A 66,165-nucleotide genomic window follows, 5' to 3' on the forward strand; every position below is an offset into this window, starting at 1 on the left:
TACATGCTTTCCTCTCCATCTGGAAAGATAACTACTCACCATCTATTCCCTCCTCCACACACACACGTGCACAAAGCCAATATATGTCTTTTCCAAGAATTACTTCAAATTTCAAAACCTAAGTCTTCTAGGTAGAATAAAGTCTCTTTTTTCTCTAATGCTGCTTGTTTTGATTATGTGTTGCTACTCAACAAGGCGCCCTGGCATTTGGTATCTGAAGAAGTTTACTGTTCCTCACAGTTCGGCAGGTTGACCGAGCAGGTCTGCATTTCCTGTTGCCTGGGGCTCTGGGGTGGCTGCATGTTCCAAAATGACTTCACTCACTTGACAAGTAGTTGATATTTGCTGCCAGCTTCTGTTTTGCTTTGTGTGGGTCTCTCCCTGTGGTGGCTTGAGCTTCCTCACAGCATGGTGGTTGGGCTTCAAGAAGGCATGTTCTGCATAATGAAAGTGGATGCTGCAGATCTCATGAGACCCAACCTCAGAAGTCACACAGTCACTCTGGCCAGATGCTGTTCAATACAGGTTAGGGCCAGCCTGGAACAGGGGAAGAGGAGGTAGGCTGTACATCTCAGTGGGAGGAATGACAAAGAACTTGCTGTCATCTTCAATCCTCCACGCTCCCACTGCTGTTACTCACCACTGTTATAGCTCTAATTACATTGCATTGTCAAGATCTGCTCTTGCAGCTGTCTCTGTGCCAGCCTCCATCTTAGGGCTTGAAACCTAGCAACCCACAAATATTTAATTGGTTCACAATGTGCTTTTATTATTCCTTTGAATTAATCACAAAAATGGAGAGATTTTACAGAAAAACAGGACTCATAGTTTCTGTTGAAAAAAAATTTTTTTAATGTGGCAGTGCTAACTCTGAATTCTGGCATGGCAACGCCAGACCAGGAGCTGCTGCCCCTCCAGATGGGGAAGGTGTCCTGTCTGTTGCCCTGTCCCCAGCCTGCCACTGCTACTTTGCACATTACCTTCCTGGCCCTTACAGGAACGTGAGTTTTTAACCCTTGATTCAACTCCTTGAAGGCAGTGTCTGGGTCTTCTCAGGTACTGGACACTTTCATTGCCAAATGAGGTTCTTAGGAGATTTTAAAAGTTGAGACTTAAAAAATAATTTATATGCAGCTGGAAGTGATACCTAGCAGCAATAACAATCTTCTAGAGTAACTGCTTTAAGTTAGGTAGTACTGCTCTAAGCACTTTGAGTTTTTTAACTCTCGCAGCAATGCTATGAAAGAAGGCACTTTTAATATATGCATTTTACAGATGAGGAAATTGAGGCATGTAGCAGTTAAGTAACTCACCTAAGATTAACAGGCATTAATAAGAGAGTGAAATTTCACAGATGGGCGATGATAGGCAGGGATCTCCAATCTCTCCACCCACAAAGCCACCGATACCACAGCCTTCCAAAGGGATTAACAAAGAGCCTCTCTGAGCACTTGTGCGTTTACTGGCTCTATCAGTCATCACAGCAATCCTATGGAGCAACTCCTCGCTTTTGCGTCAACTCTCTTTTTTTAAGATTTTATTTTTATTTATTTTTAGAGAGAGGGGAAGGGAGGGAGAAACAGAGGGTGAGAAACATCAATGTGCAAGAGAAACATAAACTGGGCTGTCTCTGACACGCCCCTAACCGGGAACCTGGCCTGAAACCCAGGCATGTGTCTTGACCGGGTATCCAACCTTTTGGTTTCCAGGAGGACGTGCAACCCACTGAGCCACACCAGTCAGGGCTGGATCACCTGTTTTCCTTTGTATCTTTAAAAAAATAAAAGAAAAGAAAGCATTACCCATATGGCAAAAGCCCATCCTTTCTGGGTGGTAACTGCCATTCTGAAGTTGTTGGAATTATTCCCACACATATTTTGTACTTTTAACAAACATTTGTGTTCCTAAACATTGTATCATTGTTCTGTGTATTTTAAAACTTACATAAATGATATCATAAAACATCCATTTTGCAATCTCTTTTACTCATTGTATTTTTAAAAATGATTTCACTTATTTATTTCAGAGAGGATAAGGGAGGAAGAGAGAGAGAGAGAGGGAGAGAAACATCAATGTGCAGTTGCTTCTCATGTGCTTCTTGTTGGGGACCTGGCCTACAACCCAAGCATGTGCCCTGACTGGGAATTGAACTGGCAACCCTTTGGATTGTGGGCCAGCACTCAATTCACTGAGCCACACCAGCCAGGGCTCGTTGTATGGATAAATATGGCTACAATTCATTTATTTTAACTGCTGTGTAGCAGTCCATTGTAAGAAGAAACCATACTTTATCCATTCCTTTACCTTAAGAACAGATTAGCTTTGTATCCATTTTTGTCTTGCTGATCAAATGATATTGCAATGCCCACTCATGCCCTTGCATCCTTGTGCATATGTGGAAATGTTCTTCTAAGGAACACATCTAATAACAAGGTTTCTGGGTATTAGAGTGTGTGCATTTTCATCATTAAGTATTACTAAACTCTCTAATTTGTTGTAGCCATTCGTACTTCAAGACAAATTGTACGAGTTCCTATTAGTGTTATCAGAGTGACTTTTGTTATGCTGACTCAGTTGTGTAAAGTGGTACCTCATGGTTTGGATTTGCGTTTCTATATCCCTGTAAAGTTGGGAATCCTTTCAATGCTTATTGGTAGTTTGGTGAGTAGAAACAGTAAAAACTCACATTCTTGTATTGACATTGGAAGCTATTTTCTATTCCTAGTCCTGTTTGTTGTCTTGGATGTCATAGCTTTTGCTCATTTTCTCCTACCTTGCCCTTTTCTTACTGATCTGTAGTCCTTTATAAATCTGGGGTACTAGTTCTTTGTTGGTCATGTAAGTTGTAAACATTTTCCAAGTCTGTGGCTTATCTTTTTATGTTGTTATGGTGTCTCTTTTCTTATAGATGCTTAAAAACTTAAAAAAATATAGTCATGCATCAATCTTTTATTGTTTGTGCTTTTTTTGTGTCTTAAGAAATCCTTCTGTATATGTTATGTCATCAATATATTTTCTTTGAATGGTTTTATGTTTTGTTTTTCACACATTTAAGCTACTTTTTTCCCATTTGGATAGCCAATAATCCAAGAAGTTGAACAAGTAGTCCATCTTTTCCCACAGATTTTTGTGACATACCAAGTTCTCATATCTTTAGGGGTCTGATTCCAAGAAGTTCTATTTACCAGTGGTCTGCTTATTGGCCCATGTGCTGACATTATGCGGTGTTAATCACTCTGCCTTACGGATAAACTTGTGACACATGCTAAGGCAAGCACTCTGGTACTCATTCTCCCACTTCAAGCTTATTTTATCTTTTCTTGGCCATTTACTTTTCCATAGGAATTTTAAGAACAGCTGGCCAAGTTCCATATAATATTTTGGGGTTTTGATTAGAATTGTACTGAATTTGTAGAGTTGAGAAAAATTACCAGCTTTACACCGAATTTTCCTTTTCATGAGCATGGCATACCTCTCCATTCTGTTGTGTCTTTTTTTTTTCAAAATGTTCTCCAATAAAGTTATAATTTTTCCCATAAATATCACATACACATTTTGTTTTATTTATTCCTAGGTATCTTGTAGTTTTTGTTGCTATTACAAATGGTATTTTCTGAAAACAAAATCTATGTGTTTATGTCTGCGTCATAGGCATATTGATGTTTGTATATTCCTCTTGCCTCCAGAAAGGGGCATATTAGTTCTGTTTGTAGGTTCTTGTGCATTTTCCTTGTAAGAAATCAATATCTATGTATAGTGAGGACTTTATTTCTTCTTCTTCTAAATGTGCCGGCTCAGACGCCCCTAATGGTGAATAGAAACAGTAGAACTAGTGTTCTTGTGTTGACATTAGAAATCATTTTGTATTCCTAGTTAGCCAGATTTTTAAAAAATCAACGATTTGTGGTATATTGAATACTTTATCCAGTGCATTCACTGTATTTACTGGGACAATGATATGTTCTTTTCCTTTTAAGATGTCAACGTCATAAATATCATTAGTGGACTTTTAAAGCAGACCATCCTTGCATTCCTGGAATTCCCTTTTGTCACACACACACACACACGTGCACACACACACGCACTAACTCCACTGGATCTGGTTTGCTAATGTTTTATTTAGGATTATTAGTCTTATAAGTGTGACTGGCCCTCTTTTTCCATTTTCTGGGACAGTTTGTATAAATAAACGAACAGTTCCTTTAAGAGTTGGCAGAATACATCTATAAAACTATGTAGGTACTGGATGTATGTGCATTTTTAGCTTTGAGTTCAATTTATTAGAATTTATAGATCTGTTCAGGGTCTATTTCTTCATCAGTTTTGACTGTCTTTCATCAAATTCCACCCCCCACCCCTTTTCAGGATCGAGACCTTCATCACCTGTCCCCAGGTGGCGAAAACTCAGGCCCTGAGTTAACAGAACCAATTACCACCCGTGTCCCCCTTCTCATAACTTTAGATCTGGTCGGCTCATCCTCTGGCTTTCAGTTTCCTCTTCTTACTTATTTTTTAGAGAGAGGGGAAGGGAAGGAGAAAGCGGGGGGAGAGAAACATCGATGTGTGAGAGATACATTGGTTGGTTGCCTCTCGCACGCCTCCAGCTGAGGACCTGGTCTGTAACCCAGGCATGTGCCCTGACCGGGAATTGAACCAGTGACATTTTCATTCATTGGCTGGCACTCAATGCACTGTGCCACACCAGCTAGGGCTCCACTTGGTTTCTAAGACACAGGGTTTTACTTCCCTTTTAAGAACTCAGTCATATGTTTAAAAAATTTTTTTCATATTTTATCCAGTATTTCTAGGTGATGGCGCTTTTGGATTTTCTAATTCTATCTAGTTTGATTCTGAAGTTGTTCCAATTTTATAGATAAGAAAGTTAGGATTCAGAGTTCTTTCACAGCCTGCTTAAGGTCACACCACTAATACTTTTAACCTAGTTAATGAATCCACATATTCTGGTTCTCAGTCCTGTGCTGTTGCCATGTTATTCCATGCTGCCTTCCAAAGTCTGAAATATCTAGCCCCATTCCCCAGGTCCCGGCACACATGCCTCCATTTGACCAATATTCCAGCTCACTACTTGTGTTCAGTTCTAGGTCCAGGGAATGGCAAGGGTGAGCACTGCGGCCATGGCCCCTGCCCTCAGCAGCTGACCTTCGTTGGGGAGACAGATATCGAATAATCACCAGCAAATGTGCACCCGCAACTGCACCTTGTGCACAGTAACTGCACTGAGCTGACTGGATATACCTAGGTGTGGGGGCTCAGAGAGGGTCAATTTGACCCTGAAATGAAGATTAGGGTACCTCCCCTGAGGGGGGCGTCAAGGAGGTGAGATCTGGAGAGAAATGGAAGAGCCTTTCAGGTGGAGGCTTGTGGTCACAAAGGCTCTCTGCGGTAGGAAGCACACGCTGACAGGAAGTGGAGCACTCAGGAGTGAGGGGAGAGGTGGTGGGAGATGGGGCTGGAGAGGCTGGCTGGGCCACACCTGTAGGGCCTTAGAGGACAGGTTAAAGACCCAGGTCTTTAACCTGAGATAGGTGGGAAACCGTTGAATGAGTTAAGTAGAGTGCCTGAAACAATCAGATTTGCATTTCGAAAAGGCCTCTCTTTCTCGGGAGCGCAGCACATATTAGAGAAGGCCATTCCCAGCCTCTCCAGCTATCCCAATGACTCGGGGAAAAGAACTTGCCAGGTGGGAGTTATTTTCTTGGTGGGTAGGTAGAGGATACTTACTTAGATCACTTCTGTTTATCTCCCCAAAGTGTCACCTAAATAAACAATCATGCCTGCAAAGTTCTCTGTTGTGGGGGCACAGGAGGGTGAGAGAGCACTATTACCAGAGAGGGGAACGAGGAGAAATGTGAGAGGTTTGGCGGTGAGGGCAGCTGGGGAGGGATAGGAGGGCTGTGTGAGAGGAAACACAAGTGCAAGGGGCTGCAGGCCACTCTGGAGTTGAGAGGAGGAGGAATAGGGACAGAAGAGGCTGTCGGATTGGTTGGGGCTGAGGAGAACCAGGAGTGTGAAGGGGTGATGCTCCTGGACGCCAAAGTAAAGCTCAGTGCATTCTTTACTCTTGGGCTTCCTCTCCCGGCTGTCTCTGCATGTTTCTCTTTGAAATTCCAGGAGCAACACCCACCTTCCTCCTGCCCCAACATCCCAGGGAGCTCAATACTCCCTGGATACTTGGGGGTGGGGAGGATGTGGGTCATTATTAGGGTTCCCCGGAGGCAGGTGTAAACTGGGGCTCCTAGGAGGGTAAGAGTGGGTGTTGTCTATTTCTGCAGGGCAAGAAGTCTGGGGGCGATCACGAGATCATCGGGTCTGCAGTACTCGCCCAGGCTGGAGGATTCCCGCTGCGTCCGGTGGTACTGAGGGTAACTAGGAACGAGGGGAACACACGAGAAAACCCAAGTGTAGAGTGGGGTGCCCTGGGGCTCACAGCGAGGCTGACTCCTTTACCAGCGGGGCAATGAACCAAGCAAGCCACAGGAATTTGGGGCAGATAAATGTGGGGGTGCAAAGGGCAACGCAAAAGGAAGTGAGGGACAGAAAGGCCGAAGCAAGGAGAGGGAGCATCAGTCCCTCCTGGGCAGACGGTTGATTCCTCTTTCTGACCCGCTTTGCGCAGCCCTGCCCACCAAAATCAGGGTGGGAGGAGCGACGGGTCCATAACGATAGCTCTACTCCCAGCGCTGTGCGAACAGGCACCAAAGGACAGCTGGGCGTGGGGTGGGGAAACTAGCTCCTTCCCCCGAAAACTACACACCCCGCCCACTCTGCTCCGCACGGGGCAGCGGGGCTTGTCTAGGAGGGAGGTCCTTGTCCCCCTCCCCACAGCCCTCCCTTTCTTCTTCCCAGCTGTAGAAATTAGCTTCTTGCAGTCAGACTTATTCCCCTTGCAAACATCACGGCCCTATTCCCTGCCTTACTCTCTCTTTTAACCACTTTCCTTCATCCTTTTTGGTATCTAAACTCTTGGTTTCAGCCCGGTCGACTGGACTCAGGAGTTAGCGGGCAGATTTGGACCCTGACTTCACACGCCCCCGGGCTGTCGGTCCTGTCTCTTCTAGCTTCCCCGGCAGTTTGTCCCTACCTTTGTACTTATTGGAGGTTCACAGATATGGCGATTACTCACTTTGAATAACCTTTGACATTTCCTCCCCATTCCCCAAACTGATTCTACATGGTTTCTAGATCCCCCACCCCGATCTTCCTCCCTCCCTTCTAGTACACCCCAGATAAAGAGACACACAAAACTGCAGGTTTCAAAGAGGAACAAAAGCAAATTTGTTGTTGGCAGAGGATGTGAAAGGAGGGTTAGTCAGCTTACCCAACGTCTCATGTAGATGGGAGGTTTGGGGCAATAGAAAAGGCAGTGGATGGGGTGTATGCCCCGCTCTGTACAATATAGAAGAATCTGATATACTTTGTAGAAAAGCCACATGTCCTCATTTGTGTCCTCTTGCTGGCTGGCCAGGCTGGGGGGCACTGGAGGACAAAAGCTGGGGTGGTGGACAGGACACAGGGATACCCCATGGTCCCCATCCTCCGACTGGCCCCTTGTGGGGTCACTTTGGATCCTTGGTGGGAGCATAGCAGAGTTCCAATGGCCGGGACACCTTCCAGAATTTCTCATTCACCAGCTCCAGGGTCAGAGAGCCATTTAGTGTCTACAGAGAGGGTGGGAGGAAGAAGTAGGTGAAGAGAAATAAAGTTGGAGAAGACAATAAAGGAAATGAATGAGAGGTGACCAAGGGAGGAGGCAAGAAAAGGGAATAAAAAGAGATGGGGCAAAGCAAGGGTGCATGGAGTGATGGAAGAGAAAGGACAGAGAGAAAGATGCAGAGGAAGAGAGTGGGTCAGAAGTCAGGGTCATGGCTGTGTGTGGCACCCTGCCCCCCGCTGCCCTCAAAGGCTCTCACCGTGAAAGCTCCACCCCCAGGGGCGATGTAGATGGTGTACTGCTTTTCACTGACACCCTCCAGACTGGGCAAGGCAGGCTCTTCCGGGCTGTCACCTCCTCCAGCACCCCCGCCCTCCCCACTACCCCCATCAGGTCCCCCAGCATCAGAGGCGCCCCCTCCAGGCCCTCCTGGCTCCCCAGCCTCTTGCTGCTGCCTCCGCTCCAAGGCTATGCGCAGGGCCAAGTACTTGGAGAGATGGTCCACTGTGGCATTCCCAGTTGTCTTCACATACCTGGGGTAGGAAAGGGCACATTTAGGGTACGGGAAGCTTCAAATGCAGAAGGGAAGTAAGGGACTTTCCAAAAGGGCTACCGGACTAGGGCTTCTTTCTTGGGTTAGGCAAAGCCAGCTCATGATGAAAGGCTATGTGATCTTTGATTTCTCAGTTGTCTGGGGAAAGACAGGGCTCTCACCTAGTCTGGCAGTATTCTCCCTTCTCCACGAGCAGTGGGTGGGGCCGGAACACGAGCTCAATTTCTCCACCTGGCTCCGGGGGACTAGGAGCCCCAGGAGGGCTTGGGGGGCCCAGGGTACCCCCTCCCAAGGTCCCTCCCCGGTCACCAGAGTCTTCAGAACCAGCACCCCCACCCACCCCACCAGTGCCTCCTCCCCCTGTCCCTACACTGCTCCCCCCTGCACCCCCTCCACGGGGTCGCTTGGGAGCAGGGCCCGGGGCAGAGTCAGGGGCAGAGTCTGAGCTCACATCCTCTCCATCCCCCTCCCCCTCCCCCGGTTCTCCTTCCCCTCCACTCATGGTGGTGGTCTGATCTGACCCAGGCATCGGCCGTCTCACACGCTGGGCCCTGTGGAAGCAAATGGTTGAGGTTAGAAAGCATCAAGGATAAGGGGTTTAGATTTTAAACTTAGGATTTAAAAGATCAGGGAAATTTTAAGAATGACACCTAATATTTATTAACTACTAACTACACACATGCCAAGCACAATGCTAAGTGTTTTCCATTAATCATCTCCTATAAGTCTTATGAGGCAGGTTATTATATCATCTCTATCTCATGGCTGAGGAAACTGAGGCTTAGAGAGGTTGAACAACTTGCTTGAGGCCACAGACCCTAGCCTTTCAAAGTGTGGTCTAAGAACAGCAGCCCAGTCTCATAGAATTTCAGGCCCAACTCCAAACCTGCAGAGTCAGAATTTCCATTTCTAAGAAGACACTCAGGATACACGTTAATGATAGCAGTGCTGGCCTAGGGGGTGATTAACTCCCAGCGGTGTGACTCTGGAGCTTATACTCCAAATCACTCTACTGTTCTAACTTAGAGAGTTCAAAGGTCAGATATTTTCTTCTTAAAATTAGTAGTGCCAGTTGCTAAGAAGGCACAATCTACATCCTTGACTTCCAGGTCTGACACTTAGTTCATAGTCAACTTTTAAGGTGCTAAGGCTTAGAAGATGGCAGGCAGCCAAACCAGTACCAGGGATGTGACCCATGGATCTGTCCCAACAGCCCTGCCACCGCTTCTCTGTTGGCCCCAAACCTGTGCATGGCCTGCATGCGCAGCCCCTCCTCGATGCTGGAGCTCAGTGCCTGCTGGTTGTGCAGGCGGCTGAGACGGATGAGCACACGGTCCTGGTGGGCCTCATATTCCTCCCGGCTGGGATAGATTTTAGAGATCAGGGCATCAAAGTTAGGGTCTGGGCGTAAAGACCGTTTGGATACCAGCTTCTTGCGACAGGTAGGGCACTCCTTGTTCCTGGGTGGGAGAGAGACGGCCCTGAGCAGTCAGTAGCCAAGCCATTTGAGGCCTCAACTCTGAACCTTTTACCTCATTTCAAATGTGTCCCTCCCATTACCCGCTCCGCAGGGCTGTGACAATGCAGTCAGAGCAGAATCGGTGGAGGCACTCCTTGGTGGTCATTGTATTCTTCAGCATGTCCAGGCAGATGGGACACATGAGTTCTGAGTGCAGTGACCGAGGGGAAACTGCAATCTCTGTGCCATCCATGATGGCTTCCTGGAAGCATTAGAGAGTGGAAAGGTGGGTGGGGGTGGGTTGGGGGGAAAGAGTTTTAGAAACAAGTGGTACACCCTGGCCAGGTAGCTAATAGCTAAGTTGGTTAGCGTGCTGTCCGGATGTGCCAAGGTTGCTGGTTAGATTCCTGGTCAGGGCACACACAAGAATCAACCAATTAATGCATAAATAAGTGGAACAATAAATGGGTATTTCTCTCTCTTTCCTCTCTCTCTAAAATCAGTACAGAAAAGGAGTTGTTTATGGAATATAAATTTTCAGAAATACATCGAGATGGAAGAATCTGGGTACCCCACGTTGGCCACTTGAGAAAGACGGGAACTCAGGGGTGAGGGAGCTACTGATATGGAGGGAACAGAAAAAAGAAAGAATTAATGTCCCTTAATCAAGAGCTGGAGCTTTCCCCAAAAGGACCTGAGGTTTAGAGAGACACGTGGGGTGGGGGTGGCACAAACTGGTGGTTTGGCAAAGACTTATTCAACACAATTTCTTAAAGTGTGGCCCTGGTACCACTGTACCTATATCAGATTATGGGACCCCATCCTATTACTGTATCAGACCCTTGAGAAGAGGGTGGTGGCAGGCTGGAAAACTCCATTTTCAATAAACTCCCAAGGTGAGTCTTACAGGCATTGATCTATAACACTGAACTGAAGAACAAGAGGTGATTTCTATCTTTTTACTACCTTTCAAAAGAAGGCAGTAATCTTTGCTTTACTTCGTTGGCTGTTCTGAGGGTTAAATTAATGTGAAAGTGGTTTGAAAAGGTTAAGGTGATTCAAAGGTAAGGTCAAAGGATTCTGTGAAATCGGGTAAGATCTGTAGAAAAGGGCAAAAAATGGAAAAGAGGCTGGAAAAGAGGCTGTGAGAAGAGGTGTGTGGATTGAGCGGCTTGTGGAGAGGGAGTAAGCTGTGAAGGGAGAATGCTGTCACCTGCGGGGTCCGGTGGAGCTCATACAGGCTCAGTTCCCACGTTTTGCTGGCATTCTGGGCATTCGCTGGCGTCGTCATGGTGAGCTAGCACCGACCCCCTCCGGGGCTCCTCCGCGGAGGAGAAGATGTGTGCTGGGAAGAGGGGGAAGGGGGAAAGGGGAAGGGAAGGGACAGGGTTAGGGGACGCCCCCTCCCGCAGACCCCGCCCCTCCGGAGCCTTCCCCTCTGCTCCCTAGCGCCAGCGAGGCCCCTCACCAGGCTCCCGCAGTCGCTCTGCTACCGCTTCCGCAGCGCCGCGCCCGGGGTACCGAGTCCCGGGCCGAGTTCACTCGGTCCACAGCCGCTGCTCAAACAGTAGCTCCTGCTGCCGCCGCCGCCGAGACCCGGGAGCTGGGGCCCTACGTCACTTCCGCCTCCCCCTCCACTCCACTCCCCCCACTGGCGGAGAGACGTCACCCGGCCACTCGAGGCGCGGGTGGGACGCGACGTGGACACCTGGGTTCCCCGGCCCGTGGGACGCACCCGCCCCCAGCCAGGAGCGGTGTCCGGGAGTCCCTCGCCACGTGGGGACCGCGGTCTCCGCCCCTGGCCCAGCAGTGTCACGCAGCCAACCTCTGCCTTCGGTCCCTTCCCTTGGCCCCCGCCCGGCGCCTCGGCTCTGGAGGGCGGGGCCTTGGTGGAATCGCCGGGATCTCGGGAGGGAATGGATGGGTGGCGTTGCAAAAAGGCCACCTCCCCCACTCCGTGTCCCCTAGCGTAGAGCCGCTAGGCTCTCTATCCCCACATACAACTTCTGCGTGATCTCAGCCCGAGATTCAGGGGGAAAAAGTTGCCGAGGATCCTCTGCCGCTTCTGTCCTCCAGTCCTGTGAATGCAACTAAGTCCCGAAGTGCCCGGGATTCCCCTACCACCCTGGGGGCTTGCTCTACCCTCCTCTCGGCCTCTAGACCCTCCGACCTGCTCTCCCCTCGAGGTTTGGGGGCGGCGGCTCGGGACGTCCAGACTCAACTCTCGGCCGGAGCCAGAGACTCGAGAATTGCGTTTGGACAATCAGGAGCCGCGGCCCGGGGCGGGGGAGGGAGGCGCACGGGAGAAGTGGGGTAACGGAGGCACCACGCGGAAGCACGAACACGCACACAAGATGGAGCCCCTGTCGGGAAGGGGGGTATGCGCGTGTGGGTGGGGGGCACAAGGGGCCGTATGTCTGCTGTGGGAACCGGGCAGGACTTCGAAGTCAAGGAAAGGGACGGGGAGGCCAGAGGAAGAGGAAGGGGCAGAGCAACCCCCATTGAGGGCAGGGAATGAGAGATTCATGGGAAAAGAGACCGTAATAGGCGTCCCTGTCTCCTCTTGCTTGAGCTGGGGATCCCGGACCTGGGCTGCAGCGGCTAGGGGGTGGTCTGTGTCTGGGACAAGGAAGCAGTGGGTCCCCTCGCCCCCTCCCCCAGTTCCCCCCTACTTCCCTGTCCTCTCTCCTTCAGTCCGTGGCCAGTCCTTATGTGGGCTCCAGAGTCGATTAGCCAGACCCCCTCCCCTTCCTCCTCCTCCTCCTCCCAGCCCCCTCCCTTCTACTCTCCAGCTCTTTTCATCGCTGGTCCATTCCCCTAATCCTGGCCCCCTCCTGTAATCCCCCCCATCGGACCCCAGGCCGGCTGCAGCTATTGTAAGGTGTAAAGGGGAGGGGGGACTCAGAGAAAGGAGAGGGGTGGGTGGGGGAGTGCCACCTGTTTCAAGACCCCCTCCTAAGGCCAGACTGGACACTGGGATGGGGCCATGAACAAACCACTCTTGGGGACCATAAGAACCCAGGGTACTGGGGGGGAAAAAACTCAGGCTGCAGGACTAGTGGTAGGGGGTGGGGCAAAGACCCCTCCCCGCAAAAAGACCCAGAGTGTCAGGAATACACAGTAACACACACTCCTCTCACACCCGGCGGCAGGGGTTGCCCTGGGAGACAAGGCAGTGAAAGGGAACAATCCTTGGGCAGAGGGAGAGGAGGGGGAGGGGGGAAGGGTCTGAGGGCTTGGACACAAGAACTGGAGGTGGCAGGGAAGAGGATTTGGAATTTATTAGGGTCACAAGCACCCCTGCCTCCCATATTCAGCATTCCTGAGCCATACACTGCCACCCTTTTTGTAGCCTGGGAACTCAGAGTTCTCATCAGCAGGAGGCCCGGCAGAGTGGTGGGGGAGTGAGCAGAGTCCAGGGTCCTTGAGGCAGTTACATGAAAAGACCTCCTGGGAGGGGCAGAAACATTTGGACAGATGCGTAGGTGGAGACAAATGGGCTGGGGAGCACCCACCCTCTTCTGTCCCTGGCCTTTGAGAACTTCTGCCCTTCTTCAGTGGCTCCACACTCCCCTCATACGTTTTCACATGTCATCTGGGTTCCACTTCTCTGCCCTCTCCCTGCCCAGGATGGCCTCATACCGGTGACTTCCACTGAGGCCCCGGTGATGTATCCACTGTCATCAGATGCCAAGAAGGCGACCACATCTGCCACATCTATGGGAATAATGAGGAGAGGGCAGAATCCTACTCACTCTCATAGACCCAAAGGAGCCCACCAATAACACCCCCACCTCCCAAAACACACACACCAACCATCCACCCCGGTGAGACCCTCTCAGATACCACAGACTTTGGCATCTGTTCATTCAGGGCCCCCTCCTCCTCAGTGCTCACCCTCAGGGTTTCCCAAATGTCCCATTGGGATCATTGCAGTCATCTGTAACAAAACACTCATATGTGGCTGAACGTTTCTTTTGCAGATTTTTTTTTACAGATTGAATCTGCTACCCTTTTCCCTTCTGTCTTCAATCTTCATGCACTTACTGATTACCTACTTCTTGCCAGGTACATGTCCAGCATTTACTTGCTCTTTCAAGCCCAGAGAAGCTTGGTTTCTGAACGATTCTGCTCTTTGCCTTCCACCCATGGCCTCCTACCTTGTCCAGCACCTTCTGTGGCACTTTCTGTGTCATGGGTGTTGTAATGAGCCCTGGAAGGACAGAGTTACAGCGGATCCCATATCTGTGGAAGGGAGAGTGGCTGCTGACTCCGGAGAAGACTAAACATTGACCCCTCCCTCAGAGCGCTGACGTGCCCTGTCCATCAGGTAGCTGACTAACCGTCCAAGCTCCCGAGCTACAGTCTGGGTCAGCCCAATCACTCCAGCCTTGGATGCAGAGTAGTTTGTCTGTCCTATGTTCCCTACCTACAGGTGAGTTAGAGATTTGGGATGAATCAGGAGTCCAAAGGAGAGGCCCTCCTCTCTACACCCTGACCTCATCCCAACTCAACCTGACCTTCCCTACGATGCTACTGATGTTGATGATGGAGCCATGACAACCACTGGACACCAGGGCTTGGGCTGCAGCCTGAGTGACTAGAAAGATGCCCTGGGGAGAGGGGGGAGAAGGGTAAGGAGGTAGAAAAGATCAGTTGCCGTGACAGTCATCCTCCAACTCCCTTCCCAGGCTAAAGATGCCAGAAGTCACAGATTCAGAGGTCGCCACCTTGAGGTTAACAGCTATGACTTTGTCCCAGTCATCCTCAGACATGTGAAGCAGAAACTCATCCCTGGTAATGCCCGCACAGGACACAACGATGGATGGCGGGCCACTAAAGCAGGCCTATGGAAGAGGGAGGTTACACACCAAAAACCCACAAACAGCCAGGGGCGGTGGAGGCAGTGGAGCACTTTAAAGGGAATGAGGTCGCTCGTGTTCACCTGCACTTGTTCCAGCAGGCGCCTAGCGGACCGGGCCTCAGACACGTCAGTCTGGAAGGCAGCATGGGCCCTCTTCTCACTCCCTGGCCCGCCCAGCAGCTGCACCGTCTCCCGTGCCGCTGCCCCGTCCAGGTCACAAGCGGCCACTGCAGCCCCCTCTTGGGCCAGGCGCACACAGACTGCTCGGCCGATGCCGCTACCCGCACCTGCATAGGAAAGAACACGAGGGAGTGGGGTATGGGGAGGAATGGGCAGGGGTCAGAGGTTAACAAGACGCAAAGTTAGTAAAACTTGGACCAGCAGCCAGAAGTCCCAGCGGCTGCACAGGCCGAGGGCGCGCCCCGGACAGCATTCCGGCACCCCACCCCGCCCTGAAAGAGCACCCCTTCAACCTGTGACCAGGGCTACCGCAGAGCGGAGCCGGAGCTGAGTCGCCATGGCCGGCTGTGGATGAACGGGCAATCCAGCACAGAGCCAATCCGGGCACAGTGGGGGCGTGGCAACAGCAAAGTCAGGCCAATTGTAGCCCCGTCACCTTAACACTACCCAAGGCCTCCAGCTCCAGCGGACCTCCCACCGCGGAGGCGTGGCTACACACTAACGCTTGGGGCCCCGAAGAGTGGAAAGATGAGGGGCCCTCATACCCCCCACAAAAAGACAAAGGCTGCATTTGGGGTGGAAGATTCGAGGACTTTATTTCCGGTCACCACCCCACTCCCTCGATTCAAACAGCAATATAAAAATTACAAACAAAATAAAAATCAGGCCATGAGATTAGTAACTTAAAGCCCCCTGCCTGCCCCCCCCCCCCGGAAGAATCACTTCCAAATCAGGACACACGATTGAATGATGTTTAATAGATGTTTATCCCAACACGCCCCCTCCCCTGGTTTAGGGCTCTGATGTTCCCTGAAGGAAGGGAGAATGAGGACCTTGGAGAGATCTGTGTGGCAGCTGAGAATAGGTGGGGTAGGAGACTTGGGGTAGGCTGCCATCATTGGTCTCTTCCAGCTTTCTACATGGCCCCATTTAGCCCCCCAAATCCAACAACACGGTCAGCATGTGCCCAATACAATGGTCCCTCTAGCCGCTCATTCTCATCCCTACAGGCCCCATAAAACTGCCAAACCTTGTTGCCCTCATGCCAAAATCAGCACTTCCCTAGGATACAACTTTCTTTGGCAGATGCTTCTGGCCAGGGCCCCCAACCTCCACAGACCCCTGACACTGACAGCTTAGAGTTCTGGGGCTGGGGTGGGGGCAGTTAATCCCACCTCTCACTCCAGGTGGGCAATCAGCACCATCATGACAACTCCCCCCAGCAGCCCCAGCACCTCCAGAAGTGACTGCAATGGTGATGCCTCCCTCAACAGCTCAGGCAACACAGACACCGTTGCTACGTAGATAAAGCCACCTGCAGTGAAAGGCAGAATCCAGCCAGGACCTGAACCACCTGCAGCTTCACTGCCTACTGCCCCTCCTTCAGTTAGAAGGGCACAGGCTGTGCCTGCCAGTGCACCTATTGATGTCAGTAGTTGTAGACGCATCGCCTGGTGGGTAGAAAAGAGAGGCACTCATCAATATCTAAAGTTTATCAGTGGCTTAGATGTGGCTGGTAGGATATGGGTATATATGGTGGGATGTGTGTTTTTGGAAGCAAAAAGAGTATGGCAAAAAAAAGACAGGGGTATAGAATAAACACTTTCTGAAAAATCTTAAATATCAAAAAGGTCCTTTTCAGCCCTAGCCAGATGGCTCAATTGATTGGAGCATTGTCCTATACATCAAAAGTCTGCAGGTTTGATCCCCAGTCAGGGCACATCCCAAGGTTGTGGGCTTGACCCCTGGTCAGAGCATGTACAGGAGGCAACCAATCGATACTTCTTTCTCACACCGATGTTTCTCTCACTCTCTCCCTTCCTCTCTCTCTAAATATCTTTGGCTGAGGGCTTAAAAAAAGAAAAAAGGTCTTTTCCACAGACCTGATTCAGTAATCCAGGATGGGGAATGTGGTATGAAAGACCACCATAAACCACTGAGATGGTCTATGGCCAACAGTTCAAAATATAACTACAGGAAAAGGAAAGAGAACTTTCCACTATTTCTTGGTTTATGGTCAATAACAGTATGATCTGTGTGGCGCTAAGGAGAAGCAATCTTTGGGGTCAGCAGAGGTTTGGGTTTGGGGTGAGCAGAGGGTAAAGTGTCTGAGGCAATCACCTTTAGTGCACATCATCACCAACCTGCTTTTTGCTGCAGCCAGATTGGACCAAGATGGCAAAGTCCCCGACTTCATGGGGCACTTCATGTAGTAGGACAGTCATTGTGGTCAGGATTCCCAATCCCAAACCCCCTCGAAATGAAGCACCAATGGCCAGACCATCTGTGAAGTTGTGTGTCAGGTCAGCAGCCAGATTCAGGTACCCTGATACACGCAGATCTTATACAGGAGAAAAGGAAGACAAAATGATTAGATGCTCCATCATCCCCATCCTGGCCCTGCTCAGCCATTATCACACTCCCCACATAGAAACCACATCACACCCAGCCCCTCAGTGTTTTCCAGACACCTGCCATTACCCATAGCACATATTTCATGTGATTCACGATGATGCCCCTTGCCCGAGCTTATTACCAACTCTGGACCTCACCTGAACCTGTTTTTTCCTCTTTAGAACTCTGTGGTCTCACTGGCCCATCCTTGGGTGCTGTGCTGCCTCCTCTCCGCTTCCTCAATCCCCCTACTTCCTTTTCTTCTTCCTCTGAGTTCTGTTTCTCCTTTGAAGAATACTCTGAGAGAAAGAAAGGGATGGTGAGGGTGGGGAACAGAGACTTCCTCGTATGTCCTCAGAAGAGAAGTCCCTTCCTAACTAAGAGACACAGGATGAAGGGATTCTGAGGGAAGCAAGGTGGCTTTCAGGAGAGATGTTCCTGGGCTTACCCTGTATTCCATGTCCATGACTTCCGTGCATGTGACCATGTCCATGACTGTGACTGTGTCCATGTTCTCCTTTTACATGTCTCACAAATTTCTCCACCACAAGAAAGGCGACAATTCCACTAAGGACCCATAGTCCCACGGACAGAATAGGGCCCTGGCCTGGGAATAGAGGCAATGAAACAATAAGGGAGATACGGATTCCAGACTCCTCCTCCTCAAGTGCAGGAGAAGAACTGGGAGGGATGGACCTTTCCGAGCACCCCAATCCCTATCTCCATCCACCCCTTACTCACCACTGTGCGAGTGTCCATGTCCCCGCTGCTCCTGAAGGTGGTGAGAATGAGGTTCTGGAAGAAGGGGAAGAAAAGGCAAGATGAGAAAATGAATACTTGACCCCAGGGTTGTGAATTTGCAGAAATATTGGAAGGTCAGAGATCACAAAGGGGAAAGAACCTCTTTGCCCAAAGAATATGTTAATGTTTGAGGTAGAGAGCTGAGATTCCTTACCCAAGGCATGAGGGATGAGGTGCAGGAAGGCATCTCCCAGGAGTCCGCCAGAAGCAAAACTGAGCAAGATCTGGAGCACAGAGCGGTGCCGTGGAGAGTTCGACTCCACCGGGATAAGGAAGAGGATGAAAAATGGAGCTGCGGAGATCAGCACTGTGGCGCCTAGTGCCTGGTGAGGGAAAGTCATGGGTCAGGTATGCTGGGTTTCCTAACAATCCAGAACCAGTCACTCTCTCCCCTATCTGCTCGGGACTCACATAGGCCCAGAGAGTGACAGTGTCCAGGTCCTGCTTGATGCCTAGAGCCTCCCCATAGCTTTCATGGCTGTGCTCATGGTCACGTCCATGTCCTTTGTGGTAGAGGCTCTCATGGGAGTGGCTATGGCCATGATCATGATGCAAATCCTCATGTGAATGTCCGTGGTGGTGGTGACCGTGGGTATGCCCATGCCAGATGCTCTCATGAGTGTGGCCATGGTCGTGGGCGTGGCTGTGTCCATGGTGGAAATCCTCATGTGAGTGGCTTTGGCCACGGAAGTCCTCGTGCAGGTCCTCGTGCAAGTCACCATGACCCCTGTGTCCGGCTACTAGCAGCCCCAAGGCCGCCCAGGTCAGCAGTCCCACGGTCACCCAGAGGGGGGCCCCCAGGCCTCTGGCCATCACGCTGTCAAGAAGGACAGAGACAGTGACTCCACGTTATCCTTAACTCTATCTATGCAGGGTCCGCTTTACTCCGCTCGCGCCCTCCATCCACTTCTATGGGCCACTTTCCCATTCCATTCTGCCCCCGCCCGCATTGTTCCCAGGATTCGTTCTTTTTATTCTGAACCTCCTTCCGATGTAGAGCCCCCGGGACACGACCCTAAGCTGTGAGTATCCACTTTGTGGACTCTCTGGGCCCTCGTCTGTATGAGAAGGTGGGCGAAAAAAACCTGGAAAGGACAGTAGGGGGAAGCGGGAAATCCTTACCGGCTCCAGGATCCTCTCCTTTCCCCTTTTCCTCAGACGTGGCAGTCCAGGCTCCCGCGAGAACAGAAAGTTCCGTTCTACCTCGGTCCCGATACCTTTACCAATGTGGCGGCACTCCTGTAGCGGCGAAGCCAACCTGCCCTGGCGCGCCTGCGTGAGAAGGTTATTTGAGGGGAGGGTGGGCGAGGCCTGCTAACACGCCGGAGGAGACCGCTTCCTCCTTTTCATCTCCACGAGGGGGCGGGAACTAGCTCGGAGACTTCCCGTCTATACCAAGATGGCTGCCACATGGGTGCTGTTGTTTTGGTGCAGAGCCGATCGAAGCGCCTAATTTGATCCGGTTCAGACCAGAGTCTTTTTCTTTGGGGTTTCTTCGTGCTCAGCCAGCCCCTCAGTCAACCCCTGGGAATTTCTGGTACCTCTTGATCTCTCTACACTCAGCCAGGAATCATGTCTTGGGCTACTCGCCCGCCCTTCCTCCCCCAGCGGCATGCCGCGGGGCAGTGTGGGCCGGTGGGGGTGCGAAAAGAAATGCATTGTGGGGTCGCGTCCCGGTGGCGGCGACGGCGGCCCTGGCTCGATCCCGCAGCGGCGGCGGCGGCAGCGGGAGAACAACAAACCCCGGAGCCGGAGTCGGAGCCGGAGCTGGGGGAGACTGGACGGGACGGGATGGGCGACTGCGGGCGGGGTGAGTGACCTAGCGAACGGACTTGCGAGCCAGTGACCGTGTTAGGTGCAATCTCTCCCCCCTCCCTTGGAGCTCTTCCCTTGGCGCTCCCGCCCCCTTGTTTGTAAACAGGCGTCCCCTGCCTCTGGAGGGCCTTAGGGCCCTGCCCCCGGGGCGGGGCGGGGTGGGGGTGGGTGGGAAGCTTCCGCGCTCCTTGCCCTGGCCGCTGAATGGCCTACACTCCGCTCCTCCCTGGCATGGTTCACAAATCCTCGAATTGGAGGGCTCCGGACGTTTGAATGCAGGGCCTCCGTCCTCGAAGGGGTGTCTTCCGCTTATCTCTATTTCTTGCACGCTGGGGCTGTAAGCTGGAAATGGAGGGTTTCCACGTGTTGCCCCACCCACGTGAGACTGGCTTGGGCATCTGGCTTGCGGTGACCAGATACATTGCTTGGAGTTTTTTCTTACCTGAGTTATCCTCCTTTCCTCTGTGAACCCTCCTCCTTGTCGCCACAATTAGGAGTTAAACTGTTGTGTGACAACAGGGTGTCTCTCGACTTGGGGATGGGGGTGAGTGCAGGGAATGGGGGTGAGTGTGGGGGGTAGGGGTGGATGTAGGGGATGGGGCAGGGAGTAGTGGAGGATGTGAAAAAGTCTTCAGGTGCATGATCGAAGACTCATTTTCATTTTTTTGTCTCTCCTGTCTGTGTGTCTTTGTGCCTCTGTGTACCCCTCCCTCAGACTCCCGAAGCCCAGACAGTTCCTCCCAAAATCCCCTTCCCCAAGGTGCCCCTCCCCATTCTCCTTCTGGGCCACCTCTACCATCTTCAGCGACCCAGTCCCTTGGAGGCTCTGGGGCTCCACCCCCAACCCCAATGCCACCACCCCCGCTGGGCTCCCCCTTCCCAGTCATCAGCTCTTCCATGGGGTCCCCTGGTCTGCCCCCTCCAGCTCCCCCAGGATTTTCCGGTCCTGTCAGCAGTCCTCAGGTGAGAGGTCGTGACCCACATTCTACCTTTCCACTTTCATTTCCTTGTTTTCCTTGTGACCCCAGATTCTTGTGTGAACTTCCCCATGATCCACTGACCTCCAATCCTCTAACTCTGGCAGGCTTGTGGTCCTTGTGAGACCCCGTGTCCTTGCCGAGGTGATCTTGCAATGCATGCTTCCTCCCCAACCCTACAGAGGAACCTTAATGTCCTGAATGTCCCTTTTATCTATCAGTGATTTTCTGCCCCTTTGGTCCCATCTGCCCTTCTGAGATACATGCCTTTCAGGGTCACTGTTTTGCATAGTTTCAGGGGACATTGTGGGTCTAATCTCGGGGTTGTGCTCTAGGGTTGGCCCTTTACATGGGTGCAGTGTAATAATGCCCTTTGGGATGTTCAATGCAGGGCCCTGCCTAGGTGTTAGGGCACGATTTCCATCAACTTTGAGAGATTCTCTTTCCCAGTGAGTCTCCCCATGACTTCCCTATTTCCCCTATCCCAGATTAACTCAACAGTGTCGCTCCCTGGGGGTGGGTCTGGCACCCCTGAAGATGTGAAGCCACCAGTCTTAGGGGTCCGGGGCCTGCACTGTCCACCTCCTCCAGGTGGCCCTGGAGCTGGCAAACGACTGTGTGCAATCTGTGGGGACCGAAGCTCAGGTATGGGGCTCAGAGGACCAACAGAGAGGAAGAAAGAAAGAGAGCCTGCCATTTATCATCCCCCATGGGAGTCCCAGGGCCTCATGGGGTGTCTTTGGAGCGAGTGAGCAGGGGGAGGTTCAACGAGAGCTAAAGAACCTGAAGCTGAGGTTGGGGATGGGGGTGGTCAGAGGGAAGAGTGGGACTGGATTGCCTCTCATGCCCTCATTCTCCAGCTCTGTATTTGGCAAATGCAGAGTAGACTTCTAAGTTTGTTGAAGGCAGGTTGGCAAAAGACTTAATGGTGAGGGATTTACCTGCAGCCTTGTTATTGCTGTTTCCCTCCACCTGTAGGCAAACACTATGGGGTTTACAGTTGCGAGGGTTGCAAAGGCTTCTTCAAGCGTACCATTCGTAAGGACCTGACCTACTCGTGCCGGGACAACAAGGACTGCACAGTGGACAAGCGCCAGCGGAACCGTTGTCAGTATTGCCGCTATCAGAAGTGCTTGGCCACTGGAATGAAGAGAGAAGGTAAGGTCCTGTCCTACCCAGGCTTCCCAGTCTACCCTATGGGAGGGGATCGGGGAGGAAGACAGCAGATTGCAAGAAACCTCTAACCAACCTCTCAGGAAGGCTGGACTGTTTTTTCTCTCCTCCAGAGGGCGTTATTTGATTTCTCTCCCCTCCTTATCAGCTCTTCTCCCTGATACCTTGATCTGGTCCCTTGAATTTCCTTCTTACTGTTTCTGCCTCTGGCCTGTACCTGTGACCCCTGCCTAGTGTGGTGTGAGGGTAGGATAACTTTCCTTACCCATGATGCGTTTCTCTGTGTCCCCTTTCCAACCCGTGTAGCTCTTCTCTTTGACACAGTGTTCCCTCTCTCATCTCTGTCTCCCTGTCACTGTGGTCTCTCCTCCAAACTCTGGCATTCTACTCTTAAGGTACAGACTTTACTGAAGACCTCAGGGCTGTCTTCCCTCTTCTTTACCTTATTTTCTTTAGTCTGATTCCAGAATTCTTAGATACTTGAGAGGATATCTTGATCAAATCCTTCATTTTAGACATGACCCTAAGGCCTGGTGTTCCAGGATCATGCAATAAAAAGTGGCAGAGCTGGGATCAGAACTTACATCTCTGAAGACTCAGGGCAGTGCTCCTTATACTGCCTCTCTGTTGAGTCAGAAGAGCACAAGATTTGCAGTCAGGCACGCTTAGATTCAGATATGTGACTTACCATGTATTGTGTGAACTTGGGCAAGCTATTTGCCTTCTCTAGGCCCAAAATTCTTCATCTTTTCAAAGGCCCTGGCTGGGTGGCTCAGTAGGTTGTCTCATACACCAGAAGGTTGGGGGTTTGATTCCTAGTCAGGGCATATACCTAAGTTGTAGGTTCAGTCCCTCGTTGGGGTGGGTATGGGAGGCAACCAGTTGATGTTTCTCTCTCACATTGATGTTTCTCTGTGTCTGACTCTCCAAAATCAATAGACATATTGAAAAAATAAAATGAAGACCAGGGACCACAGGGTGGTTATAATAGAGTGAATGTTAAAATGTGTTTGACACATTCTTTAGTGTGTAATAGGCTCTCATTTTAAATGTTACCTTTTTCTCTAATTCCTTTACACTCTCCTTTTTTTTTCTTGGCTTACGTGACCTTTTATGACATCTGCTTCTAGTCTGCCCCCCAGTCCATCGTAATTTGAAGTGACTGCCCCACTTCCTATAAGTATCTCCTAAGGGCCCTAAGACCCTGGTAAGGCCCTAAGGACATTTCAAAACCTCACCATGGCTGGCTGCTGACTTTCCACTTTTTCTTCCTCCCTCCCCCCACAGCGGTACAGGAGGAGCGTCAGCGGGGGAAGGACAAGGACGGGGATGGGGAGGGGGCTGGGGGAGCCCCTGAGGAGATGCCTGTGGACAGGATCCTGGAGGCAGAGCTTGCTGTGGAGCAGAAGAGTGACCAGGGCGTTGAGGGTCCTGGGGGAACTGGGGGTAGCAGCAGCAGCGTGAGTGATGGGGTCAATCCACTCTTCTTCGTGATGGGGGGTGGGAGCCTAGGTCTTTTCTGTCTCCCTCTCCCCGCCCCTCCCAACCCTCCTAACACTGTCTGGGACTGGAGGTGCTGCCAAACCAGGTCTCTTAAGTACCCGAGGTGGGTGCAATAGTATCCTCCGCCCCCGCCTCTAAAATAACCCAGTGGCTGGCAGAACCACAGGCAAGTCCCAAATAAATGTTTTCACGAATTCTAGAAGAAAAGTCTAATTTATAAGGATTGGTTTAGATGGGGTTTGAAGAAATACTATGTTGTAGACGGGGGTGTCAAAAGCCTCTTACAAGGGGGGGACTCCCAGTATACTTCCAAACGTCCCATAACTCTTGCCCCCCATCTCCTGCAGCCAAATGACCCTGTGACTAACATCTGTCAGGCAGCAGACAAACAGCTCTTTACCCTTGTTGAGTGGGCGAAGAGGATCCCACACTTTTCCTCCTTACCACTGGATGACCAGGTCATATTGCTACGGGCAGGTCAGTGACCTTATATCCCTTTGACCCGTCTTTGAAATGACCATCAGTGAACCCGGTGCACACTTAAATACTCAGGGAGTGAAGCTCACTGACTTCACCACCTCTTCTCTCTCCCTGGTGTGCTTTGAATCCTATGGCCTGATCTCTGGCTCCTGACCCTTGCTGCCCCCCAACCCAGGCTGGAACGAGCTCCTCATTGCCTCCTTCTCCCATCGATCCATCGATGTCCGAGATGGCATCCTCCTTGCCACAGGTCTTCACGTGCACCGCAACTCAGCCCATTCTGCAGGCGTGGGAGCCATCTTTGATCGGTCAGTGGCCATCCACTGGGCTGGCCTCTAAGTAGAGGGGGTGGGGCTATAGGCTGGTCCGTGTCCAAGGCTGGCTGAGCTGTGACCTTTGAGTGACCTGCAGGTCCCTCTCCAGGGTGCTGACAGAGCTAGTGTCCAAAATGCGTGACATGAGGATGGACAAGACAGAGCTTGGCTGCCTGAGGGCAATCATTCTGTTCAATCCAGGTAAGAGGATGTCATCCCATCTTTCAAGACCTTGGAGCCTTCTCTTCTTTGGAGACTCTTAAGTTAGCCAGCTATCCCCTCAGTAAGACCCTCAGCCTGGAAATCTCCCAGTTGACCATGAACAACCCACGTCCACTGCTGCATTCCCCTTCTGACCCCCTCCCATATCCCAGTGTGCCCTGCTTCCCTTGCCAGGCATCTGGAGAAGGGCAATTAGATGGAGCCTGAAAGGGATATCATGTGGGCCATGTCTCCCCATTTGTCTTGATTTGATTTTGCTACTTTCCTCCTCTGTCTTCCGTGCTGTTCCAGATGCCAAGGGCCTCTCCAACCCCAGTGAGGTGGAGGTCCTCCGGGAAAAAGTGTATGCATCCTTGGAGACCTACTGCAAACAGAAGTACCCTGAGCAGCAGGGACGGTGAGAAAGAGCTGTGGGGGTGAGAAATTGTGGGGACTGAGGCTCCCACAGGGGTGCAGGTTAGGGGGCTGCGAGAGTGCGTTCAGGGTCCATGTGATTCCAGTTCTCACTCTACTTCTTTCATCCTCACCTCAGGTTTGCCAAGCTGCTGCTACGTCTTCCTGCCCTCAGGTCCATTGGCCTTAAGTGTCTAGAGCATCTGTTTTTCTTCAAGCTCATTGGTGACACCCCCATTGACACCTTCCTCATGGAGATGCTTGAGGCGCCTCACCAGCTGGCCTGAGCCCAGACACAAATGCGGTGCTTCCCACACTTGAGGACGACACGTCCAAGACGGACTCCATGCCTTGGGGCAGGGTGGGGAGGGGCCATGTTTTTAGAGTCCTGGTGGGGTGAGGACTGTAGGGCAGAAAACTGAGACCTCCGAGGGTCCATCAGCACTCTAAGGGGGCCCCAGATCCTTATGAGGGCTGGACCTCTCCCTTCAGTGGCCTTGAGTCTCTGAATTTGTCTGGGTCTGCCATAATTTGGGGTGAATTCTCACCCCCTTCCTAGAATCATCTTCCCCCAGCACAAGCACTGGCCTTGCTCCCAGGACTTCCCGTCCTTCTCATCTTGCCTCACTTAGTTCCTCATCTGGATACACAGTGCCCCCAGAAGTGGATATTTGGGGGCAGGCTCCCCCAAACTGATGGACATGGGAGCAGGGCTCTGGCAGGCCTTCCTCTAACCAAGCCTGGCAGATGGGGGCTACTCTGGAAGAGCAAGGGGGCCCTGTCACTGTCTACTCTGGAGTCACCTCTTACACTTCATTTCCTTCTGAAGCCAGACTGAAAAACAAGGTGGTGGCGTGGTGGTTAAGGGGCCGGTGGAGATGCAGGAATCCGTTTGCTATTTTTAATTTCCTCTGAGGATAGAGACTTACAGTTAGACTCAAAGAAGTACTGTATTTTTCCCAGGTTGACTAAGAAATGCCAGTGGTGGAGGTGGTATTTGGGAAAGGCAGGGCCTCGGGATGGTATGTCCCTGGGGCTCTTGAAGCATTGGCCTTGTGGACCCCCTCCTCCCACCTCTTCCTGTCTAACTTGGGGAAGGGGCCTGGGCTTTTACGGAAGGGTGCTCCCCCAGCCCTGGGCACACACGATATAGGCTGGGGACACAGGACTCAGAATTTAGGGGAGATGGCTAGCCTACAGAGATGGGGTGCCGGGGCTGCATGACTTTTGCCCTGCAGTTTTTCTCTCTGGGTTTCTTTCACACATAAAATCGCTTTCAAATTGGAGTCAGTGTTTTCTGGACTGAGGTGACTGTTGGGGGTAGACAACTGGCTGGGTGTGTTTGGGGGTGGTATCCGGTTGGTCGGGACCTCTGGACTGCTCCCTTGATACCGGCACTGCGGCCGAGGTTCCCTGGGGCTGAGGGGCAGCTGCAGGGTGGGGGGACACAAGGCACGCTTTGTCGGGGAGAGGGACGTGGGGGTGCCAGGCTGGGGGTGGGGCGGCGGCGGATTCTCAAAGGCGCCTTGTTCGCTAGCGCCCTCCTAGCGACAGTGGGCTGCGGAGCCTTACGCGCCAGCATGTCCTCACTGGCCGCCGAGGGCTCCGGGCAGACCCGGCGCGGTGCCCATTCCTGGGGCTCACTTGGGGGCTGGACACTGCTGCATCCTTCTCAGCTGTTGCCCACCTGGAGGTGGCCTCTTGTCCTTGAGTGACCTCTTTTCCCACACTCTTCCAACTAGCGTAGACTGTTCCTTCATCTCTCCACTAGGTCCGTTTTCACCTGGGTTCCGGGACTTCTTTACCTCATCCCCCCATTTTCACCTCTTGGGACATGATTAACCTGTTTGTCCAGTCTCTGTCCCCTACACAGGTTCTCTCCACCTCTCCTTCCTCCCTGTCCTCCACCCCCTGTCCCCTGAAGACTTTGCTTTCCAGCCCCAGATCTCCAGCCACTATCTATAGCCCTGTCTATAAATACCCCTGCCTCGGCTGCTCTGTAATTATATGGGGCAGGGTGGGGGAAGTAATTGCGGAGACGTGTTGGGGGGGTTGGTAGCGACCCCCAGGCCCGCCTCTCCCCTCCCACTGTTTTAAGTCCCGCCCAGGACTCTGCTGAAAGGGGGCTGTGGGCCCCCAAGGGGGAGGGAACTGAGGGGAGGGGGCTGTGACTGGACGTCTGGGTCCTAGAAAAGGAAGGGGCTCGGGAAGAGATTGGGGTTCCTGAGAAAAGAATCTTATGGTGTAGGCCACTGAGTTCTTGCAAGGAGCAGAGCAGAACAGGCAGAGGACCAGCGAGGGAGCGTTCCTGTCCGCTTCCCCGCCCCAGGTGGAGACCGAGGTGGGGCCGGGGTTCTTCCTGGCGGTTGTGGGCGGGCGGCTGGAGTCGTGGGGCGGGGTGGGGGCTCTGGGCCACAGGGGTGGCCGAGGACACACAGGAGACAGGAGCTGCGGCCACTGAGGAGGGAGCAGTGCCGGGAGGCTGTCAGCACCTTGCTGCATGGAGCTGGGCTGCTGGGGGCAGTTGCCACCCAAGAGCCCCTGACCTCTCCCTGGGGCGCACGCATCCAAGGCTCAGTGGGATCGTTCTCTCCTGTCAGCCTGGGACGTTCATTGCCTCTGGCGCCCTTGGGTCCCTGGGACCGGTGTTCTGGTCATCAGCCATGCAGCGGTTCAGCTGCTGCCGTCGCCTCCTCCTGCTTATACCTCTGGTGCTGGCGCTAAGCTGGGCCCCAGCCTGGGCAGGTAAGAGGAGTCCCTGCGCCCGAGTCCTTGGAGTCAGTCTGGGGCTCTGAGTACCCTGGGCGGGGGGCAGCTAATGCCTGGGGCGGAGCTTCTGAGTCCAGCGAGGGGATCAGAGGTCCAGGGCAGAAGATAGGACACCTGGATCCCTTGGAGCTAGGGTAGGAATCTCTTTCCCTCCTTGAATTAGTTGGGGGAGGGCAGCTAAGGCTAAAGGGGAGTTTCACCTTAGAGAGCCATGAGTGGGGTGGGATGCTGGGGTTGTGGGGAGAGCGGAAGGTGGCCAGGGCTGGTGTGGTCCAGCCAGCAATGGGGTGAGGGGGTAGATGTCCATGCAGATGCGTGAGGGGTGCGTGTATGTCTTCCTGCTTTCTGTCTGTATCTTGGGGCCGAGGGGGAGCATCTGTGGATCAGAGCACAGCCTAGTAAATAGAGAAAGGAGGGATGCCTGAACTACTTCCATTGGCTTCCCAGACAGGAACCCCTTCCCCCTCCCTGTGCCCTCGGTGCTGCCACGCGGCTGGCTCTGGGGAATACCGGGGCTGGCTGCCAACAGGACGGCCGCTGGACAGGCCGGGATCAGGTGTCTGAGGTGGGAGCCAAGTCTTTGCATTCCGGCCCCACTCCGCCCCCTCTGGCCAATGGGGGCTCTCCTGGGATCCCGGTGTTCACAATTCCAATCTTTTCCTTCTTTTTCCCAGGGTCCAGAATTCCTGGCTGCCAGGAAAGGGGCTTTGATGTCAGAGGGGAGAGAGCTGAGAGCACCTGGGTCCTAGGCAGTCTAGAGCAAGCCCCCCCACTCCCGGCCCTGGAAACTGATTTGCATATAACTTGACTATTCTTTTCTTCTCTGCTTTGGAGAGAAAATGGTCAGAATAGCAACATAAAGGATTCAGATTAGATTACAGAAGGAAGAACTTCCAAGTTGTGAGCAGTGTGAGGCTCAGGGACAAGGGACAAGTGTGCAGTGTTTAGGAGTCTTCCCTAGGGGAAAAGGGACCCTGTAGCATGGAGGCAGGGAGATGGCGGAGGTGACTATCTTATTTTGGAACTGCGTTGTTAGAGGTGGGACTCTGTAGGGAAATGGGTTAATGCAGAATTCAAAAGAGTAATGGATGAGGCATTTTGAGGCCCAGTGGTGGAATGGTGGTGGTGATGGGATGATGAAGCTGCCAGCGGGGAGCCTGTGGGGCAGATTGAGGCCAGAGACGGTGGGACACACGTGTGGCCTGCGGTGGGAAGACAGGTGGGTAGCCTGTGGGTGGGTCATCTACAGGACGCAACTGCACTGTCCTGGGGATTGGTGGAGGGTGGGTGCCTCCGAGGTCTCCTTAGCCTGGGGTCTCTGTGAGTCCCTGTGTCTCTGTCTCACTCACCGTCTGTCTCTCAAAGCAGCCCTTGTGTGCTGTGTTTGCGGAGCTGCCACACTCGGAGGCCAGGCTAGGGCGGGGGTAGGATGGAGGGGGCAAGGCCGTGGTTTCCTGGCTCCTGGACTCAAAGGGCCTTTTCTCTGCCTGCCCCCCCCACCCCACCCACACCTCACCCACCCTCCCTAGCTCTGCTCTCCTGATAGCTCTGGCCCTTGCCCTGCCCCATGCTTCTATGAAAGTTTCGCAGGAACTTTCTTTGGAATTTTTCCAGTCTGGAGCTGATGGTGTGAGGAGTGTGTGTAGCAGGGAGCAAAAAATGGAGAGGTGACCTTTGTCTTGCTGGGAGTTTGAGCCCTAGGAAAACAAGTTCTAGGTGGATAGGACTGGTGGCCTGGGGTTTGAAACTGTGAATGCTGAATGGTAGCAGTGGTGGAGCAAGTTTCAGGCGTGGGGAACTTGCCCAGGTTTTGGGCAAGGATTCTGATGGGATCCACAGATGTGTGTCTTAGGGCCTTGGACTTGCTCTGGCTCCACGTGGCAGCTTCAGGCTCTCCCCCTACCCTGCCCCTCCACCCTTCTCCCAAGGTAGGGGCCCAGGCTCCTGGGTGGCTCTTTCTTGTATCTCCTTCCTCTTTATGATCGGAATTATCTCTACCTCTCCCGATTTGGGAACTGCAGCAGTTTGAAGTCCCCTCCCCGTAGAGGTGTCTCTCTGTGCCCCCTGGGCCCCCCTGTACCTCTGGTGCCCAGGATGATCGATTGCCCAGATGTTGTTTGTGCTGGAGACATGGGACAGATGCCAGAGACCCAGAAACCGAGAAAGACAGAAAGGGAGTTGGAAGGTGGGAGAAAGACGAGGAAAGAGAAAGGTGGGCAGAGCGTAAGGGGAATGGGAAGGGACAGGCAGGGAGAAAAAGACGAATGGATGCAGAGACAAAGACAGGAAGAAAGACAGTGAGAGAAAGAAGGGGAGATGGGTGGAGAGTGGAGAGAGATATTAGAAGAGAATAGAGAGCTCTGGCCAGCCCGTGTAGCTGGGTTGGCTGGGCGTCCTCCTGTGAACCAAGGGGTCCCTGGTTTGATTCCAGGTCAGGGCATGTGCCTGGATTGCTGGTTCCATCCCCAGGGTCACTAATGGAAGGTGGTAGCAGATATTTCTCTCTCATACTGATGTTTCTTGCCTTCTCTTTCTCCCTCCCTTCTCTCTCTAAAATAAGTCAATAAAACATTTTTTGAGAAGAATAAAGATAGAGTCACAGGCTGTAAGGCAGAGGTAGGGAGAGAGTAAGCAGGACAGGGTGCTGGCAGGGGGAGGGGCAAGAGTGAGCATGAACACCTGTGACTCTGGTTTCCCATTCATTCCAGCGCAGGGAAAGGAAAGGCACCCTTTGCCTTCCAGGGAGCATGAATCCCAGGAAGCTGAATTCTAGACTGCAAATGCCCCTCTCTAGGCCCTCCTGAGGGTGTGTCCCATCCCCTGACCCTCACGGACCCCCCCAGGTGCACCCCCTGTGGATGTGCTTCGGGCCCTGAGGTTCCCCTCCCTCCCTGATGGTGTCCGAAAGGCAAGAGGCGTCTGCCCAGCCGATGTGGCCTACCGAGTGTCCCGACCTGCTCAGCTGAGTGCACCCACTCGCCAGCTCTTCCCAGGTGGGTGATGTGGTGGAGTAGCTGGGCTAGGTCATGGGTGGGATTTTTGATCAGAAACCTGAAGGGAATGAGTTTATGGTTCTGTTTGCTTTTCATGCCACCTGTGTGTGTCTCTTTTGGGTCCCAGGAGGTTTTCCCAAAGATTTCTCTCTGTTGACTGTTGTCCGGACCCGCCCTGGCCTCCAGGCTCCCCTCCTGACCCTTTACAGTGCCCAGGGCATCCGACAGCTGGGCCTGGAGCTTGGCCGACATGTCCGCTTCCTGTATGAGGATCAGACTGGCCGACCTCGACATCCAGCTCAGCCAGTCTTCAGAGGCCTCAACCTAGCAGATGGCAAGTAAGTTAGCGTGCTCCTCCAGTCTGTCTGACCGGCAGTTTCAGGAGCTCCCTCTGGCTAACTGCCCCAGAACCCCCACTCCCTAAACTAGGAAACCCTGCCGACCATTTAGGCCATCCCTCACCTACCACTGCTCAAACTTCAGTTGCTTGTAGCTTAGAGTTTGGGCTTTGGAGTTTAAATCCTTGCATGTAGTACTAGCCTGTACTTTGGGCAAGTTACTTAGCTTGTTGAACTCCCATTTCTGTGTTTGTAAAGTAGAGTTAATAGAATCATCAGAGTCAAAAGAGAAACTTCCTACCTGGTGCTTGGTGCATTGTAAGCGCTCAGTAAATGATAGCTACTATGGTTACTACTGTTACTAGTATTGGCCTTAATCAGCTGCTCCCCAGCTCTGTCGACTTCCTTCCTTCAGTCAGTCACTTGAGCCTCTCACACCATGACCAGGTGGCACCGCGTGGGTGTGGCTGTAAAGGGCCAGTCTGTCACCCTCATTGTTGACTGTAAGAAGCGAGTCACCCGGCCCCTCCCCCGAAGTGCTCGTCCAGTGTTGGACACGCGTGGAGTGATCATCTTTGGTGCCCGTATCCTGGATGAAGAAGTCTTTGAGGTAACCAGAGCAATCAGGGAACAGTTATTTCTTACCCCCTATCTTGTATCTATCCCTTTTCTGGCCCTAACATGCCATCTTCCTATACCATAGCCCTCATTTTTCCTCTCATGCATGTATATTCCAATTGTCTCTCCCCAGGGCTAATTTTCTCTGAATGAGAACTAGGTGTCTACTTACATGGTGGCCACTTATATGGCAGGACTGTCCACAGCCACTTATTCTGTCATTCATTCTTCATGATTCTGCCCATTTATCCATCCATTCAACCAGTCTCTCTGTCTCCTCACTCTCCCACTCACCCCTCCATTTACCCACCCATCCAGTTACATACTCACCCACCACTCAAGCATTCAGGTTTGTATCTATCCATATGACCATTCTTCCCCTGCTCAGCCATTTCTTCCTTCAAACCACTTATCTATCAATCTGTCCTTCCACTCATCTATTCTCTTTAACCCATCTGTCCATTCATTCACTCATCCGCCTACCCACCCCATCTACCCACGCATATAAGGGTGCATACAACCATTCATCTACCACTCACACACCCATTTCCTCACCTGCCCACTCTCTATCCAACCATTCATTCATCCATCTATTCACTTCCACCCATCTACCTACCCACTACTATTTTCACCTGCTCTGTACCTCCCATTTATCTACCCACCCATTCATTCATTCATTCATTTCACTATTCATCACACTTCCCATTAAGTCATGCATTTGAACCCCCATTCACTCACTCATCCACCCACCCACCCAACCGGTTAACATTTTCTAAATATCTGCTTATTTAATGCCAAAGGGAAAACAGAATAATAATAATAAGGTTTCTGTCATTCCAAGGAGTTCCCCATTCTGTTCTGGAGATGAGGCAGTACCCCAAAATACAATACAAGGCAGGGTCTGCTAAGCATCATGTATGGGCACAAATAAAAGCCATTGGAATTCTGAAGTGGCTTTCCCTTCCCTCATTTCTAGAGGTCCTGGGAATTCTCATCATTACTACCAGTGGGAGGTCAGAACAACTAAGGCTGGGCCACTGTCTCCAGGAGCTCCTGTGACAAGGCTCAATCAAGCATTACCACAGGGGCAGGGGGTAGGCAAAGGGTATTGAATTTAGAGTTGGACAGTATGAATCCTGATTCTACCACTGTTAGTGGCCTTGGGCCAGACATTGCCTCTGACCTTTTTCGAATGGAATGTATCTGGACAGTGGGCGTAAAGATCCTTGTGCTACTGACTTTCCCAGTTGTCGAAAAGGTCCAGTGGGGACTGAAAAGGGCTGTGCACATGGAGGGCTGACGATGACCTTCTCCCATTATATAGTTATGCCTAAGATTGGCCTCCTACCCTCTGTCCCAAACTATACCCTTTGTCTCTCTGCAGCCCTCTCTGCCCCCTCCATTGGTGTTCCTTCCTCATGTTTGCAGGGTGATGTCCAGGAGCTTGTCATTGTTCCGGGGGTGCAAGCCGCCTATAGATCGTGTGAACAGAAGGAGCTGGAGTGCGAGGGGAACTGGAAGGAGAGACCTCAACCACACTCTTACAGAGCCCAGAGATCTCCAAAGCGGCAGCCATCAAGACTTCATAGGCCCCAAAACCAGGAACCCCAGAGACAGGTGAGGGAGCTAGGTGGACCCCAAACTAAAGCATACCCCGGGGAGGGAAGACACTCAGACATCCCCCCAAGAGAATTCCTGCAGTGTCCAGAGCACCCCGTCCTATTTTGGGCCTCCTGTTCTCCCCTCACTAATGCCCTTCCCCAACCATACCTACCTATTCCCATCACTCACCCCCCAGTCCTCATTCATCAACCTTTTTATTTTCATTTCAAAATAAAAAGAATCATTATGAAGAATTTGTGGCTGGGAACTGTGTCCCCTCCTTGTGTTTCCTCCTCTGCCAGTCTTCCTGAAACTATGTCCTTGGGTTTCCCATTCCTTCATTGAATTAAGAGATTAGGAGAGAGGGCGAGGGGCTGAGAATTTAGGACAGAGGATGGGAAAGCAGATTAGGGGAGAGAGAGAAACAGGGAGAAAGAGGCTGAAATGGTGAGACCTAGGAGGGGAAATGGGGAAGGAGCAGAGACAGAGGGAATCCTGAAAGAGTCTCTGGAAGGTGGAGGCGGGGCCGTGTCTGGCCCCCTGTACATGGAGGTGCAGGCTAAGGGGCAGTGTTGGGAGAAGGGCAGGGAGACTCTGGATTGGGTAGAGTTCTGAAGGTTAGGGTGACAGATTTGACCTGGGGTCATTGGTCTCAGATCAGAGTGCCAATCTCTTAATTGTGTCTGCTCTGTCCCACATGCGGGATCCCCCATTTCCTGCCTCGCCCCATCTCTCTTCTGTCCCCCAACCTATCTTTTCCTCTCCAACTGTCTCTCAACTTCATGCCTACCCTGTTCCCCAATCCCGAACCATCTCACCTCCCTCACTCTACCCTCCCCTGACCCTCCACTTCTTCCTACCTATCCTGCTGCCCCCTTCCTAATCCCAGCCCACTGAGTCTCTCCACTATGACTACGAGCCCCTCTATTACGATGTGATGACTGCGAGGACGACCCCTGATTACCAGGTAAACTTGAAAGACCTCTTCCTTTCTTTTATTTCTCCCACCACCCTGTGCATATATCTAGGACACCAAGTGTGAGGAAAGACACCATATATTTAGATAATGGGAGTTTCCTCACTGCCCCCTCCCATGTCTCTCTGCTGCAGAGGCCTGGGAGACCCAACCACAGGGCTCCCCCTTCCCCCAGGTGGTGCCACACCCCACCCCGAAAGTCTGCCCCACCTGCCAAGAGGTCAGCAGCCTGGCAAGCACCCCCTTCACCAGGCTGGAGACCCTCTTGAATTGGAGGCTCTGGGCCAACATGGGGCCAGCCTCCCCACTCTGGAAGCCCAGCTCAGCAGACAGCCCTCCCCACTGTCTGGGGCCCCCTCAGGACCAGAGGCAGCGGTTACTGGCAGGTAGAGCCAAGGCATCCAGATCTCGGCTTCCAAGCCTCTGTGATCACAGAGTCACTCTCCCTAAATTGTCCCTCTCTAAAGGGGCTGTAAGATCTGAGATTTCCCCCAGCCCTAGCACAGACAGACACTACCCTTGGGGAGGGGACATGGTACTGCTTTGGTCGCTTCGCTGCCCTTCTTGCTAACCTCTCTTCGTCCCTTCCCATCCCACCCCCATGCTGCTCGCCTCCCCCTTCTCCTTGGCATTAGTACCCCACCCCAGGTCAAGAGGAAGGAGTCCTGGAGTCAAGCCCCTTGCCACCCCCTGAGGAGGTAATTCCATGCCCCACATTCATCCCAGCTGGGGGCAGTGGGTAGCTGTGACCCACACCAGTCAGGCCCTATGTCATCTTGATGAATCAGCCCCTCCTCTGGCCAGAGGGCTCTTTGTCATATTCATTTGTGGTCTTCTGTCTCCTGGTCATTCCAGACCAGTGGGTCTGCTTGTCTTCTCAGTACAAGCATTTTTCCTTAATGTCCACGTGTCCTTCCATTGTTCTTTGATTTCGGAGTAGCCTCCTCTCCATGTTTCTGTCAAATGGTTTTACTTCCCGTGTCCGATTTCTGTTCCTAAGAGCCATCTTCTGTCCAGTGCTCTATCCTTCGTTCTCTTCTACCTTCTTCCCACCCGTTTCTTTGGCTGTTCCCTAAACTCCATTGTCTGTCATGTCCATGGACTGTCCACAGTGAGTCCAGCCCTCTGGCCACCCTTCTTGTTATCCACCATTTCTTCCTACCAAGCCCATTTTCTGGACATCCCTCCTGATTTAGGGTCTTGATGGCCCATCACCTTTCTATACAACTGCTCCCCTTGCTCTTCTTGGGAGAAAAACTCCAGTCCCAATTACCTTCATACATCTTTTGGGCTGGAAGTTTTCACACCTGGGGTCCAGGAAAAACTCCTTTCAGCCCTAATGCCCCTGTTTACCCCTCTCCCTCCCCGTCCCCGGGAAGGAGCAGACAGATCTCCAGGTCCCCTCCACAGCCAACAGGTTCCTGACAGAGGAATATGGGGAGGGTGGCACAGACCCCCCAGCAGGGCCCTACGATTACACCTATGGCTATGGGGACGATTATCGTGAGGAGACGGAACTTGGCCCTGCCCTCTCTGCGGAGACAGCCCGCTTAGGAGCCGTAAGTGGAAGGAGCTCCTCTTCTATTCTTGACCTCCACTGGGAGCTATAAGAATTGCCTCCTGTTGTTTTTAATTATTGTCTGTTGGCTGTGAGCTACTTCACGTTGGTGGTTTGTCATTTTCTGTCCACGTAAGGTGTATATGTTGCTGGAATATATAACTTCCTGCCTTCCCTTGCCAAATGCCTTACCCTGTGACTCTTTATGGATTCTTCTGCTCTGGGCAGTGGGATTTTTAAAAAGTCTTATGGCAACTTCCTGTCTTTTTTGGCCACTTCCTGTCTCAATCAAGATGAATTTCATAAAGCTTTTGGTCAATAAGCCTTTACCTTTTGTCCATTTTCAGTATGTCTCCATCATTTTTTCTCGGTCAAAACAGTTTTATCCATGTTGCTGCCAAATGATCTTGTTTCCTGTGTCACACTTTCTAACCTATGGGCCACCGCCTGTCTGTCCCTTCCTGTCTTCTCCAGTCATACCATTCATCTTGGTGACTGTACCATATTAGACTGAAAGGGGTCCTATTTGTACTTTGACTAGTTTTTCATGCTGTCTGTGACAATGTCATTTGATAATGAGTTACTTTCTGTGTGTCTCAGGTCATCCCAATCATAAAGTTTCCATGTGGGCCTGGACATTTATCGTGGTCATTTCCTGTGTGTACTTGCTTTCATGTTTGTGTTTTCTGGGGGAATTGTCTTTCCAGGAGCCACTTTCTGTCTGCTTTGTGAATCTCTTCTTCCTGTTGGTCATTGTAGTTAGGTTGTTGTTGAAAGTCCGCTTCCTAGATTTTCTTTTCTTGGCGGCTTATTATTGTTATTTATTTATTTACTTATTTATTTTTTATTTTTAATGAGAGAGAGAGAAACATCAATGTGTGGTTGCCTCTTGCACACCTCAAGTCAGGGCCTGGCTTGCAACCCAAGAATGTGACCCAACTAGGAGGCGACCCTTTGGTTCACAGACCAGCACTCAATCCACTGAGCCATACCAGCCAAGGCTCTTCGCTACTTCTTGTCTGTCCAACCATTTCCTGTTTGTGCAGTTCATTTTCTGACCATTTTGGCCATGTTTAATTTTTCTTGGCCCTGGCATCATTCTTGCTTCCAAGTGTTTGTCCCTTCATTCTGTTTCCCTTAGTTGTTTTCTGTGTCTTCAACCACTACCTGTTGGTTGGGATGTTCCCTGTCTACTCACTTCATCTTTTGCCTGCCTTGCAGCTAGAGCTACGTTCTCCACCTGCTGCCTCATGCTGTACCTCCCTTCTCTAATATTGCCACCCTTTACCCTCTGTTGCCTTTTTTAATGTTGCTTTCTGGAAATTTGAAGTTGATCTACAATATGGGAGGGTTTGGAAATTGATCATTACCGTTTTGGTCAGGATGGAGGTGGAGGGGGCATTCTGGAGATCTTTGTTGGGAGAGTTCTGGGGGAGTGGTGGTTAATGTCCTCCATTCTCCCTGCCTTCATCTTGGTTCTGGCCCCAGAGTTGGGGGTGGGCATCTGAGTGGAAGTGTGGAAGGGAAGCAGTTAGTGGCCTTGGAGTACAAATAAGGGCCAGAGGGAGGGTGTAGTGTCCTTGCTGGGAGAGGAACTGTGGAGACTTGAGGAGATGTACTCAGAGGCTTGAGCACCTTAGCCCAAGAGCTGTATTTTTTCAAGAACCAGGTATGGGGTCTGAGGTTAGAATATCAGTGGGGACTGCCCTCCACATTTACTTGGAGTATGGATGTTTAACCTCCAGGGAATTTGAAACTTGTGAACTCCTTAAAATTCTAAGAAAAAAATCTGTGCATAAGGGCATACATTTTTTGTTTTTCAAAGGCTCCGTAGGTTACATTAGATTCTCATATGGGTCCATGCTCTTCCCCCAAACCCTAATACCTGTCTGTTCATAATCTTGGAGAGATTCTAATTTGGTGGGTTAGAGTTAGGGTGAGGAAGCTGATGATTTCTTAAGGTTCGAAGGATTTCTGGGGTCAGAGAAAGTTTGGGAGATAAGGAGGGTCCTCCAGAAGAGGCTTTAGGAAGGGGTTTGGATTCCCTTGAAGATTGTGAGGATCTGCATGAAGGAGGTGCTCAGGGAGATGACGAGGTTGTTTTTGCTGAAGTGGGGCTGGGAATTGGGGTATAGGGAGCCCTGTGGTCTCCCTCGCAGGCCTGGAGGTCTGTGAAGAGTCTTGGAGGAGGGGGAGGGGATTTTGGGTTAGGGTCACGGTCTCCAGAAGACCTGACAATGAAGGTGGGGAATGGGATGGGAAAAGCACCAGAGTCATGGCTGCTCTCAGGGCTCACTAGGGGTTACGCGTGTGTTTCCCTCAGGCTGCCCGTGGACCTCGGGGGCTAAAGGGAGAGAAGGGAGAACCTGCGGTGCTGGAACCTGTAAGTCATTCTGGTCATTGAGCTGAGGACGGTGGGAAGAAGGGAAGGAGATAGGGGTGCTAGTCCTGTAGCCTCTGACTTTTAAACTTTGACTCCTCAGGGTATGCTAGTGGAGGGGCCACCTGGCCCAGAAGGCCCTGCGGTGAGTCTAGCTGTGACCCATAAGCCTCTATTCTTTTCTCAGAAATCCTTCCTGTACACTCATTTGTGTCTTTCCTACATATGGCCAGGCCTCCTCAAAACTCCAGAGTGTTCTTCCAACCAAAGCCCCCAGATCCACATATCTCTTCTGTAAAGACCACTCCTCAGCCACATACCCATCTGCTCTCTGGATGCCCACACCTGACCCCTCCTCTTTTGTTCCTTAGGGGTTAACTGGTCCCCCTGGCATCCAGGGCAACCCAGGCCCAGTTGGTGACCCTGGCGAGAGGGTAAGAGAGTGTTCTCTACTGGTGAGAGGGGGGTGAGAGGCCGGCAGAGAAGCTGCTAGTACCCAATGGGGCACCATACTTAGTAATTTCTCATTATCTGGCTTATATGAACAGGGGACTGGTGTGCTCCCCAGTCCTCACAAAGGAGGGCAGACTGTGTGGGGAGGAGGACAGTAGTCTGGTGTCTTCCCCTCATTTTTCTCCACAGGGTTGGGGTGGGGTTCAGGAAAGATCTAGGGAAGTCTGCATTTATCCTGCTGGGTGGGGGGGCTTCCGAATGATGCTAGAACTCTAATATCCCCCTGTGTGTCACCTATCCTCCTCATTCTCTCCCCTCTCCAGGGCCCCCCTGGCCGAGCAGGGCTCCCTGGATCAGATGGGGCCCCTGGCCCTCCCGGCACATCCCTCATGCTTCCAGTGAGTTGTCTTCTGAGCTTTGGAACTGGCTAATGGGGAGGGCAGGGGGATTGTGTTGTACCATCAAGAACCAGAGGTTAGGGAAAGCTGGGGAGTCTCTAAAGACCATTAACCCCAAAGCAATTGATCATTGGGCTGGAGGAACCAGAGCCTCTTTAGATGAGCTAGAACCCAACATGGATTTTTCTAGAATGAAACTTGGGTCATCTAGAACTGAGTAGAAAATTGTATATTTCAGGGGTCTAGAACCAAAGGAGAGTATTTTTGGGGGGAAGAGGCTAGAGAGTGGGGGAAGAGGACAGGAGCTGAGTTTCTGAAAACCTACAAGTGATCATCTGAAAATATCCTGTGGAAGATGCAGGAGGAGAGCACAGTGGGTGTCCCTGAGCCTGGGAGTTGGGGCAGGAATGCTGGATGACACCTCTGGCTGGGAAGGTCCTTGTGGATTTCCTGAAACAGAACCTGGGTCTTCTCTCCCTGCCCATCAGTTCCGGTTTGGCAGTGGTGGGGGTGACAAGGGCCCTGTGGTGGCTGCCCAGGAGGCTCAGGCCCAGGCGATTCTGCAGCAGGCACGGGTGAGTGGGGCTGAGAGCATCTTTGCGGAGGGAGGTGTATGGTGGGAAAGGGAAGACTCTAGGAAGGGTAGGTTGGAAGGAATGTAGGGCAGGGGAAAGTTCGGGTTGGTTTGGGGCTGAGAGGAAGGTTGGGGAGCATATAGGACAGTGAAACAAGGAGTAGGAATGGAAGGGCGAGTTTGGAGGGAATTCTGGGGTTGGGAGTTCTCTAGCCGCCTCTTCTCAGCTCTGCTGTGTCCCCTGCTCCTCTAGCTGGCACTCCGTGGACCCCCTGGACCCATGGGATACACAGGTCGCCCTGGACCCTTGGTGAGTGAGTAGGGTGTGGGGTAGAAGATTATTTGTGTGTTGGGGTATGGATAGTTCTGGAAAGGAAACACATCAAAAGTTATTTTCCTTCTTTTGGGGAGGCTTTGAGGTCACTGTTGGGTGTGTTCTTCAGTACAGCCAACCTCTCTTCTCTCTCACAGGGACAACCTGGGAGCCCTGGCCTGAAAGGAGAATCTGGAGATCTAGGACCTCAGGTGACACCCCCACGCATTTGATCCCCAATTCAGCGCCTCCCCCTCTGATGCCCATTGACCCTGGCCCTGACTTTCCCTCCCTAGGGTCCCAGAGGACCTCAGGGCCTCACAGGCCCTCCTGGCAAGGCCGGGCGAAGGGTAAGTGACTGAGTGGGAGATGGGTGTGGGTGGGAGATGGGGCACAGAGTGTGGAGGACTGTTCCCTGCTGGCTCTGACACTTCTCTTGCGTCTGCAGGGCCGAGCAGGTGCTGATGGAGCCCGAGGGATGCCTGGGGAACCTGGAGTAAAGGTGACAGACTGGGCCCCTCCGTGACGCTTACTTAGCTCACAGCTTCACCTGAGCTCAGTTTTCTGAGGAGGACTGAGTTCCCAGGTTCCTTTACAAAGTGGCACCTCCCCTCGCAGGACACGGTAGGGAGGGGTGGGGTGGGAAAGGGACTGGGACTTCACATGGGCTGCCCCCTTTTCCCTTAGGGTGACCGAGGCTTTGATGGACTCCCAGGGCTTCCTGGGGAGAAGGGACACAGGGTGAGTATATTAGGGGGTAGGAATTTTAAGGAAAGGGAGGGAGGCTGAGGGTCCCAGCAGGAGAGTAGTGGCTGAAATTGGTTGGCTAATTGGAGAGGGTCAGTGTCTGCTTTGTTGGGGATTCTGAGGCCCCTCTTACCTGTTTGCCCATTTTCCAGGGTGATACTGGTGTCCAGGGCCTTCCTGGGCCCCCTGGCGAGGATGGAGAGCGGGTAAGTGTTGTGGCCAGGGCAGGAGCTCAGTATGGGAGAGGGCTGGGGGGTAAGGCCACTTCACCATGTCCTCCTCCCCCAGGGAGATGATGGGGAGATTGGGCCTCGGGGGTTGCCTGGAGAGTCGGTGAGTGTGCAGGGGTCAGGTTGTGGAAGGAATAGGGGGAGGAGGAGGGATGGTGGTGACAGGGAGGGTTCTGGGGTTGCCAGAGGATGGCCATGGATACGAAGGGCACACTTTTTCTCTCACCCATGCGTGCCATATCTTCCCCTCACCTGAGTGCAGGGACCTCGGGGTCTCCTTGGCCCTAAAGGCCCACCTGGTATTCCTGGACCACCGGTAAGTGACTGCCCCCGACTTCTGACCCGATCTCACCCACTGACTTCTCCAAATCTCCACTTTCCAAACTGCCCGTCTCCCTTCCAGTTCCACCTCACTAGCCCCCACCCAGCCCCACTTCAGCCTCCACCCCCAGGTGCCCTTTTAGGGCCTTATGGTGCAGGGCACAGAAGGCTCTGAACATAGCCCCCCCCAAAAAAAATCCTCAAGAAAAAAAAATCCCACAGACCCACGCCCTGTGCATCTGGGCCGGGTGTGTGTGCTTGGGTCTGGGATGGACTGGAGGACTGACCCATGTGGCTCTGCCTGTCCCACCCTCTGGGAAGGCCAGGCCTCTCAGAAACCGCAGGTCTCTCCAGGGCGGGGCCTGCCTTCCGCCTGCTCATACCCTTCTCATGTTTCAGGGAGTCCGAGGCATGGACGGTCCCCATGGTCCCAAAGGGAGCTTGGTGAGTGATGGGCAGGAGACTCCACCTGAGTTCCCCGCCAAGGTTTTGTCCTTTTTGCCACCACTCTGCCCCCCTGCCTGCTGTGGTTCTCATCCTCTGGCTATTCCTGCTGTGACTCAGCTCCACCCTAAGTGTGTCACCACCTCGTTCTGACCCATGGCTGGTTGCCTTTTTCAAGGGACCCCAAGGAGAGCCGGGCCCTCCTGGACAGCAGGGCACTCCTGGGACCCAGGTGAGGAGTCCTGTCCACCCCCTCTCCAACTTTGTCGACCTCCCCTGGGCTTCCACAGTGGGTCAGACCTGGATGGGGATAAGAAATTAGAGTCTCAAGTCTTCACTGTTCGTGCCTTGAATGGGGGATGCTGGCTGGAGGAGAGAGTGCCCACTCCTGTGGGCCCCTGTGACTTCTCTCTCCCTGTGTGTAGGGTCTCCCAGGGCCTCAGGGTGCCGTTGGCCCCCATGGAGAGAAGGTGAGTGACTAGTAATCTGGGGAACAGGATATGTGCTGGTGAGGGGCTGTCAAGAGGGCCTTAAATGTCTGGCTGGGACTTTAGCCATGTTCAGACCTGACCCTTCTGGTGACCTTGAACTTCCTCATCTTCCTGCAGGGTCCTAGAGGGAAACCAGGGCTCCCTGGCATGCCTGGCTCAGATGGATCTCCGGTGAGCGGGCCCCCGCTTATTCCAAATGCCCTTTTCTCCTCTGCCCCACTGAATGACCTCCAAGGACCTTCAGTGACTATCCATACCACGTGCCCCTTGCACTGGGAGGTCACTGAAGGTGCCTTGCCATGGTCAGTCAGCTCCATCAGGTCACAGGAGAATTTGGGCTGAAGAAGTATGGAAAGGGGTACCGGGAAGGTGACAGAGGCTAGTGGTCACATTTTTCTTCCCTACCCTCAGGGTCACCCCGGGAAGGAAGGTCCCCCTGGAACCAAAGGAAACCAGGTGAGATTGTCCCTGCCCCCTTTCACCCCAGGGGTTTCTGCCCAGACTCTGCACTCTCAGGGTCCTTGGGATTTGTCTCCTCATCCATGGGGTTCTGACACTTTTCTCCGGTGTCGCTTCCATTTTTCTGAGCCCCTGAGGCATCCTTTAGAGATACCGCTCTTTCTTTTTCCAGGGTCCGTCTGGACCTCAGGGTCCTCTAGGATACCCCGGACCTCGAGGTGTCAAGGTACAGACCACCAGACTGGGAGGAGCAGGACTGCGTTCGGGGGGACCCGTTGGTGTCTTCTGAGCTCGGTCATTTGAACCTAACCTCCATCCCTGATTGCTCTCTGTCTTCCTGTCTAACTCTAGGGTGTGGATGGAATTCGGGGTCTGAAGGGCCATAAGGGTGAAAAGGTGAGCAGTGTGCCCTAACTTCCCAGCACCTCCGTCCTGCCCCCACCAACCTCTTTATCCATCTCTTCCTCACCTCCATCCCTCTTGCCTGCCCCGTGCTGCCCTTCAGCTCCTGGAATCCACCCATCCACCCATGTTCTCCAAATCCTCCATTCTAACCTCCTGACCCTGTATCATCTGGGGTGTCTTCTCACTCCCACTTTTTTTAGGGTGACGATGGCTTTCCTGGGTTCAAAGGTGACATGGGTGTGAAAGGTGACAGGGTGAGTAGAGACCTCTACACTGCCCCCCAACTCTAAGTCCTAATGATCCTCCACTTTGGACCATCCAACTGGTTCCATTGGTACCCGGAGGCCCCATCTCTGGTGCTTTGCACTCTTTAGGGCCCGATCCCAGCAGTATAACAACCCCTCTGGTCACGGCAGTCTCCTGCCCCTGTGTGGCTCTCCACCCTGCAAAAGCTTCTGGGACCCCTGCCAACCCCGCTTGGCCTCACTGGGGCCTGTCTCTCCCCTTGGGGCCCGGCTCCCATCCCCAGTCCCTGACACCCGCCTCTCCAACCCCCTCACTCAGGGTGAAGTTGGAGTCCCTGGATCTCGAGGAGAGGATGGGCCTGAGGGGCCGAAGGGACGTACTGGGCCCACTGGAGACCCTGGGCCCCTTGGGCTCATGGGCGAGAAGGTGATAGGGGATGAGGGAATCTGTGTCTGTGTTTTCTAGGGACGTGGAGGGAATGAGGGCCTGGGTACTGGGGTCAACCTTGTGGAGGGCACGAGGTTGCCAGCAGCTGGAGTCAGTGAGTCAATTAGATATGACCATGAATTAATTATGCTCCTCTCTCTATATGGCACCTCCTGAACACTGATGGGTTGAGGGGCAATTGATAAGAAGTCAAGGGAAAGTCCCTGTCCTGAAGAGTTTACAACAGATCGGTGGGAATGGGGCATAGAGACTGTCACAGGGTAACTGTAGGTGCAAGGCAGACTGCGTGTGTCCAGACTCAGAACAGTAGGAATTCTGAGAAGGGAGGGCGTCAGGAGCTGGTGGGCTCTGGATCTTCAGAGCTAACTCTCACAGAGCACTTACTGTGTGCAGGCACCATGCCAGCTTGTCATATCCACCCTGTGCTGTAGGCACTATCACAGTCCCGCTTCACAGAGGCACTGGGAGGTTAAGATGTTAGTTAGTCACTTAGCCAGGGAGGGGCAGAGCCAAGGTATGAGCCCAGGCAGCTGGGTGGCAGAATCCCTGCTCCCAACCTCCGTTCCACAGCTGCCTGGGCAGGATGGGCCCGCAGCACCAGGAGGCAGGGCGCCCCCAGGGGCATCAGGAGGCAGGGATGTACCAGGGCATCAGGAGGTAGGAGGTAGGTGCTCAGGGAGTTGGGGTGGTGCAGAGCATGAGCAGAGGGCGGAGGCAGTCCCCAGCTGTGTGGAGGCCTGCAGGGGACAGGCATGTGTGCTGAGGTCAACAGGTAGGCAGGGACTAGATCACAGCCCCCAAGGACTTTCTGGATTGGCAGACTTTAGTCCCCAGACACAAGGGAGACAAGATCCCAGCACTGGACTTGGGGAAAATTCACTCTCAGGGAGGAGCGCTTACAAAAGCCAAGCAGCCCACAAGGTGGGAGCCGGAGGCCTGGAGGTCTGGTGGGGCATGTTGCTGGGTGGGGGCTGGCTCCTGTCTCTGAGCGTTGGGTTTTCCAGGGGCGGACTGGTATCGTGGCTTCTTCTACTCCTAATTGCTTGCTGTCCCTCCACAGGGCAAGCTGGGTGTTCCTGGTCTGCCTGGTTATCCTGGACGCCAGGGCCCCAAGGTGATGTGATGCCCCATTGGTACCCCTCCTCCTTTCCCCTTCCCTGACACCTGATTGCGGGAAATGCAGGCCAACAAAGCAGTGGGTTGTAGAGAGGATTTGGCCCGCCCTGTCCCTAGAGGAGGGCAAGGAGGCCCAGCGAGCAGCAGGGGTTTGACGGCCAGAGCCCAGGTCTCCCACACCGGTCCTCTACCACCTCTTCTAACTCCCTTGGGCCCTTCCTAGGCCCTTCCCTTTTCTGACCATTTAATTTTTTTCTTCTCCATTTTCACCAGGGGTCCCTAGGATTCCCTGGTTTTCCTGGAGCCAGTGGAGAGAAGGGAGCCCGGGTAAGCTGGTGGGAGAAAGGGTGCGGAGGGAAGGGCTGCTCTGCGGGGAGCCCTGCACTGGGTGATGTCGCCTCTGCTTCCTTCCCACCAGGGCCTGTCGGGGAAATCAGGGCCTCGGGGAGAGCGGGGCCCCACGGTGAGTGCAGCAGGGAGGGACCTGAGGCTCAAGATCCAAAGGGGTGTGTTGGTTTTTCTAACACTCCTCTTCCCTCTTCTAGGGTCCACGGGGTCAGCGGGGACCCCGAGGAGCCACTGGAAAGTCTGGCACTAAGGTTAGTGGCCTTGGCAGGGCCCCGTGGGCAGTCTGTCCCTTAGCCCAGCTCCCCTGCAGCCCCTCTGACTCTGTTTCCTGGCAGGGAACATCGGGTGGTGACGGCCCCCATGGGCCCCCTGGAGAAAGGGTGAGTGTGATTGGACTGTCCCTGTCCCCGTGCTCCCCAGGGAGCCCAACCGGAGCAGCTCCCTCGTACCTCAGGGAGGAAGCTGTGTCCCCTGCGCGGCTTCCCGTCCCATTTTCCCTGCTCAACCCAGCTCTGTCTCTAGGGTCTCCCAGGGCCCCAGGGCCCCAACGGATTTCCTGGTCCCAAAGGACCTCCGGTAAGCTGACCTCTGATCTCGGGCCTACCTTGATTCTCTGAGTCCTTCCCCCCAATTCCCTTCCCTGCCTAAAATTCACCTGACATCTGAACCCCTTCCAGGGCCCCCCTGGGAAGGATGGGCTCCCGGGACACCCAGGCCAGAGAGGAGAAGTGGTGAGTGATGCCCTGGCCCCCTCCGACCCCTCAAACTCCAGAGCTGTCTAGAAGGCCCACCAGGCCAGGGAGGCTCTCCTGGCAGAGTGGAGAGCATCCTGGTGTTCACCACTCAGACCCATGGCCAAGGATGTGATAGCGACCCTGTACTTCCTCCGGGCACCAGGGCTCCCCCCCGTGGTGTCCGTGCCTGGCTGTCCTCACTGCTCTCTCCTCTCGTCCTCTCTCAGGGATTCCAAGGGAAGACCGGCCCCCCTGGCCCCCCAGGGGTGGTGGGACCTCAGGTACGTCTGCCCTCTGGAGTTAGTCTGTCTGCCTTCTTCTCCCCTTTCCCCGTCACAAGGCCCTGCCCTGGACCCCAGGGCTGGGGTAAAAGGTGGGGCTGTGATCAGTGGCGGGGATGAGGTTTGGGGCTCTGATGCCCACCTTCAGCCTGTTTCCTGGGTCAGTTCTCATTTTCTCGGATCAGAGAATTGGCAGTTCCCCAGTGGGGACATGAGGTGGTGTAGGTACTCCCCACTGGGGACTGAACATCAGAACACTGGCCTAGGAGCCCCCAGGCATTTCCCAGAAGCTTTGGGGCAGGGACAAAGGGGTTCTAGAGGGGTATTTTAGGCAGGCCAGGTGGCTGCTTTGGGCAGATAGTGGGGTGAAGGGTCTGAGACTGGAGTCTCTCTGACTCTTCCCCAGGGAGCTGCAGGAGAAACTGGGCCCATGGGGGAGAGAGGTCATCCAGGTCCCCCAGGACCCCCTGGAGAGCAGGGACTGACGGGAACAGCTGGAAAAGAAGGAACAAAGGTCAGTAAGGGGCTGGGCAGAGGGAATGTGGGGACCAGCCTTGGGGATTTGAGGGGAGTTGGAGATCTCTCTGCATGATTTGGGAGCGTGGCTGTGGCTTACCACCTTTCCTTCCTTTTAGGGTGACCCTGGTCCTCCTGGGGCCCCAGGGAAAGATGGGCCTGCTGGGCTGAGGGGCTTCCCAGGAGAGAGAGGCCTCCCAGGCACTGCTGTGAGTGTGACCCTAACAGACCACCCATAAGAAGTCATTGCAAGTCCTGGTGGCCCTCAGAGTCACCCTACCCCATCTCTCTGAGCCTGTGCCCCTCCCCTAACCCCGCATATCTCCTGGACCCCTGTTTCTATGATGTCCCCCCTTCCTGTTTCACAGCTGTTGCTCCAAATCTCTGGTTCATAGGGTGGACCTGGTCTGAAGGGAAGTGAAGGTCCGGCTGGTCCCCCTGGCCCTGCAGTGAGTCTGGGGTTTCGGGGGGCAGTGGGGAGGAGCCAGGAAAGGGAGTGAAGAGTGAAGAGTGGCAGCTGGATCTAGGCCAGCCATGTCTGGGCACGGGGGACTGTAGTAGGGTCAGCAGCCATCATGCATCTGATGTTGGGCTGTCCTGGGAACCATGGTCAAGGGGCCCTCTGGTGTGGGCAGGTGGTGGTCTCTTCCTTGGGGGTCTGACTCCATTTTGTCTTTTAGGGATCCCCTGGGGAACGAGGCGCAGCAGGATCTGGAGGGCCCATTGGCCCCCCAGGGCGCCCGGGACCTCAGGGTCCCCCTGGAGCAGCAGGAGAGAAAGGTGTCCCGGTGAGTGTTGGGCCCGGGAGGGGTCTGTGAGCTCCTGGGTTACAGGGGTTTCCTGTGGGGGTGTTTGAGGGTGAGGGTTGTCTTCAGGTCATGACTCTTCTCTCTACTTCCCACAGGGTGAGAAGGGCCCCATTGGCCCTACTGGCCGAGATGGGGTGCAGGGTCCTGTGGGGCTTCCTGGTCCTGCTGGACCCCCGGGTGTGGCAGGAGAGGATGGAGACAAGGTGAGGGAACCCGCAGCCCCTGGACCCAGGTCCTTTCCAGACGAGACTGCAGATCCGGGCGTGGCCCCATCCCTGTCTCATTACTGTCCCCACTCAACCCACCTCCTTTCTCTAAAGACTAATTTGTCTTCCCCCAGGGTGAGGTGGGAGACCCCGGACAGAAGGGCATTAAAGGGAACAAAGGTGAACATGTAAGTGTTTATGACCTTTGACCCTTGGCCTTCGACCTCACTCCCACTCGGTCTTCCTCCCTGTTGTGGTGTCTCTGACTCTTCTTTCTCCCCCAGGGCCCTCCCGGACCTCCTGGACCCATTGGTCCCGTGGGGCAACCTGGAACAGCGGTGAGCGGCTGATGCCTGGCCTGCTGTGCCAGAGGCCCTGGCAGTCCCCAGAGACCAGCAGTTCCCCTTCGCCTTTGGGGTTGGGATGGCAGGAGGGGGCTCTGGGCCTGCTGCCCAGCTCTGTGTGGGGTTTGTGGATGGAGAACATCGGACCGTGACCCCACCTCTGTGTCCTTGTCCCTGCCCTCCCCCTGCCTCAGGGAGCAGATGGGGAGCCTGGACCCCGGGGACCCCAGGGACACTTTGGAGCCAAAGGTGATGAAGGAACAAGAGGATTCAATGGGCCCCCAGGCCCCATTGGCCTACAGGTGAGTTGCAGGGTGGAGATGGGCTGAAGTTGGGGGAGCTGATGTCTACCTCAGACCCTGCCAGCCTCATTCTGACAAGGAAAGGGGAGGGGGGAGTGGGGAACGAGGGCAGGCCCGTGGGGCCCAACAGAGGGGACTGGGGCCTGGGGCGGGTTGCTCACCTGGGTCTGTGCCGCCTGTACCACCTGCACAGGGTTTGCCAGGCCCCTCCGGAGAGAAGGGAGAAACGGGAGACGTGGGCCCTATGGTGAGTGTGAACCCCCTAATGGGTGTGACCCTGACCGGCCCAGCCCCACCTTCTAGTCACCCCCACCCGTCCAGCCCACCCCAGCACCCCACGGCTACTGCCCCTCCCGCCCCCAAGGACCCTCCTCACTTCCTTCTTTATCTCAGGGTGTATCTGTTTCTCCCCAGGGACCACCTGGCCCCCCAGGACCTCGAGGCCCAGCTGGACCCAATGGAGCTGATGTGAGTCCTCTCAGTCCCTTGTCCCTTTAGATCAATGTGGCCAGTCCTCTGCCTCCCTTTGTCCAGACTGTAAACTCTAGTGTCAACCTCGGGAACCACTAGAAGCCACTGACCCCTGGGAAGAAGGCCTCCTGCTGTCTCACTGCTGCGACCTGGGGTCCCTCATCCAGGCTCCACCTCTGGAATGGTGGCTCCTCTCCTGAACTGCGATCCCTATTTCTATTTCTCTTCCAGGGCCCTCAAGGTCCCCCAGGAGGTGTTGGGAACCTGGGTCCCCCTGGAGAGAAGGTAACTAGGAAGGGGTTGAATGGCCTGATCTCAGGAGGGTGTGGGGTTAGACTTCTGCCAATTTTGGTTGGGGGTCAAAAGAGAACGAGGCATGGGTAATATCAGGATACTTTTGGGGGGGAGGAGGATTTTGACTCCAGTCTCCTTGCAGGGGGAACCAGGAGAGTCAGGATCTCCCGGGGTCCAGGGTGAGCCAGGTGTCAAGGTGAGTGATAGCTTTGAGACACCCCTTCCCAATCCCTTTCATCCCTCAGTGCCACCCCGACTTTGGCCATGACCTCCTGGAGCTGGACCTTCCCACTGCCCGGGAGTCTGTGCCCCAGCCACTCTCTCTGGGACCTGGTCCCTGAGTCGGAGTGAGTCCTGCCACTCTTTCCTCCAAGGGAAGAGAGGGCAGCGGACCCGCCATGGGCTTGCCTTTCTGTGTGTATCCTACTGTCACTGAGGGGACTGGGGGAGGCCGACGGTATCTTGGAAGCAGGGGCTGCATCGTTGATCTTCAAGACCCCTGTGGGACCATCTCTATCCTCTACTTGTTCTCCAGGGCCCACGCGGGGAGCGTGGGGAGAAAGGAGAGTCGGGGCAGCCGGGAGAGGCGGGACCACCAGGGCCTAAAGGCCCCACCGGGGATGATGGCCCCAAAGGGAACCCTGTGAGTATGGCGGGAGGGGCTGAGAGGAGAGTCCTGTGAATGGGTGTGTGAGGATCTTGGAGTGTGGGGAGACCAAGAGTGAGGGGCACCTGGGAGGGAGGCTCTGGGAATAGGGTCTTCTGGGGAGACCATAAGAGTCTAGCATCCAGAGAGAGGAAACATGAGAGATGGCCTCTACCTCATACCCGAACGTGCTAGAAGGCATGTAAGCGTGGGGGTGGGGTGCTCCTCCTAGGGTAGTGCAGCTGGGACTGCTGGCGGAGAGGGAGAGTGCGGCGCATGCCCACAGGGGCCTATGTTGGCCCTGGGTGGTCTTCAGGGTTGTGAGCCTGACCTTTGTTTTCCTTCTTCATTAGGGTCCTGTTGGTTTTCCTGGTGACCCTGGTCCTCCTGGAGAAGGTGGCCCTCGAGTGAGTCTTACCCAGTGGGGGAGAGGGGCAGAGGGGTAGGCCTCTGTGTAGCTGGTGGGCCTGGCTGTTGGAAGCCAGAGGTATGTCAGGGCAGCTGGAGGGATGGGAGAATCAGACGTTTTCCGGTGGTACCAGCCAGGTTGGGGCCCTCTGACCTTCCTTCATCCCCGCAGGGCCAAGATGGTACAAAGGGTGATCGTGGAGAGGACGGCGAGCCAGGGCAGCCTGTGAGTGACCAGGGAACCCCCTCTCCCCACCACTGAGACCAGGCCTTCAGACCCATTGCTCCTCTTTGCCCCACCCCTGATGGGGCCCTTGGCTTGGCTCTAAACACTCACTCATCCTCCCTAGGGATCCCCTGGTCCCACTGGGGAGAATGGACCCCCTGGACCACCTGGAAAGCGTGTAAGTGGGGTGGACACCTGGGATTTTCAGGGGCAGTCCTTGGGTAGGGTGGGCAGAGGGTGGGCAGTGGCAGGTGGGCTGCCTGGCATCTGAGCTCTCCTGGGGTGGCGGGGTGCCTGAGCACATGTTTATAAGTACTCTGTACATGTTTAGGTACATTTGTCCCTCGGGTTTGGTATGAAAGTTCTTGCCAGGGGTGGTGGTGTGTATCTCCCACTCAGAACAGGCACTGGGGGAAGGGCCCCTGCCAGGCCAGGGATTCACCCTTTTGTTACTGGGCAAGAGGCGGGACACTAAGTGGCTCCTCACCAGATGCTTAGAACTACTAAGTATTTTAACAACTGGTCCAGCTGTGCCTGCTCTCACCACCTGTGAATGGGCTCCTGCATCCGCATTCACTCTTCCTTTCCGCCTCCACCTACAGGGTCCTGCTGGCACGCCTGGTCCTGAGGGGCGACAAGGGGAGAAGGGCGCCAAGGTGAGGGAGAGGCTGCGCTGGGTGCTGGAACGTGCCCTTCATCTTCCCGCCCCTTTGCTGCTCAGACTCCTCTGTCTGCCTCCGCATGCCGAGCCCCTTGTGGGGATGTGGTTCCTATACTTGCTTTTGCCCCTGGGGCTTCTGGGGTTTCAACGTTACTTTCTGCCTCAGTCTACCTTGGACTCCCTGCCCCCATCCACCCTCCCCGCCTCTGCCCCTTAGGACACATTCCTTGCGTGTGTTTCAGGGGGATCCTGGTGCTGTGGGTGCTCCGGGAAAGACGGGCCCTGTGGGTCCTGCAGGCCCATCAGGCAAACCTGGTCCCGACGGTCTGAGGGGGCTCCCGGGCCCAGTGGTGAGTCATGGAGGGGAGAGGCTGGGTGGGGAGGGGTGAGGAGCCATGGGGGGGGGCGCTCCTCTTGACCTCCGTGATTTCCTCAAACCTGTAGGGCCAGCAAGGTCGTCCTGGAGCCACAGGTCAGGCTGGGCCTCCAGGCCCTGTGGTGAGTGGGGTGATGGGACACCTCGGGACCAGTGGGCATCAGCCGAAGTCCTGGAGGAAATGGGAGCTGGTGGGTGGAGAGCTCAGGTCCACCTCTCCCTGGAAAGAGTAACTTCCAGTCTCCCCACAGGGACCGCCTGGGCTTCCTGGCCTCCGTGGTGATGCTGGGGCCAAGGGAGAGAAGGTGAGTGACAGACAGATTAAGTAACCAGGTGCCGCTCCCCTCACCCTCATACTTACCTCCCGAGACCGGCGGGGCCTGCTCCAGGCCTCCGGCACCAAGTCCTTGGGGCCCTTACTCCGTGTGGACCGTTCACAGCCCCTGTGCCCATGTCTCTTCTATCTTCTGGGCTCTGACCCCCGTGGTCCTCCAGTGTCCGTGTGTCTCCTTTCTGCGTCCCCCTGACCACCTGTCCTCTTCTCCAGGGTCACCCAGGTCTCATTGGACTGATTGGGCCCCCTGGGGAGCAGGGAGAGAAGGGTGATAGGGGACTTCCTGGCCCTCAGGGCTCCGCTGGACAGAAGGGAGAGACGGTGAGTAAAGGGCCTGGTCTTGGAAGGTCTGGGTGGGGTGGGGGTGGGGATTCCCACTGGGGATGGGAAGGGTTGTGAGTGGAGACTCGGTGGCTTGCGGGAGGGGTGGGGAGGAAGACCCAGTTACAGGAGGCCCTCCCTTCCTAGGGTGTCCCAGGAGCCTCTGGCCCCATTGGTCCTGGAGGGCCCCCCGGCCTCACTGTGAGTATCCATCTGTTCCTCCACTAAACTTCACTGCTTCTCCTCCTGTAATTTCCCAGTGGGTTCCATGGCAACTGCCAGTCCAAGAAGCATAGGCCTCAGTTTTTCTTGCGTGTTCTTATGCCTGCAGTGTTTCCTCCCCATCCTTCCAAAGTCTCCCCAGTGTCCCCATGTCCCCAGGTCCACCCCTTCTGTGGTAATCCCACTGTCCTGTGGCCTCAAAACCTTGCCTCTCCATTCCTCTGTGTCACACACAGCCTTTTTTGAGATGGTGGTCACAGCCTTTTTTGAGATGGAAGTGACCATCTCTTTCTTGTTTTTCATTTCACAGGGACCTGCTGGCCCCAAGGGAGCCAAAGGAGCCACAGTGAGTAAACCGCAGCCAGCCTTGACCTCTGCCCCTTCTCCAGGCCGGACCTGGAACTGTCTCTTCAGAGCAAACATGCACCCCCAGTGCAGCTCTTCATTCCCTGTCCGGATACTGAATTGGCCCTTCGGTGATATTGACCCCTCCATGACCTCATTTACTCTTTCGGCAGGGCCCAGCTGGACCCAAGGGGGAGAAGGGCATACAGGGTCCTCCGGGACACCCGGTGAGTGGGCTGTCACGGCCTGCTTCTTTGTCCCCCTCTGTCCTGGTGTTTCTCTGCCCACCCTCACCCTCTCCATTGGTCCCTCCATCCAGGGACCCCCGGGTGAGGTGATCCAGCCACTACCCATCCAGATGCCCAAAAAGACTCGGCGCTCAGTGGATGGAAGCCGCCCGATGCAGGAAGATGAAGCCACACGAACTGGGGGGGCCCCGGGCAGTCCTGGGGGGCTGGAGGAGATCTTTGGCTCACTTGACTCCCTGCGGGAGGAGATAGAGCAGATGAGGCGGCCCACAGGGACCCAGGACAGCCCCGCTCGCACCTGCCAGGATCTGAAGCTCTGCCACCCAGAGCTGCCGGATGGTCAGTGCCGGCCTCGGGACGAAAAGCTGTTCACAGCATGCGGCGTGTGCCAGCAGAATGGCTGCTGCGTGAATCTTGGGGAAGGTGTCGGGGGCAGTGAGGGCTGAGGGGACTGGCACAGTGGCTTCTCACGAACCAGGTCAGAAGTGTTTCAGCACCAGAGGCTGATGTGGTCGCACCAGCGTGCACCAGCCCGATGTCCACACACACACGTGTGTGCACACAGATGTGTGTGCAAACCCACAGCCACACATCCAGTCAGGAGCCTGGGGGTGCTGCTGCGGTCCGGGTGTCGTGGACGGGGCAGGAGTACAGGCGATGAGGGAGACTGTGTTAGGGGCCCTGTGTCCCAGGGTCGGGAGGTGGCGGCACTGTGGGGAGAGCTGGGGGAGTGGGAAGTGGGGCAAAGCGCATCTGGGGTCCAGGCGCTCAGGGCCCTGCCCCTCCCCTCTCCCTCACCCCACAGGAGAGTACTGGGTTGACCCCAACCAGGGCTGTGCTCGGGACGCCTTCAGGGTGTTCTGCAACTTCACAGCGGGAGGAGAGACCTGCGTGCTGCCTCGGGATGACGTCACACAGGTGAGAGCTGGCCCGGGTCTGCCCCCTCCCTGTCAGGGCAGAGTGGGCTGTGGGTTTGTGTGACAAGCCCCCTGGCCCTTCTCCTTTCCTGTGCCTTCTTCTTTCCCTCTCACCCGCCCTCCACCGTTCACTTCATCTCCTTCCCTTGGCAACCCAAGACTTATGTTCGCCTGTTCTTTACCCCCAGTCTCCTGGCTCCCACCGGGCCCTCTTTACTCCCCAGCCCTTTCCTCCCACCCGCTCCCTGCTCACGCCCCTGCCCCCGCGGCTGTCTTCTGGCTGCCCCGCCGGCCCTGAGCCAGCCCCCTCTCCTGCCAGTTTTCCTACGTGGACTCGGAGGGCTCCCCAGTAGGCGTGGTCCAGCTCACCTTCCTGAGGCTGCTCAGCGTCTCCGCCCACCAGGACGTGTCCTACCCGTGCTCTGGGGCGGCCCCGGAAGGCCAGCTGAAGCTCAAGGGAGCCAATGAGGATGAGCTGAGCCCGGACACCAGCCCCTATGTCAAGGAATTCAGACAGGGCTGTCAGGTGGGAAGCTGGAAAAGCCCGGGAGGGGCGGGTCCCAGGGTCGGGCTGCAGGAAGACCCCTGGGGCAGGGACGCTCCGGAGAGCAGGTGTCCAGCTCCCTGGTCAGATATGGCTGAGGGAGCTCAGATGGGGAGAGGGCGTGGGGACGATGGAAGTGGGGTTCCCCTGTGTGCAGACAGCAGTCACCCAAGCACACATGGTTACACAGGAGCCCTGCAAAGGCACATGGAGGGGGCAGAGGGCAACACCCCCAGGGAGGCGCAGGGGCACAGACCCCCCAACCTGCACATACATCCCCCCACCCGTGGGATCATGCCAGTTAATATTATGCAGCATGCTGCCCCCCCACGCATGTACACACACCCCCGAGGAGTCACGCAGACTCACACCCCACCACAGGCAGGCAATCTCAAAGACAAACCCACAGCCGCACACACTGGGTCGTGAGTGTGCGCACACACACCACACACACGGGCACAGACAGCCTCCCGGCCCTCCCGGCCTGACTCTCTGGAGGAAAATCAGCCCGTCTGATCATGTGACGCTGTCAGGGGAGCTGCTCAGGGCAGGCAGAGGAGAAGCACACTGGCCGGAGGGCGGGGCACCGAGGTGCGGCCCCTCCCCCATGCTCACTCCCCTCCCTCCTGTGTCCTGCAGACACAGCAAGGCCGGACGGTGCTGGAGGTGCGGACACCTGTGCTGGAGCAGCTGCCAGTACTGGACGCCTCCTTCTCAGACCTGGGGGCCCCCCCGAGGCGGGGCGGGGTGCTGCTGGGGCCTGTCTGCTTCATGGGCTAGGGCCTTCTCTGTCTGACCCTGTCCGTCGGAACCAGGCCGCCCAGGAGTCCCACAGCATCAGCTCCGCGCCACCTCCGGAGAGGGCTCCTCACCACCTGGGGACCTTGGGCCAGGGCACTGAGAGGCCCTGGTATGGGGCAGACTAGGGGAGGGTGAAGCGGGGTGCCGGGACACCCCAGGGGAGGGGAGGCATCTGGGGTTCGTGGGCCTCCCGCCCGCAGCCCGTGACCTGCTAGACAGCTGACACACTCATTTAAAACTGGCCTCCTAGTCTCCCCAAACAAGAGAGGAGAAAGAACATCGAGTATTTTGTATTTAAAAGTAATTATAATAATTATTTAAAGAGTGGAAAACTAAGTAACTACAAAGATAAAGAGAGAAATGCCAACAAAAATCAGTGGCCTTTGGAGACAGGGCTCTCCAGGATGCGCCCTGGTAGCCTCGTTCTGGCCTCAGGGCCTTTCAGTGACTGGGGGGAGGGGCGGAACCCCAACTCCCTCCCTCCCACCCCACCTGTGGTGCCCGCTGTGAACACTGGAACTTGCGGTCCCCTTGGGGTTAGGGCTCTGACTCATCCCCACAGACCGGCCACCTGGCTCCCCCACACACAGCCTGCTCTCCTGCTCCAGGTCTGAGCCTCGCAGGAACGGCCTGCTACCTGGGGACCGGGACACTGCCCTGGGGGCACAGGGGACAGTGAGGGCTGTGTGAAGGGGCTGTACTCAGCAGGTGGTTGAGACATCGAAATCTGTAATAGTGGGGAACTCACCACGGCCCTGAGCCCCCTGAGTATCCTATTGCCATCCTGTCCCCCTAGTCTGCCCTGGGCACCCCCACCCTTTCCCTGACCCGGCAGTTGAAGGGAAAATGCCTACGGACAGAAGGGACTCCCAGGACCTTGTCTAGCCCTATGACCAGCGTCCAACCTGACTGACGGTTAAAAAATATGATTGTTTCCTCCCAGGGTGTATGTATGTGATGCTTGTGTTGTTACTTTTGTCCTCACCAAATCTCTATCCCCCTGCCCCCACCCTTTTCTTCCCAAATTGCTGCAGCCAGAAGTGGATGGCTTAATCCCTGTTCCCTGCAGGGCCCGGCCACCAGGCCTGAGGGCGGGGCACCGGAGGTGCGGCCCCTCCCCCATGCCCACTCCCCTCCCTCCTGTGTCCTGCAGACACAGCAAGGCTGGAGGGTGCTGGAGGTGCGGCCCTGGCCGGGGGTGTCAGAAAGCCTGGCTCACATGCAGAATCTCAGGTGGATCCCCCAGTGCTGCCTGGCACTGCTGCTGGGCTGGTCCTGGGGAAGGGCCTTAAACTCTCCCCCATCTTTCGGGGCTAAAAGCCTGAAGGGAGCCTCAGGCGGCCCAGCCTGAACTCTTTGCAAATGGGGAGACTGAGGCTCCCTTCCACAGCAACGTTTCCTTGGCCTGTAGCTCTGGCTTTCTCATCCCTGCCCCCAGGCCGGCCCTGTCCTGTCACAATGAGGCAGGGCTGTGGCAGCCCAGGCTGTGCCCCTGCGGGTGTCAGAGTCTAAGTCGTTCCAGCTTAGCATTCGGGCTAGACGCAGGGTGTCTGCCTGTCTCCTCCTACTCTGTGCTGTCCCCCCACCCTCCAACCCCAGGGGCCCCTCCCAGGGCTTATATTTCATGCAAGTCATCGTGGTCCGGGTCATGGCTGGGGTCATGGTCCCAGTCTGTCTGTCCTGTTCAGGGCGGCAGCACACATCCCCAGCTGGCCTCCCTTTCTCTCCTGGGACTGCCCATCCTTCCAAACAATACTTCCTGGCTCCCGCCAGTCCTGCCAGCGGATTAAAATTTATTCCAGGGCCTCATCCCAGTCAGGACGCCCCTTATTTTGCTGGACGCCTGGCTGTGGAGGGGTGGAGGGGGTCGGGTGTATGTGCGTGTACACAAGTGTGCATTCCAATTTCGGGTCTAAAACCCGGAGTTGCTCTGCATCCCTGACCCGGAGTAGTACCCCACCCCCCACCCCCACGCTCCTACTTCTTCCTAACGTGGGTCTCCCGACGCATCCCCTTGATCGTCGGAATCCCCAGAACAAAAACCCCAATCTTTGAAACCCCGGAGTGTTGGAGCTACTCCTTGGGGCAGGGAGCTCGCCCATGGCGCCTAAAAGTCGAGCCAAAAATCCGATCGCAGGTGAAACCCCTCCTCGCGTCTTGCTGCCTGTGCTGCCCCCTGGGGCCTGTGCCGCTAACGCGCCTGCGGGAAGATTCCGGCCCCTCACTTGTCCCGAAGGCGCTCCCCCTCCTTCGTCACCACCGAACTCTCACTCTCGCGTGTTGCCCAACCTAGGAGGAGGCCTAATGGACGGGAAACTCGTGATCTCGTCTATTTGGGGTCAGGCGACAATCGGCGTTTTGGGGACCGTCGACGCCCTCGGTCTCAATGTCCAAGTCCTGAGGGCTTCAGACCATCCTCCCTCCCTCCCTCCCTTTTTTCCTTCCTCCCTCCCTCCCAGGCCTCCACTGTGGAGATGATTAGGTGTAAAACAAATGCTTCCCATTCTCCTCGCCTGCACCCGCTCCCAGGCAAGACCTGCCAGAGCTGAGGTTTCTCAGCGCTTTCTCTGCCTGCATTGGACCCGAACCCACAGAGACAGCCTTTGAGCATAAACGGAGGGTCCTCAAAGGTCACTTTTGATCTGATGCTCTGTGAGCTCAGAGGGCTTTCCTTTGCGGAAGCGAGGCCATCCAGTCACTTAGACAATATTTATACATGGCGGTTAGGTCCCCTGGCCAACCCACAAAAGCCTATTTTACCATTGATTCTGTGCCAAGTTGCAGCTCTGGTGTCAGCGGGACCTCTCCCGCCCGGGCACAAGCTGTACCAGGGCTCCAAGAAAAGATGGGAGGAGTTTAAGGGCGGGGCTCCAGAGCTGGGGGCTGGGGTGGGGCTGGGTGTGTTAGTGCAGGGGCCCTGGCATCTGGACACGTGGGTGCTGTCAGTGGCTCCAGTGGCCTGTGGGCAGCGGAGGCTTCTGGGGAGGACATCAAGGGGAGAGAGGCAGAGACTTTGGGGGCTTTGGGTTTGGTTGGGTCAGAATATAAACTCCTGTAGGAGGGGCTGGGTTCTGAAATATCTTGACTGCCTCCCAAAGGAGCTTAATTGGAACCCAATGAGGAAGAGGGAGACATGGGAGGTGTTTGAAAAGGTAAGGGATGTGACGGCGTTGTGGGTACCAAGGCCCCACCCAGGGTGGATGGGGGTGCGAAGGAGCTGGAGGAAGGCGCCCAGCCAACAGCTGGGGGTTTAGGAGAGGTGGACCTGGAGTGGAAGAACCCTCATCATTAAAATGTCCGTACTACCCAAAGCAATGTATAGATTCAACGCAATCCCTATTAAAGTAACAATGGCATATTTCACAGATATAGAACAAACATTACAAAAAATTATATGGAACCATAAATGACCCCGAATATATGCAGCAATTTTGAGAAGGAAGAACAAAGCAGGAGGGATCATGATACCTGATATCAAACTGTATTACAAGGCCACAGTAATCAAAAGAGCCTGGTACTGGCATAAAAACAGGCACATAGACCAATGGAACAGAATGGAGAGCCCAGAAATAAACCAAACTCTCTACAGTCAATTAATATTTGACAAAGGGGGCAGAAGCATAAACTGGAGTAAAAATAGCCCCTTCAACAAATGGTGTTGGGAGAGTGGACAGCTACATGAAAAAAAAAGTGAAACTCAATTACTAATTTACACCACACACAAAAATAAATTCAAGTGGATAAAAGACTTAAATATAAGTCATGACATAATAAAAGTCCTAGAGGAAAATATAGGCAGAAAAATCTCAGATATTCCATGCAGCAATATTTTCACTGATATATCCCCTAGAGCAAGGGACATAAAGGAAAGAATAAACAAATGGGACCTCATCAAATTAAAAAACTTCTGCATGGCTGAAGAAAAAAGCATTAAAATGAAAAGAGAGCCAACTGTATGGGAAAACATCTTTGCCAATGACACCTCAGACAAGGGTTTGATCTCCAAAATATATAAAGAACTCGCATGAGTCCACTCCACGAAGACAAAGAACCGAATTAAAAAATGGGCAAAAGACTTGAACAGACACTTCTACACGCAAAGGGCCGAGAGACATAAGAAAAGATGCTCAGCATCACTAGCCATCAGAGAGATGCAAATTAAAACCACAATGAGATACCACTTCACACTGGTGAGAATGGCCATTTGTTTGTTGATAAACAAAAAAAACAAACAAGTGTTGGAAAGGATGTGGAGAAAAGAGAACCCTAGTGCACGGTTTTGGTGGGAATGCAGACTGGTGCAGCCACTGTGGTAAACAGTATGGAATTCCCCCAGAAAACTAAAAATGGAACCGCCTTTTGACCCAGCAATTCCGTTGCTGGGATTATATCCTAAGAACCCTGAAACACCAATCCATAAGAACTTATGCACCCCAATATTCATAGAAGCACAATTTACAATTGCCAAGTGCTGGAAGCAACCTAAGTGCCCATCAGTAAATGAATTGATAAAAAAAAAACTATGGTACGTTTACATGATGGAATACTACAGAGCAGAAAGAAAGGAGCTCCTAGCTTTTGTGACAGTATGGATGGACCTGGAGAGCATTATGCTAAGTGAAATAAGCCAGGTGGTGAAAGATAAATACCATATGATCTCACCTTTGAGTGGTGACCCAATCAAGAAAATGGACAAGCAAGCAAAATATAACCAGAGACATTGAAATTAAGGACAAACTGGCAGTAACCAGAGGGGAGGGGGGAGGGGATAATGGGGGAAGGATTTATAGGAACAACTATAAAGGACACATGGACAAAACCAAGGAGTCCTGGAATCAGGGGAGGGAGGTGGGGATGGCTGGGTGGTGGGGGAAAATGCAGACAACTATACTTTAACAACAATAAAATAATTTTTAAGAAAAGCAGAGGTGGACTTGGAGTGGGAAGAGCAGTGAGGTTATAGCGGGAAGGCTGTGGGGACGGGTCCTCTACCTGTTATTCCCTTGGAGCTGCTTCTCAGACTTGGACTGATAGTTTTTGACTTGTGATAAAAAAACAACTTGTAAAATTTGAATCACTTAGATTACTCACTGTATCTGGGAACACTACATATCCCAGGGGGACAGAAATATATATATATTTCCCTCCCCTGGCCATGTTGCATGCTGGGATTTGTAGTTTCAGCATGGACAGGGCAGGTGTGGGGTGGAGATGAATAGGAAAGGGGGTGGATCAAAGCAAGGCTCAAGCTGCCTCAGAAAGAAGTCCCTTTGTAGTGGGTGTGGTGCCCCACTTTTGTGGCTGTGCAGCCCCTATTCCTGCAAGTTTGGTGTGGTCAGCAGGGGTGTCAGGGCCACATCCTAGCTTCTTCCTAGGCAGGTGTGCACAGCAGTTCACAGGGCAGGACCAAGTCCCCCCATGCAAACCTGCTGAAGGGAGCAGTCACCCCTGGGTGCTTGCACTCAGCTTTCTGTTACCTTTTCCTATCTGCAGGGCAGTTCCATGGGGACTGGCACTGCCAGCAGAGCATCATCTCAGCAGGGAAGACCTGTCCCGGGTCGTCCTTGAATGAAGACCAGGCACATCTGTGAGGGCACCTCCTTCAGGGCCACCCCCAAACAGCCGAGAGGGTGGAGTCGGCCTCAGTGAGAGCCAGCACATGAAGCAGCCTCCCCTCAGCTGGTGGGGCCGTGGCGATCCATTTCATTTGCTTTGTTCCCCGCCTCTCCTTCTATTAGTAACATCTTGCTTCCAGGCTGATGATATGTTTGATCCCCAAGAAACAGATGGACTGTTTTTCTTTTCTTAAATTTATTTTTTAAAAATATTTTACTTCTTTATCCTTAGAGGGGAAGGGAAGGAGAGAGGGAGAGAAATACCAATGTATGGTTGCCTCTTGTGTGTCCCCTGCTGGGAACTGGCCTGCAACCCAGGTATGTGCCCTGACTGGGAATCGATGGGCTGTTTTTCAAAGCATAACAGATAAAAGCCACATTGGACACTGTGGCAGCCAGTACAGAGGTCATGTTCCGGGTGTCACCACGTCATTTGTCAGAGCTGGGATTCGGCAGAGACTCAGCCCAAGCATTCAGGTCACAGCTCTGTGTTCCCATCCTGTCCGGTCTCCCCAGGGCCTGGGCCGTGTTGCTGGGTCAGGGGGTGGGTTAACGCTCTCACTGAATAAGGGGCACCTATGTTACCAGTGTGGTGGGGTCCTTATACCTCTGTGACTTTCCACTTGGGGCTATTTTTATTAACAACTCAAGACTCTCCACAATTTTCAAAGCTGAAAATCTACACATAAAAACAGAAAACTAAGAAACATGTTTCAGGGACATTAGGGTTAGGGAGAAGATGGGGAATAGCCCGTGTTTAATTGGTGGTCATAGGACAGAAAAGCCTGCAGTGGCAGAGGGCCTGGCTGAGCAGATTGGGGCCACCGGTGGTCCTGACGGTGGCTGGCAGGAGACCTGTCTGCGTTCCTAGTCAGGGCTCCTCCTTCACTTAGCTTCTGGGGCTGCTTGCCTTCTTACTGAGCTGCTTCTTTAACCTGAGCACACGTTTTCTCATCTACAGAATGGCACAGCGCCTGCTCTGTGAGGGGATGATCCCCCTCAGTGATACCTGAGAAGGTTTCCTCCCTGGGAAGACCAGGGAGGGGACTGCCACGCTGCCCTGCTCCCTCCCGTGTCCCTGCCTTGGTTCCTGCTGACAAGCTGGCGGCTGCAGCACGGAGCTCCCCTTCGCCTTCTGATCGCAGCGGTGTCACGGCCTCGCACTTCCTACATTTCTTTTTGTTACGAACAGCTGTTTGTGATCTGTTTTGTTACAAACAGATTTTGTTACAAAAGTCTGATTCAGGACAGCTTAAGCTCCGAAGGGAATTTATTATGAAATATTGGGGTATTGAGGGTCGGAAGGAAGGGTGATTCAGGTGGGAAGAGCAAAGGCAGTTCTGGGACCTCGCGGGTCCCTCATGGACTCCGTCCCGGCAGCAGGGCCGCAGGCGCCGCCCAGCGGCCTGCTCTCAGTCTCTGCGCCTCCCTCCCGGGCCGAGGCTCAGATTCCCCGAGTGCCGGTCTGTCTGGCCCAGCCGCTGGGTCAGCCGTCTCCCTGAGAGCCCACGAAGCCACTTCCTGGGGCAGGGGGCCCAGGGAAACATATATGAACAATAGGTATGAAACATGTATGAGGCACTGGGGTGGGGGAAGAGAAGTGTTGGGGGCACTCTTCCTACATCGGGTGGAAAACTGAGACACCCCAAGAAGTGTCCGCCGTCTTTCCCCTTTCTGTGCATTTGACCAGGATGATCCGACCAGCTGTTTTGTGACCACACTCGCCCTCCCCCTCCCTCTCTCCCCGGGGGGAGCCCAAAATCATGTTCAGCTGTTGCAGCCACGATGTTAGGAGCTGTCTGTCCATCCTTGGTGTCCAGCATCTCTACTAGTTTGTATTTTGCCGATTTGCTGTTCAATACGGAAATGTTCGTGACCACAGTCTCCAGCGCTGCGTTCCGACTACGGTGGGCCCTGGGCACTGCTGTCCTTTTTGGACCCTTTCCGCCCCGCCAATCAATCAATCAATCAATCAATCAACAAACAAACAAACAAATAAATAATTCAAAATTCTATTTGATTGCTTTGTTGGTACAGATTATTATATTAATATCATACAGATAAATTAATATCATATTAAGATATTTTCTTCAACCAAAAAGTTTATTTTGTATTATAAAAGAAACACGAACATTTTCCTGGACCCAGAAAGGACTGCGGGTCCTACGTTCTGTGTCTACTATGCCTAACAGGTACGGGCCTGACTGTGTCTTTGTTCAAGATTTTATACTCTAGTTGTTTATTATACTTTATTAATTTAAAAAATCCCTTTTCCTGTTTGCTTGGTCCTGATTTGTCTTGGTCAGCAATTTTCAACTGGTACCACAAGAATTTTTAAAACATGCAATACCTGACTATTTAGTCAGGGGCACTGACCTCTTTTCCCTTATGATGTCAAATAAAAAATGACAACAGCCATCATAACAATAGCTGCACTGTGTGAATCAACCAAAATTGTACCTATTTTTGTTAGATTGGCAGAAAATACAATTTTTGGTGTGGTGCAGAATTTTAGTAATTTGTGTGTGGCACGAGATGAAAAAGGATGAAAATTCCTGGTCTTGAGTAATATACTTTGTTTTTTAAAAAAACCTGCTTTTTTCTTTATCTGGTTTATCTATTTTAAAACTTTTTATTATGCAAAATTTCAAAAATACAAACATGTAGAGAATAGCTCTCCATCAGCCATGAGTTGATAAAAATCTTTAGCTCATGGCCAATCTTGTTTCATTTCTACTTCACTGACTTCTTCCTGTCTGCTGGATTCCTTTGAAGCAACCCCAAATATTATATAATTTCATCTGTGTGTGGCCCTGAAAGATAAAGAATCCTAAAATATAATCACACTTTTATTATCACATCTAAAAATTAATAATTACTCCTACTGTCATTAAATATTCACTCAGTGTTCAGATTTCATAGATTGTTTTATGGGTTTGTGTGTGTGTTTGTTTGAATCATGATCCAAATAGTTGATAAAAGTCCTTTTTTAAATATATTTTATTGATTATGCTATTATGGTTGTCCCATTTTTTTCTCCCCTTTATCCCCCTCTGCCTTGGACCCCCCCTCCACTCTCCAACATCCCCCCCACTTGGTTCATGTCATGGGTTGTAGATATAAATTTTTTGGTTTCTACATTTCCATACTATTCTTAACCTCCCCCTGTCCATTGTGTACTTACTTACCATTTATGCTTCTTATTTCCTGTGCCTTTTCCTTCATTATCCTCCCTCCCTCTCCCCACTGATAACCCTCCATATGATCTCCATTTCTGTGATTATATTCCTATTCTAGTAGTGTGCTTAGTTTTTGTCTTTGTGTCTTAGGTTCAGTTGTTGATAGTTGTGAGTTTGTTGTCATTTTACTGTTCATAGTTTTTGATCTTCTTCTATTTCTTAGATAAGTCCCTTTAACATTTCATATAATAAGGGCTTTGGTGAGGATAAACTCCTTTAACTTGAGCTTGTTTGGGAAGCACTTTATCTGCCCTTCTGTTCTAAATGATAGCTTTGCTGGACAGAGTAATCTGGGAGGTAGATTCTTGCCTTATATGACTTGGAATACTTCTTTCCAGTGCCTTAGTGCCTGTAAGGTTTTTTTCTGAGAAATCAGCTGACAGTCTTATGGGAATTCCTTTGTAGATAGCTGTCTCCTTTCCTCTTGCTGCTTCTAAGATTCTCTCTTTATCTTGATCTTAAGTAGTGTAATCATGATGTGCCTTGGTGTGTGCTTCCTTGGGCCCAACTTCTTTGGGACTCTCTGAGCTTCCTGGACTTCCTGGAAGTCTATTTCCTTTGCCAGATTAGGGAAGTTTTTCTTCATTATTTTTTCAAATTAATTTTCAGTTTCTTAAACTTCCTCTTCTTCTTCTGGCACCTTAATGATTCAGATGTTGGAACATTTAAAGTTGTCCCAGAGGTTTCTAAACCTTCTCTCATTTAAAAAAATTCTTCTTTCTTCATTCTGTTCTGATTAAATGTTTATTTATTCCTTCTGCTCCAGATCATTGATTTGAGCTCAGGTTTCCTTCCCCTCACTGTTGGTTCCCTGTATATTTTTCTTTACTTCACTTTGTATAGCCTTCACTTCTTCCTTTATTTTGCTACCAAATCAATAATTTTTGCAAGCATCCTGATTACCAGTGTTTTGAACTTTGCATCTGAGAGGCTGGCCATCTCCTGGTCGCTTAGTTGTTTTCCTGGAGTTTTTTAAAAAGTATATTTTATTGATTATGCCATTACAGTTGTTCTATTTCCCCCCTTCATTCCCCTCCACCCTGCACACCCCCTCCTCAACCATTTCCCCCCTTTAGTTTATGTCCACATGTCTCAAGTTCTTTAGATTCTATATTTCCCATACAATTCATGCCCTCCCCCTATCTATTTTCTACCTACCATCTATGCTACTTATTTTCTGTAGCTTCTCCCCCCTTCCCCTCCTCCCACTCCTCTGTTGCTAAGCCTCCATGTGATCTTCATTTCCATGGTTCCACTCCTTATCTAGCTGTCCTCTTAGTTTGCTTCTGTTTTAGGTGTGGTTGTTGATAACTGTGAGTTTGCTGTCCTTTCACTGTTCATCTTTTTTATCTTCTTTCTCTTAGATAAGTCCCTTTAACATTTCATATAATAAGGGCTTGGTGATGATGAACTCCTTTAACTTGAGCTTATCTGAGAAGCACTTTATCTGTCCTTCCATTCTAAAGGAAAGCTTTGCTGGATAGAGCAATCTTGGTTGTAGGTCTTTGGATTTCATGACTTGGAATACTTCTTTCCAGCCCTTTCTTACCTGTAAGGTCTCTCTTGAGAAATCAGCTGAAAGTCTGATGGGAACTCCTTTGTAGGTGACTGTCCCCTTATCTCTTGCTGCCTCTAGGATTCCCTCCTTCATTTTAATCTTGGCTAATATAATGATGATGTGCCTTGGTGTGTTCCTTCTTGAGTCCAACTTCTTGGGACTCTCTGAGCTTCCTGGATTTCCTGGAAGTCTCTTTCCTTTGCCAGATTGAGGAAGTTCTCCTTTATTATTTGTTCAAATAAGTTTTACACTTGTGGCTGTTCTTCTTCCCCTTCTGGTACCCCTATAATTCAGTTGTTGGAATGTTTAAAGATGTCCTGGAGGTTCCTAAGCCTCTCGTCATTTTTTTTAAAATTCTTTTTTCCTTGTCCTTTTCTGTTTGGTCATTTTTTTCTTCCTTCTGGTCCATTCCCTTGATTTGGGTCCCAGTTTCCTTTCCATTACTATTGGTTTCCTGTGCATTTCCCTTCATTTCAATTAATTTAGCCTTCATATGTCCTCTAATTTGTGACTAAAATCAACCAGTTCTGTGAGCACCCTGATCTCCAGTGTTTTGAACTGTGCATCTGAAAGTTTGGGTATTTCTTGGTTGCTTAGAGTTATGGGCTTTGAGTTCTTTCTAATTTTATTTATTTATCTTTAGAAGGGAAGGGAAGGAGAGAAATATCAACCTATGGTTACTTCTGGTGCATCCCCTGCTGGGAACTGGCCTTTGCTGGGA

At 53.1% G+C, this 66,165-nt stretch overlaps 5 protein-coding genes across 14 annotated transcripts; 2 read left to right on the top strand and 3 right to left on the bottom strand.

Annotated features, from left to right (window-relative positions):
• Positions 1-7,266: 7,266 nt before the first annotated feature.
• Positions 7,267-11,533, bottom strand: RING1 (ring finger protein 1). Its single transcript, XM_037134462.2, has 7 exons — positions 11,153-11,533; positions 10,898-11,029; positions 9,786-9,946; positions 9,470-9,685; positions 8,387-8,776; positions 7,932-8,205; positions 7,267-7,679 (listed from the first exon to the last, which is right to left on the bottom strand). Exons 2-7 carry the CDS (start codon positions 10,973-10,975, stop codon positions 7,578-7,580), a joined length of 1,221 nt encoding a protein of 406 aa, XP_036990357.1. The 5' UTR covers positions 10,976-11,029; positions 11,153-11,533; the 3' UTR covers positions 7,267-7,577.
• Positions 11,534-12,947: 1,414 nt separating this feature from the next.
• Positions 12,948-15,130, bottom strand: HSD17B8 (hydroxysteroid 17-beta dehydrogenase 8). Of its 4 annotated transcripts, XM_037134429.2 has the most exons (9): positions 15,022-15,130; positions 14,630-14,835; positions 14,415-14,531; positions 14,205-14,297; positions 14,028-14,113; positions 13,845-13,929; positions 13,582-13,624; positions 13,327-13,401; positions 12,948-13,134 (listed from the first exon to the last, which is right to left on the bottom strand). In XM_037134429.2, exons 1-9 carry the CDS (start codon positions 15,065-15,067, stop codon positions 13,118-13,120), a joined length of 768 nt encoding a protein of 255 aa, XP_036990324.1. In that variant the 5' UTR covers positions 15,068-15,130; the 3' UTR covers positions 12,948-13,117. The 4 variants fall into 4 exon arrangements, with proteins under 4 accessions (XP_036990324.1, XP_036990322.1, XP_036990323.1 ...); XM_037134427.2 differs by lacking the exon at positions 13,582-13,624; XM_037134428.2 differs by having other exon boundaries at positions 12,948-13,401.
• A 336-nt stretch (positions 15,131-15,466) lies between these two features.
• SLC39A7 (solute carrier family 39 member 7) lies at positions 15,467-19,393 on the bottom strand. Its single transcript, XM_037134426.2, has 8 exons — positions 19,046-19,393; positions 18,335-18,740; positions 18,078-18,246; positions 17,864-17,917; positions 17,571-17,729; positions 17,281-17,421; positions 16,873-17,069; positions 15,467-16,179 (listed from the first exon to the last, which is right to left on the bottom strand). Exons 2-8 carry the CDS (start codon positions 18,734-18,736, stop codon positions 15,907-15,909), a joined length of 1,395 nt encoding a protein of 464 aa, XP_036990321.2. The 5' UTR covers positions 18,737-18,740; positions 19,046-19,393; the 3' UTR covers positions 15,467-15,906.
• A 6-nt stretch (positions 19,394-19,399) lies between these two features.
• On the top strand, positions 19,400-26,086 carry RXRB (retinoid X receptor beta). 5 transcript variants are annotated; one of them, XM_037134420.2, is made up of 10 exons: positions 19,400-19,733; positions 20,454-20,701; positions 21,204-21,360; positions 21,694-21,873; positions 23,176-23,348; positions 23,739-23,868; positions 24,047-24,179; positions 24,283-24,386; positions 24,699-24,804; positions 24,940-26,086. In XM_037134420.2, exons 1-10 carry the CDS (start codon positions 19,496-19,498, stop codon positions 25,085-25,087), a joined length of 1,617 nt encoding a protein of 538 aa, XP_036990315.1. In that variant the 5' UTR covers positions 19,400-19,495; the 3' UTR covers positions 25,088-26,086. The 5 variants fall into 5 exon arrangements, with proteins under 5 accessions (XP_036990315.1, XP_036990316.1, XP_036990317.1 ...); XM_037134421.2 differs by having other exon boundaries at positions 24,295-24,386; XM_037134422.2 differs by having other exon boundaries at positions 24,699-24,823; positions 24,940-25,028.
• Positions 26,087-26,361: 275 nt separating this feature from the next.
• Positions 26,362-55,924, top strand: COL11A2 (collagen type XI alpha 2 chain). Of its 3 annotated transcripts, none has more exons than XM_037134467.2 (67): positions 26,362-27,141; positions 27,401-27,545; positions 30,413-30,562; positions 30,690-30,900; positions 31,348-31,510; positions 32,947-33,135; positions 34,010-34,087; positions 34,732-34,794; positions 35,476-35,655; positions 37,978-38,037; positions 38,138-38,179; positions 38,406-38,468; positions 38,811-38,885; positions 39,374-39,460; positions 39,713-39,769; positions 39,931-39,984; positions 40,069-40,122; positions 40,221-40,274; positions 40,460-40,513; positions 40,672-40,725; positions 40,808-40,852; positions 41,012-41,065; positions 41,470-41,514; positions 41,693-41,746; positions 41,940-41,984; positions 42,123-42,176; positions 42,417-42,461; positions 42,637-42,690; positions 42,816-42,860; positions 43,070-43,123; positions 43,434-43,541; positions 44,623-44,676; positions 44,952-45,005; positions 45,097-45,141; positions 45,224-45,277; positions 45,362-45,406; positions 45,549-45,602; positions 45,704-45,757; positions 45,988-46,041; positions 46,448-46,555; positions 46,677-46,766; positions 46,953-47,006; positions 47,238-47,345; positions 47,462-47,569; positions 47,707-47,760; positions 47,857-47,910; positions 48,111-48,218; positions 48,412-48,465; positions 48,633-48,686; positions 48,921-48,974; positions 49,126-49,179; positions 49,519-49,626; positions 49,983-50,036; positions 50,210-50,263; positions 50,388-50,441; positions 50,866-50,919; positions 51,167-51,274; positions 51,369-51,422; positions 51,552-51,605; positions 51,848-51,955; positions 52,103-52,156; positions 52,488-52,523; positions 52,696-52,749; positions 52,842-53,109; positions 53,576-53,688; positions 54,007-54,213; positions 54,871-55,924. In XM_037134467.2, exons 2-67 carry the CDS (start codon positions 27,464-27,466, stop codon positions 55,009-55,011), a joined length of 5,208 nt encoding a protein of 1,735 aa, XP_036990362.2. In that variant the 5' UTR covers positions 26,362-27,141; positions 27,401-27,463; the 3' UTR covers positions 55,012-55,924. The 3 variants fall into 3 exon arrangements, with proteins under 3 accessions (XP_036990362.2, XP_053526653.1, XP_053526652.1); XM_053670678.1 differs by having other exon boundaries at positions 26,362-27,129; XM_053670677.1 differs by lacking the exon at positions 26,362-27,141 and having other exon boundaries at positions 27,268-27,545.
• Positions 55,925-66,165: the final 10,241 nt, after the last annotated feature.

The sequence above is a fragment of the Artibeus jamaicensis genome, unplaced genomic scaffold (genome assembly GCF_021234435.1).
Source record: "Artibeus jamaicensis isolate MK-2021 breed Jamaican fruit bat unplaced genomic scaffold, CSHL_Jam_final contig_601, whole genome shotgun sequence".
Classification (NCBI taxonomy): Eukaryota; Metazoa; Chordata; class Mammalia; order Chiroptera; family Phyllostomidae; genus Artibeus; species Artibeus jamaicensis.

Excerpts from the sequence above, each read along its gene's own strand:
- SLC39A7 (XM_037134426.2), bottom strand. The coding sequence starts at position 18,736 with ATGGCCAGAGGCCTGGGGGCCCCCCTCTGGGTGACCGTGGGACTGCTG. Across the intron at positions 18,247-18,334 it reads CTGTCACTCTCTGGGCCTAT|GCACTAGGCGCCACAGTGCT; the intron begins GTGAGTCCCGAG and ends TTCCCTCACCAG. Across the intron at positions 17,730-17,863 it reads ACATGGACACTCGCACAGTG|GCCAGGGCCCTATTCTGTCC; the intron begins GTGAGTAAGGGG and ends CTCTATTCCCAG.
- HSD17B8 (XM_037134427.2), bottom strand. The coding sequence starts at position 15,067 with ATGGCGACTCAGCTCCGGCTCCGCTCTGCGGTAGCCCTGGTCACAG. Across the intron at positions 14,836-15,021 it reads TGCGGTAGCCCTGGTCACAG|GTGCGGGTAGCGGCATCGGC; the intron begins GTTGAAGGGGTG and ends TTTCCTATGCAG. Across the intron at positions 13,135-13,326 it reads GGCCTCAGTGGAAGTCACCG|GAGGTCTTTTCATGTAACTG; the intron begins GTATGAGGCCAT and ends TGCCCCTCCCAG.
- RXRB (XM_037134420.2), top strand. The coding sequence starts at position 19,496 with ATGTCTTGGGCTACTCGCCCGCCCTTCCTCCCCCAGCGGCATGCCGCG. Across the intron at positions 21,361-21,693 it reads CTGTGGGGACCGAAGCTCAG|GCAAACACTATGGGGTTTAC; the intron begins GTATGGGGCTCA and ends CTCCACCTGTAG. Across the intron at positions 24,805-24,939 it reads TACCCTGAGCAGCAGGGACG|GTTTGCCAAGCTGCTGCTAC; the intron begins GTGAGAAAGAGC and ends TCCTCACCTCAG.
- RING1 (XM_037134462.2), bottom strand. The coding sequence starts at position 10,975 with ATGACGACGCCAGCGAATGCCCAGAATGCCAGCAAAACGTGGGAACTG. Across the intron at positions 9,686-9,785 it reads GTCACAGCCCTGCGGAGCGG|GAACAAGGAGTGCCCTACCT; the intron begins GTAATGGGAGGG and ends TCTCCCACCCAG. Across the intron at positions 8,777-9,469 it reads CGCATGCAGGCCATGCACAG|GGCCCAGCGTGTGAGACGGC; the intron begins GTTTGGGGCCAA and ends TTGCTTCCACAG.
- COL11A2 (XM_037134467.2), top strand. The coding sequence starts at position 27,464 with ATGCAGCGGTTCAGCTGCTGCCGTCGCCTCCTCCTGCTTATACCTCTG. Across the intron at positions 47,007-47,237 it reads CTGGTCCCCCTGGCCCTGCA|GGATCCCCTGGGGAACGAGG; the intron begins GTGAGTCTGGGG and ends TTTGTCTTTTAG. Across the intron at positions 50,442-50,865 it reads CTGGACCACCTGGAAAGCGT|GGTCCTGCTGGCACGCCTGG; the intron begins GTAAGTGGGGTG and ends CTCCACCTACAG.